This window comes from Pelodiscus sinensis, chromosome 3, assembly GCF_049634645.1.
Source record: "Pelodiscus sinensis isolate JC-2024 chromosome 3, ASM4963464v1, whole genome shotgun sequence".
NCBI classification, from domain to species: Eukaryota; Metazoa; Chordata; order Testudines; family Trionychidae; genus Pelodiscus; species Pelodiscus sinensis.
The window spans coordinates 67,813,145-67,885,233 of record NC_134713.1 but is presented as its reverse complement, the minus strand read 5'-3'; the positions used below and the strand labels follow the sequence as shown (position 1 = coordinate 67,885,233).

Sequence of the window (72,089 nt, the reverse complement as noted above, 5' to 3'; positions counted from 1 at the left end):
CCAATGGTATTTTGATCCATGAGAACTTCAGGAGGATTTGATTTTACATATTTTTGCATCTGCTAATCATAAATGTCCCATAAATATCATTTAAAGAATGACTCTCTCGGTCTTGCTTCAGCCCACCCTATAGTTGGTGGAGCTAGTACCATGAGTCATTTCTGTGGCCATAGAGGCCCCAGTGTTAATATATTGTTTAGCAATTAGAAAACCTGCCAAGGCAGGTCATTCACTCATTTTGAGCTCACTTAATCTGATAAGTAAGAGCCAAGCATACCATCAGTCCTAATTCCAGATAGAACTTTAAAACAGACCCTCTGTTAGCAAGTTGTTGCATGATCCCTTCCAAACAGTAAAAAAAGCAACTACTCCTGAACCCCTTCCCCTTGCACTCAGTTGAATGAAATTTGATCCCTGGGTTTTTTAAAACCAAAGCCACAAGGCATATGACCAACATATTGACTTGTGCCCTTTACAACCAGAGATTGCAATTAATTCCCATTTCACATAGCGCTCTTTGCTAATTCTCAGAGCCAAGTTGCCTTAGAAGCCACAGTCTGGTGACAATCAAATTAGGCTTGTAATAGAGAAGTTACCCATCTAAAAAGCTTTAATGGAGTAAAAAACTAAATCTTACAACTTTACTTGCTGTATTTTGAGCATTAAGTGTAGAACATAGTCATATTAATACAAGGTTAAAACTTAAATGTAACCCATGGTACACACTGAAGAGAAAGTTCAGTTGGCTTATATTTCCTCTACTTATTTTTCTCTCAGAAAAACCCATTTCATTCTATCAGTTGGTAATGAGATAAACAAAGTCCTAGCATTCTGCAAATCTCTCAGATGTGTTATGGCTAGCCCCCAAACAAGAACCTGTTAACTTAACTTTCTACTCCTAGTATCCAGAATTAGATGCACAGACTCATTCATCTTTCTTCAAGAGGTGGGCACAGATAAGCCAAATAAAGGAAGCTTGACACATTTTGTCAGGCTGCAATTTCCCCTTACTTCTAACAGTGAGCTCCGCAAGATATTGTGGAACTCATTTGTAAATCAATTTGCTAATTATGAATAAATGCTGAAGTAAATTCACATCCTATTTTCTTTGCCTGATACAGAAGGGAGGACGAGATGATGGAATCTATTACAAATTTAATCATTTCTGTCTTGTAAGAGATAATTGACTGCACATGTACCAGAGAATCCCTTTGATCTCATCAAAACAGCAGCTTAAGGAAAGTAAATAAGCATTCTATAGAATGTCTTCTGTGGAACCGCAGCACATTATGACTCCCAGATTTCCAGTCTCAATTAGGAGAGAGACTGGCTGGTCAGTTTTCACCATGAAAAGCTGCTACTTTGTATTTCTGTGGTAATCTTTGTATTTATTCATTAATGAGCAAGAAAAATGTTGTAGTAATTAATTACTTTTAAAAAATATTGTTTTGCCTCTTATGTGTCATGGATAAACTACAGAATAATTAATTATTCAGAGTGTATGTTTTCCACTTAGCTCTCTACAGCCAATTATAGCATTGACACATGCTGGCTATGTCTAGACACATGCTGGCTATGGCAAGTTTTTCTGCAAAATCATCTGCTTTTGCGGAAAAACTTGCCAGCTGTCTACACTGGCCACTTGAATTTCCGGAAAAGCACTGACGATCTCATGTAAGATCGTCAGTGCTTTTCCGGAAATACTGTGCTGCTCCCGTTCGGGCAAAAGTCTTTTTCGAAAGACTTTTGTGCAAAAGGGCCAGTGTAGCCAGCACAGTACTGTTTTCCGCAAAAAAGCCCCGATCGCAAAAATGGCGCAAAAAAGTGCTTTTGCGGAAAAGCATCCTGCCAATCTAGACGTGCGTTTCCGAAAATGCTTTTAACGGAAAACTTTTCCATTAAAAGCATTTTCGGAAAATCATGCCAGTGTAGATGTAGCCTCTATGTACTGTGCCATTTGACTTACCGGACTATTGAGGCATCTCCCCATCAGTTTTTCTAGAATACATATTTAGCCCAAGATCCAGTGTGTTTCAGCAGCAGCCCTGGGAACTACAAGTTGTGGACTACAAACTGCAGCATGTTGGAAGAACTTCCTGGTTCCTGCCAGCATGTGCCCTCTGCCCCTCTGCCCTCAGCAGGGTCTCAGCAGGGATTGTGCTAGAAGCAGCACACAGGCTGCATGCTGAGAGGAGGGGCTGCTGAACTGTGATCCTATTCTATATTTTTTACAGGTAGGACCAGAAAGGGCTATAGAGCATCCCGAGAGGAGTTGAAGTGACACAAAAGGAGAACCTGGACTTGGTTATTGTGGGGTTTAGTTACTGTGGGAGTTGGAACATGTTGTAAGGGGGCTGTGTTGTATGCTGTAACCTCTGCACCCAGCAGGGTCTCAGCAGGGACTGTGCTAGAAGCAACACACAGGCTGCATGCTGAGAGGAGGGACTGCCGAACTGTGATCCTGTGTTTTATGTTTTTTACAGAATAAAACTTGTTCCTGGTGGTTTGTCCGAGTGGGTCTGGTCTGAGGTGCACCCACTCCCACAATACACAACGCAGAGCACACCAAGCAGCCTCAGGCCTAGCCTCCCACAGTGGTGTAAGAAGTCACAAGGCTTCCCCTATGCTGAATAACCTCACACTGGGCTAGTGAACAGGAGGGGTTACACATATCTGAAAAAAGTGATTCAGCATTCATTTCAGTGTTTATGCCTCTTTGGGAGACCCATTGCATCTAGTCTGAGAGAGTCACTGTAGCAGCTGCAGCAGAGTTCGTATTTCTTCTGACCTCACCCAAACAGGACCTAATTTCATCTCATTTCTGAAATTGTTCCCCTTCTCAACACTGCCTTCTGAAATAACATAGTTCGGGTCTGCACAGCAAGCAGTTATTTCGATGTAATGTTGAAATAATGTCACGCTGGAGGACTTCTTACTCTGACTCCTGTAACCTTCATTTTACGAGGAGTAAGGGAAGTCAGAGGAAGAGTGCTGTACCTCAGACTTCCTGCTACGCAATTGACATAACTCAAGTTGCGTAGCTTATTTCAGCTTTAGTCCTGCTGTTTAGACATGGCTTCAGTTGCCTTGTGGACTGGAGGAATGAGGGTAGCTATGGGGCAGATTGGCTGGTTAGTATATTTATTTATTTATTTATATTTAACCCACCTGTCTATTTAAAATATTCAAGGCATCTTACAAAATTTGTAAAACACAATATATATTTATTGTGAAAAAATATACATCTTTGTCTCCTCTATGGCTAATCAAGGAAAATAATATTAGAGGGGGCCTTAAATTTGCACATGGATTAGACTCACAGTGTAGAAAAGAACTCCACCCGAAAAGGACACTGTGGTGCTATATGGGGATATTTGTGGGGATTGTTTTTTCCCTACACAGCAACTGAGAGGTGAGATTCACAGCTCAGGGACATGTGCCTTTAGTTTGGCTCTAGCTAGGGTCTAAAAATAGCCATATAACTGTGACAGCACAGACTAGCTAGTTATGGGCTGGGCAGACTCATATAGGTTGCACCTCTATAAACCGGAACTCTGGTCTGGCAATACCTGCAGTCCAGAAGGACCACGGATATTCCAGAATCAGAGAGTCCCAGCACACTGCAGAGGTTGAGGGGTGGGAGGGAGGAAGCAGTAGCCCGTTGCCATGTGGGGGGAGGGAGGATGACACACAGCTCAGCTGGGCTTCCAGTTTGGGAGGGCAGGAGTTGATTAACAGCTCTTCTGGGCTGCAAGGTGGGTGGCAGGAGCCAGTGTGCAGCTCAGCTAGGCTACAGTGAGGGGCAGCAGCTCAGCTGGGCTGGGGGGTGGAGGACAGAAGCCAGGAAGCCTGTGTGTGGGGAGGGGGGGGCAGAGTAGAGGGGAGCTGGCAGCAGGGAGACCAGAAATCACCTCCCCTGGGCTGGAAAAATCCCTCATCCGGGATGAGTCAGGTCCTAAGGGTGCCAGACCAGGGAGGTCCAATCTGAACTTTGTTAGCTAACCCAAGCCACTGCCTTTGTGATTAGATCTAGTGCAAAGACATCTATCTGAGCTGGGAATTACACCTCCCCACTGCTATATAGACTCACCCTCTGGATCCCCATTTGGGTTTTTCAGTGGGAAAGGATGATATGGGCGCTTACACTGGCTTTCTATATGTACCTCTTAAAGTACTTTGCAAACGGGGGGGTGGAGGGGGGGACAGAAGCCAGTATCTTTAGTCCTCTTATATAGATGAAAATACTAGGTCAAAGAAGTTAAGTGACTTGTCTAGAGTTACACTGCAAGACAATGTCAAAGGTGGCCTCGTGGTTCCCATATCCACAGTCTATCCTTCACAGGAAATGCTTCCACTGTAAAGCTTTGGAAAGCTAATCTGCCTGGAGTGTACACAGCCAAATGAGAGTGCAGCATGTTCAAGTACAACTATGAACAACAACAACAACAACAACAAAAGCATTTCAGTAGCAACATGGTTTACATGGCGCTGTCCCACTTTCAGCTAGAGCCAACTGGCTGAAAACATTTAAACTTGATTATAGACTCCAATAGCTCTGTTGCTGGCAGAATTGTCAGTTTCTACTGCATCAGGGAATCCCTTCAGGTGGAAACTGATTTATAAAATCTGGAGAGAGGAATGACTTGTTCAGCAATGTAATCCATTTCTCTGTCAGGGCAGGAATGTTCCCTATTTTATGTTTATGACTACTAGTTTTAATGTTATGAAAAAAGGAAGGATTGCAGCCAGACCATATTTACAATGCTAATGGAACTATTTCTGGATGCCATTGCCTGAGAAAACACTGACTTCACCTTCAGGAAACTGCCAGAGGCTCAATACGCTTGCATGTGATTATATAGTGAAGACTGGCATATATGCGAAGCTATGTTGTTTTAAGCACATCCATATGAATAACCTGCCTGTTTCATGAACAGCACAACCCAGAGCACTGATTATTTCTGCTATTCATTTTTTGGATAGTTTAAAGACAACAGACAAAACAACTGTGAGTTCATACAAATCACTTATTATTCCTAGTTGTGTTATTCTTTGGCTAAATAGGCAATCAGTTGAGGAGCACAATCTCTTCTTCATGCCAACACAACTGCAAAGGGTCAGCTAGTGTTCAAAAGATTGAGGCAATATTAAAATCAGGGCTCAGAAGCTCTTTTCCACAGCTGTGTTCAATAAATAAAATCAAAACAGTTCCTGAGAAGAAATTAATAATAAAGACATGAATTATAAATCTGACAACTGAAGATGTATTGCTCATTTTGGTAGAGGAAGGGTGAATACTCTGAGGGGAACAAAAACATGGAATCCCATGTGCCTTTCTTTATCTTGCTGTGGCTGGGAAGAGTTTAGGCACTGTCTCTGGTTCCTTGCCTTGGCATGTACTCCAGGTGCAGATCTTGCTTCTGTCTTTCCTCTCAGCAGTGGGGATCCCCCAATCTGATTGCCTAAACTCTGAAACTAGTGCAGTTTCCTCAAGCCTCTCTCAGCTCTAGTACATTCCCCAAAAATCCACCAAAGAGGTGAACCCTTCTGGTTCAGGCTGTCTTCAGGGACACGTCACAAAGAAAACAAATAGACACAGGCTTAGCAAAGCCCGTACGAAGCAACAGGGACACAGCCATGGCAGCAGCAGGTCCTTCACAGGCAAACCTGTTTGTGGCTTTGGTTCTTTCTGAATCTCGCTGTGTGATTGGGGTCTTTCTCCACTCACCGCCCTGCAGGAAGTCAGCTCTGGCTCCAATCTTGCGAGGGACTTGAGGTTGGATTGCCAGTGTGGGCTCCCCATTGCAGGGTGGGGAAGGAGACTGGGGTGGGGGTACTGAGCTTGAGCTGTGAGCCATATATGGCTCCTAAGTGAGCCATATATTGCTCATGAGCCATAGGTTGCCGACTCCTGCTCTGAAGAAACATAGAGAGAAGAACATAGTGACAATGGATTTCAGAAAGGCAGATTTTAGTAAACTCAGACGTGGTAGTTAAGGTTCCATGGGAAGCAAGACTCAGGGAAGAGGGAGAAACAATAACAGGAAATCTGGAAATGGCAGAGGTGCTTAATGACTTATTTTTGTTTCGGTTTTCACCAAGAAGTTTGATGATGCAGTTTGATGGTGATGGGATGCCTAAAATAGTGAATGCTCATGGAAATGGGGCAGGTTTACAAGTTAAAATAAAAAAAGAACAAGTTAAAATTTACTTAGGAAAGTTAGAAGTCTTCAAGTCAGCAGGGCTTGACGAAATGCATCCTAGAATACTCAAGGAGCAGATAGAGGAGGTAACTCAGCCTTTAGCTATCAACTTTGGAAAATCATGGAAACTGGGAGAAATTCCAGAAGACTGGAAAAGGGAAAATAGAGTGCTCATATATAAAAAGGGAAATAACCCATGAAACAGCAGGACAACTAGTTTAACTTCTGTACCAGGAAAAATAATGGAGCAAGTAATTAATGAATTCATATGCAAACATTTGAAAGATAAGGTGATAGGGAAAAGCCAGCATGGATTTGTAAAGAATATGTAATATTAAACCAATCTGAAAGCTTTCTTTGATAGGATATTAAGCTTCATGAATAAAGGAGAAATGGTGGACGTGGTATGCCTAGACTTTAGTAAAGTATTTGATAGTCTCACGTGACCTTCTTTATCAATAAACTATGGAAATACAGCCTAAATGGAGCTACTATAATGTGGGTGCATAACTGGCTGGATAACCATTCTCAGAATAGTTATTAATGGTTCCTTACATAGTCATATTGGAAAGGGCATAATCAGTGGGTTTACACAGGGGTCTGTTTTGGAACCTGTTCAATATCTTCATCAACGGCTTAGATATTGGCATAGAGAGTATGCTTATTAAGATTGCAGATGATAAAAACCTGGGAGAGGTTGCAAGTGCTTTGGTGGATAGGCTAATAATTCAAAATGATCTGGAGAAATGGTCTGAGTTAAATAGAACATAAGAATGGTCATACTGGGTCAGATCAAAGGTCCATCTATGCCAGTATCTTGTTTGCTGGCAGTGGCCAATACCAGATGCCTCAGAGGGAGTGAACACAACACAATGTGATCCCTCTCCTGTCATCCATTTCCAGCCAAACAGAGGCTAAGGACACCATTCCTACCCATCCTTGCTGATAGCCATTAATCGACCTAACTTCCATGAACGTATCTAGCTGTTTTTTAACCCTGTTAAAGTCCTACTCTTTACAATATCCTCTGGCAAGCAGTTCCACAGGTTGACTGTGTGCTGAGTGAAGAAAAACTTCCTTTTGTTTGTTTTAAAACATGATGAAGTTTAATAAGGACAAATGCAAAATAATCCACTTAGGAAAAAACAATCAGTTTCACAAATTTAGAATAGAAACGACTTTCTAGGAAGGAGTACTGCAGAAAAGGATCTAGGGTTCATAGTGGACAACAAGCTAAATGAGTCAACAGTATGACACTGTGGGGAAAAAAAAAGCAAACATGATTCTGGGATGCAAACACAGGAGTGTTGTGAGCAAGACATGAGAAGTCATTCTTCCACTCTACTCTGCACTGATTAGGCCTCCGTTGTAATATTGCGTCTAGTTCTGGTCACTGCATTTCAAGAAAGATGTGGAAAAATTGGAAAAGGTCCGGAGAAAAGCAACAAAAATGATTAAAGGTCTAGAAAACATGACCCATTAAGGAAGACTGAAGGAATTGGGCTTGTTTTCTTTAGAAAAGAGAAGACTGAGAGGGGATAAGATAGCTGTTTTCAAGTATCTAAAAGGATATTACAGAGAAGAGGGAATTGTTTTCCTTGGCCTCTGATGATAGGACAAGAAGCAATGGGCTTACATTGCAGCAAGGGAGATTTAGGCTGGACATTAGGAAGATCTTCCTAGCTGTCAGGGTGGTTAAACACTGAAATAAATTGCCTAGGGAGGTTGTGGAATCTTCATCTCTGGAGATATTTAAGAGCAGGTTGGATAGACGTCTATCAGGGATGATTTAGACGGTGCTTAGTCCTGCCATGAGGGTAGGGGATTGGATTTGATGACCTCTTGAGGTCTCTTCTAATTCTAATATTCTATGATTCTGTGCAATGATTCCAACATATTTAGTGCATGCCAAATGTTTGGGGACCCAGGTAACTCTGGCTAGCTTGGTACTGTGATTAAAGCAATTCTGAATGAAGACAGCAATGAAATGATACAAAGACTGTACTAAAGTATATCAGTAATTAGATTTTAAATAATAACATTTTATTTGATTGTATATAGAATCTGGTAAGTCCATGAATTGCACAAGGATATTTCTTGCACTTAAAAAAATCACACAAATGATGACTTTGAAAGTTTTGCAGCTCTCTAGATTTCATTATTCCCTAGACATCACATTGATTTTGGGTGTCTCTCTGAGCTCTTGTAAAACCAGAAGAAATAAACTGACATTGTGCCTTTCTGCCAGAGGGATCCTAATGCATTCTGTAAGCTGTAAAAAGCTTTACATATAAGGAGTCCACCCAAGTGAAGTTCAGTTACCTCTAGGAATAAAATATAATAGCAATTCTGTTACAGCAATACTATACTGTTATCTTCCCCTCAGAAGAGGAAGCAAAAAGTTATTTTATTTAGCAAGGAGAACTTGAGATAAGCAGATCTAATATTTGACGAGAGTGCATTAGTTAACAATCATACTTATACAAAAAGGTCACAAATATTAATGAACATGGGTAATCATAGAAGTCATTTCCTATTTCATCTGAAAGGCGGCATAGTGTCTCCTGATACCATTGATTTAGCAAAAAATGCAGAGACATACACAGCTGGTAAGGTACAAACACAAGGAGAGTTACTACTCTACTACCCACCCATCACTCTTTACTGAAGGGAAATTAGTAGTTGAGGTTCAAGAAGTCCATTGAAAGGTTTTTTGTCTCTCAAATTGAAAAGAATGGGGTTTAGTACATGAGTAGAAAAAGTGTAAGTAAATAGAAGTCTCTCAGCCAAATATTTATAAAACATAGCAGAGAAGCTATTTATAACACAAGGACCTAGAGCCTCTTAAATTCATAATTGTAATGCCTAACACTTAGGCAGCTGGCTGCTTCGTGGCATCTACAAATATTCATTAGAATAGGGACTTGAACTTTGTACTCTGAATCCCAGCTGAGTATCCTAACCACTAGGCTCTTAAGTCCTTCTTGTGCTTTTTCCACCTCACTAAATATTTATAAAAGCGAAACAACTTAATTCAGATGGATAGCACACCACCTCAAACTACCCCATGACCCAAAAAGTTAGGGTAGACCAGCTGGGAGAGCTGAGTTTGAATGTACAAACCATATCACTAAAATACAAATCTGAACCCAGATCTCTTGCATCCTGGACAAAGGTTGTAACCACTGACTTAAAAGGAACAGTACCTCCATTGCAACTGTAGTTTGCGTGAGGCCCAGTTTGTTAGGGATGCTCTGAATTTACTTACTGGGCTGGTCCCCAAAAGTGAGAAACAGGGCAAGAACCCATATAGTATAGACATGAGCTAGGCACATGGACATGAAAATCTAGGTAGCTTTGCACTTACCAGCAGCAGAGATTAAGGGGCCATTGAGACTTCAGTGGAAATCTAGGCACTTTGGGTATGTCTAGATTACATGCCTCTGCTGACAGAGGCATGTAAAATAGGCTACCCGACATAGTCAATGAAGTGGGGATTTAACTATCCCAGGCTTAATTAAAATAAATATGGCTGTTGCGCTGTGCCAGCTCAGCTGATCATTGGCACAGCACAGGAGTCAAGTCGCTGATCAGTCGACAAGGGAAACCTTTGTCGACCGCTCCTGTAAACCTCATTTCATGAGGTATAAGGGAGCAGTCGACAAAGGCTTCCTTTGTTGACTGATCCACGTATTGATTCGCGCACTGTATCGACGATAGGCTGAGCTGGCACAACGCGGTGGCCATTTTTATTTTAATGAAGCCAGGGATATTTAAATCCCCGCTTCATTGACTATGTCGGGTGCCTATTTTACATTTTGTTCCAATGGGTAGCAGTGTGAGTGTGTAACTTTAAAAACAATGAGTAGTCTTGTGGCACCTTAAAGACTAACTAACTAACTAACTAACTAACTATCTCTCTCTCTCTCTCTCTCTCTCTATATATATATAGTATCATGAGCTTTCGTGGGCTAAACCCGTTTCTTCAGATCAAGCTCATCTGAAGAATTGGGTTTTGTCCATGAAAGCTCATGATATATATATATTTGTTAGATTTTGAGGTGCCACTTGTTGTTTTCAAAATTCTGGGGAGCAATATTCTTCCCTAAAATAATCCACTGAAATGCAGGGGAAATAATTTTGCTTAATATGAACTAAATATACCTAATGTCTAGGTTTTCCAATAGAGTTAACTTTCTGAAAAGTTTGAAGGCTAATAAAAGGTGATTGCACTGGAAGGAGACAAAATAACTAGATAAATGTCAAGATTTCAAATCTGGATAAGACTGACCTTTAACTCAAAAAGCAGTCTGACAAATTTTAGTCCATTTTGTAGCACTTTTTTCTTTGCCTCTATTATACATCTGACAAGTTTAAATCCTGTCTGATATTCACAGCCCACATTTGAGTAGCACTGAGCAGAGCTTTACAGTGGAAGCTGGTTACAAACTTTGGCCCCAGTTCAGTTAAGAACTTACCACATGTTTAACTTCAAGCAAATCTGTCAGTACCACTGACTTCTATAATATTAAAATGCATGCATAATGTTAAGCATATACTTAAACACCCTTCTTGGATATTAATTGCTGGTGAATTGGGGCCCTTGAAAGGGCTGCTGCCTCTCCAACCTCTGGAATGAATACACAAAAGGGGAGAGACCTTTATTTCCATGGCATTGCATTATTGACTGATAGTAAATTTTGAAAGTTTATTGTTTGCTCGGTAAGTATGGTATAGAATTATTTAGTACTGTGATACAGGAGATAGTGAACTCAGCTCCCAAGGGAGACACCATCTTGTGGGCATTACACAGCTTATGAATACCCTGAAGAAGAAACAGCACATAGCTGGACCAACCCAGGAACAGACCACAGAATAAATTTTGACTAAAATTTGGTTTTTGTGGGAAGAGGAGGTAAGTACTTAGATTTCCAGAGGTACTTAGATTTCCAGAAAGTCTTTGACAAGGTCCCTCATCAAAGGCTCTTACGTAAATTTAGTTGTCATGGGATAAGAGGGAAGATCCTTTCATGGACTGAGAACTGGTTAAAATACAGGAAACAAAGGGTAGGAATAAATGGTAAATTTTCAGAATGGAGAGGGGTAACTAGTGGTATTCCACAAGGGTCAATCCTAGGACCAATCCTATTCAACTTATTCATAAATGATCTGGAGAAAGGGGTAAGCAGTAAGGTGGCAAAGTCTGCAGATTTCCTGCTCTGGGAGGGAGGAGAAGGACCAAGGACAGAGCATGAATCAGGCAATTCATGCACTCCAAAAGTGCTGTGAGGAAGGGATGGGAGTAGCAAGTGCAGGGCTGCAGTGCCCCCGTGTGCAAGAGGTGTGTGGGGGGATAGATGAGTTTTGCAGGCTGCAGGTTGCCATCACTTGTGTAATCTCTGCTGTTCCCTGTCAAGTTAGTTATAGTGTAAATATGACCAAACAGCGTGTGTGTGTGTGCGTGCAGGGTGTGTGTGTGGGGGGGGGGGGGGCAGCAGCTTTTATACCTCTGCTTAGCTAAGTGATGCCACTTTCTCACCCCTATTATATCACCCTTGGCTAAATAGTGTATCTGAAAAACTTCTGTTGAATTGCCACACCGATACAGTTGAACATGAACCCCTTGCTGTTTAGTAGCAGCTTATCTGAATTCTTCCAGCGGTGTCTGGTCTATGCAGGAGCTTGGGATAAATAGGACAGATAATGCTGTTCTATTTAATATTTTTTTAATGACAATGTTCTGTGTTAATGCTAAGATGTCACAGGGCTTCAGCGGAGTTACACCAGCAAAAAATTAATTCCTAGATGTCTCAAAGGCAGTTAAATAGTGTAGTACAATAAGGGCGTTTTAAAAATTTAAATTTAATTATATTACTTTAGGATAGCTGCCAGTCTTACACTCTTTCTCTTGTTCACAGAGAAATAAGGCCACCTAGAAAAACCTATGGCTGGATAGCAAGTCAGGCAGCTTTAATATTATTCCTTGTTTTGTTTTTCATGCTCCTTTACATTTTTGCTTTCCTACTGCGACTTAATACGCATCATTAAAAGATTTCTTTAATAAACCAGGGTACTTTGAAACAAGTATCTCTGAATGAAAGCAAAATTATCCCTTTTATGAGAACTACAAACCAGCTGTTCATAGTGCACCCTGGTAGAATGGTCATTCATAGGTGCAAACTCTTTCCTTTATATAACTATTAGATTTACCTGACATTGCTCGGGTCCTTAACTCAATTTTTGTTTTTTAAAAAGAAAACGAAAATGTACATGCTTCATTTAAATCATTGTTCTGGGGCGGGTAGAGGTTGAGAGGCTCAACCTGCAGGCTGCCCCGACGAGAGAGTACTACCCAAGCCCCCTCTCACCGCAGCAGCTTGAGGCCAAATGAGAAGCACCTCTCCATGGTCACTGCAGCTCCCATGGGCAAAGCTGAGGGAAGGGTGCCTGTCTCCCTGCTGGGGAAAACCCAGGTTTATCTGCCCTCTGCGTTTCCCAGCCAGAGTGAGGAATGCAGCATATGATGTACTTTCCTCTCACTCCCTGATTAAGAGGAACAGCCAGCAATGTTCCTACATTGCATCAGGGGGAGAGGGAAGTATCAACCTTCCCACCCTTCCAAAAGGGCACCTGGGGGAAGTGGAAGACTCAGGGTTGGGGCAGTTCTGGACAGGCTGAAGGGGTGCTTCCCCAGCCATCCCCTGGCACCCACCTGGTGACTGTCTCTTTTCTATATGGTTTTATGAGAAGCAATCCCATTCCAAGCACACCCCATTTTCCTGGCGCAACCAAACCCTATCTTACTTTTAGCTTTGTCTTATCATACCTTTATACCAAATTTGTTGGTCCTAGCTCTTACCATTTAGGAGGAGTTCTTGAACAAATGAATAGATGGACACTTGGACAGACAGATGCACAAATGCTCTAAAATATTTAGTAGATATGGTCTACACTCAAAACTTCAGAGGCTTTAAAAGCAATGCTATATACCTCTTCATCTTAATTTTCTTGCTGGATGTCAGTTTCCTTTCCCAGTTGGCTTTAAATCATTCACAATACTTTTATATGGTTTGAAATGGCCTAATATATTTCAAATCATGTAATTAACTAATGGTTGTTTAAATACATTCTTGGATTTCTTGTTTATAATCCCCAAATTAAATAGAGCTAATGACAAAATTCTATTGGTATTTTTTGTGCAACCAGCTTAAGAGTATCATGAATGCTTTAATTTAAAATAATGCTATAAGTAAACATAACATTCACATGTCATACAAACACTGTGTCTTGTTCATGTGAAATCCAAGAATGACTCATATAGTTTTGGGTTTCAAAGAGAAAAATAATTAAAACTACAATTATTTCCTTTAAAATGAACTGTCTTTGGCCCTGATGCTTCAAACGTTTATGCATGTGCCTTATGCTAAGCATGTGTATACGTGCATTGAAATCTAGTGGGAAGACCTGAACCTATGAACTTCATCTTTTTAACTTGCCATGTCAAAAGTACAAAAAAAGTTGACGCAGGAATATAAGGATGTTTCTAAATTGTAGTGTGTTTCCTAGGGTGTAGAACACACATATAGATGGTATGGATGTCCCTCAGGGAAAATATATACTTACATTGCAAATTAAATAGAAAAGCTAGTACTGTAGTAAAATATAACAAATGCTAAGGTCAGACACATTCATCATAGATTGCTCTAGTGATAGGGACTAACATATTAACCTAGTAATGTCATCATGTTGCCAGAAAAGAGAGCAGAGTTAAACCTTTTTGGACCTATGACATATCATCACCAACATCAGAGACAGTAATAAATTACTATTACAGTGAGGGCAAATATCTACATGCTCTAATTACTTAAAGTATTGATGCTTTTAACTCATAAGTAAATGTGTGCTGTGGTTTTGCACATGAACGGTGACCATGAAACTAAGAGTATGAGAAAGATGTTGCCCATGTAAATAGTCAAATAGTAGCGATCTAAACAAAGTATTATTAATTAAGAACCTGATTCTGCCATTCTTATTCACCTTACCCTACTAGAGACTGCAAGCACCCTGTTGAGCAAAGTACTCCATGGCCTAATGTGCAATTCAAGGTGGGTAAGTGTGGCAGAGCTAGGCTACAAAAGGACCGTGGAGCCAGATTTTCAGAAGATACCTCTAAGGCTATGTCTAGGCTGCAGGCTTCTTTCAGAAGAATCTTTTTTTGGAAGAGAACTTCCGAAAAATTTCTTCTGAAAGAGAGCGTCCGCACATAAAAGCACATTGAAAAAGCGATCTGCTTTTTCAAAAGATAGCTTCCACACTGAATGGATGCTATCTTGAATGTAAGCTGTGATTACTATAGACAGAGTGGCCACCAGGGTACCTGTGCTTTTTCCTCTTCTTTTGAAAGAACTCCCTCTTCCCCATACACATGCCCCTTTTTGTGAAAGAGCTCTTTCAGAAAAAGGCTTCTTCCTCATAGAAAGAGGATTACCAACTCCGGAAAAACCCCTTTGTTCTTTTGATTCACTTTGGGAAGAATTCGATTGCAGCTTGGACGTAACTCAGGTTTAGTTGGAAAAACGAATGTTTTTCTGACAAAACTCTGTAGTGTAGACAAACCCTAAGAATGGGAATTGTCCCCTTAAAAAGCAGTGGGGACAAGGGGTCAGTCAAGCCCTAACCCATGTCATGGCCCTTTAGGGTTCCTGGACTTCTGGAGTGGACAGAATCCTTAGGGAAGAGCAGAAGAAGGTTTTGAGAAAGAGGAATTGGTCCCCAAAATAATTCGTGTTAGGAAAAAAGTAGGATATGCCTCCTTAAGGTCCTAGAACCAGGAGCCTTGTAGACTAAGGAGAAACAAGGCTCTCATCTCTTCCAGGCAAACAGTATATGCTCCAGGGAAGAGGGCAGTTTATAGTCTGCCTCTCCCTGATAATAGGGGAGACACTTCATTACACATTACATTCATCATTACTGTATATTCTATATATATGTAAATATTCAAAGTAACAATTTCCAATGATATCATGCTGCATAATGTGACACATAACTCTAGAATACAGTGTATTCCCTAAACTAAACTAATCTAAAGCAGTGCATTTAGCAGTAGAATCACATTTCTGTTCTGTGCTCCCTGTGGTGATTTGTGCTGACATAGAACCACCAGCTGAAGCCAAAGGCAAGGTTTTCTGCAGACTCCTTGAAGCTGACTGCTTTTATGTTTTTTGAACCATCCACAGGCCTGACAGAGCTGTTCTCTGAATTTCTTGACGGCTCGGTCACTGCAGAGCAAGTGAGGCTGCTACATAATGTTCAATATAGAGCAGGCAGGGTTGATTCTTGTTATGCGGTAGGTAGACGAAGGGCTCATAGGAAATCAGTACCTGAAACATTAGGCTTGTGGCACTAAACACCTTGAAGCTCTGCTGAGAGCAGCCTCTGACTTGGAGCAAAGCAATGAGAATACTGATAACCCCCGCCATGAATCTAGTGTACCTGTAATATCAGATGATAACAAACAATCTTCCTTTCTGTCCCTTGGCAGATATGCTTTTAAAAAAACATCCATATTCGCCTTTTATTGCCTGAGTCTCTGACTAATGTGGTTCAAGGGGCACAAGCAATATCAGAAGCACATATTGCTATGAGATGAAAAGATGTGCACTATAGAAATATTAAAAGAAAACAAATGAGAGAGAGAAAGCTAGTCTTTCAGAGAAGAGACCTGGGTTATCTTTACATGCAGGTGATATAGGTGATTGTCTAGGGTACAGTATGTAAGAATAAACTGGAATAGTGCTTCAAATTGGAATGGCCATTCTTCCTACAGGCAAGCAAAAGCCAGCAGGTCAACAGAATGCAAATGGAATAAGAAAAAATTAGTCTTTTGGTTTTAAGGATATATCATGAGCTCAGAAAATGGAGCGTAAGCAGGATCTGAGGAAAGGAAGAGCAGAGAGGTTATTCTTGGCATATTAGAGGCATTTTTGGGAACCATAATGGAGTGGTGATGGTAAGAACCAAATCTTTTTTTCAGCTAGGATGGTAGTACAGCCAAGGTCAGCCCTGGTATTGTGTGCAAATGCAATACATTCCCTAAAATGCATTGATTGCAGATATGCAAAGAAAATGGAGGGGAGGGAAGTTGAAGAGCAGAACATTGTTAAATCACCCTAAATCCTTCAGAGGTTCAAAAGAGATGGAAAATGTACATTTATGCGACTGAATACTGGCTATTGCCAGCAGGCGTGACACTTGCATTTTTTGGTATGCAGCAATGAAGAAAACAGGAACTGAAAACACTATGTCTGTGCAAAATGACTGAGACTAATAAGAGGTGACATGTTACAGTACTATATAAAGAAGGTTATCTGAACACTTCCTTTTTCCCTTTCACAGAATATTGGGAAAAGGCTAATTCAATGACATTGACACAGGCAATGTATTCAAAACTGGTGAAAGGGGTTCTGTTACAATACTGCATAATTAACCTATGGAATTCACTGCTATAAAGTATTTTAGAGGTAGAGCATAGGATTCAAAACACTATCGCAGGAATAATAAAATAATTAATGAAGATATGAAGTCAGAGTAGATAGGACACAAAAACTATAAGGAATGTAACTGTACATTTCAGGATACATATCAGTCTCTGGGATCACACCTTTTTTTCCCCCCTGACTTTGCTCCAATCCCTCCCCATCTCCAACTCTCCCCCCACTTGCTTTGCCCCTGCCTTACCTCTTCCCCTAATTCCCTGCCTCGAGCGATGTGGCCCAGGGGACTAGAGGGACCTTGAGCGGTCAACTAGTCCAGTCCCCTGCACTCATGACAGGATTAAGCATTATCTAGACCATCCCTGACAGAAATTTGCAGGGGCAACATGGGGTGGGGGGGAGGGCATGAGGAGGCATATGTGCCCAATGCCCAGGGCGAAGGGCAAGGGGCCACGTAGAGGCCATGAAGCCAGAGCAGGGTGCCTGGTCCCTGCAATAGAGGGTCCACCGCCTAGCACTCACCAGCAGCAGCGGGAGAAGCAGAGCAATGTGCTATGTTGCTCCACTTCCCCCGCTACTGCCAGTGTGTGTGTGGGAGGATGGACCCTCGCTGCCAGTGGTGGACCTCCAGCCCTACTGTAGGTTGTACCTCCGTGGTCCAGCACTCTCGGGACCTGATTGGTCCCAAACCTGGGAATTTGCTGGATAAGGGGAGGTCAATGCAGTGGAAGGTCCACTTTCCCCCAATCCCTCAGGGGCTCTGCTTTTCCCCAGGCACCTCCACTACCACCCAGGGCTCTGCTTTCCCCACACAGCACCAGGGGAAGGCAGCTCTACTTTTCATGATGCCCTACACTGGCTTGGTCAGTCCTTCAAGATCAATCCTAGTGTAGGTAGGGTGACCATATTTCCCTGTACTGAATACAGGACACCTGATAAAATTGCTTGTATTCAAATGAGTTCAATAACAAACATAAACATTCAAATTAACATCAAGTTCACTGAGCCAAGAAATATGGTATAATTGGATTCTTTTAATCTTTTTATCTTTAAAGTTTTAGTTTTCACACAGTGAGGGGTGACACACACACACACACACATGCTCCTCAGAGACATGTGGGGAGAGGTCGACCACACTCACACATGTTTCCAAAGCAATGAAGTATTGCCTACTCTGGATTGTACCACAATTGAATGAAGTAAGCAGAACAAGAACAAAACAAAAAAGAAGAAGTTTTGAGATCAGAGGCTATTTGGTGTTGTAGCAAGGTATATACATGAAAACTAATGAGCCTGCACAGACATCAAAGAACTGGCCTCCTCCACCTGCAAGGAGTGACTTGCAGGATCAGATCCTGACAGGATATTCTTCAGAGATTACCTACGGGTTTGCAAATGTAAGGCTAATCCTGCTTACTTTGTTCCAATGAAAACATGGACAAAGCTAAGCAGGATTTGGACCACAGCTTGTTACTTACAATTTGTTTTATATTTGCTTGCTCAACTCTGATTCAGGTTCAGTATGTGGGAATTTTCATATGCCACATTCTAGTTTGCAGTAAAGTACAGTATACATTAATTAATTTGTACTTTGCTAATCCATCCATCAAACTTTTTCTCAAGATTTCCCAGCAATTCCTCTCCACGTCCTGGCAAAGATTCTACTGTAGAGTGCTGTCTGGAGTAAAGTCTTTCCTTACAATGTTGTCTTTACTTTTACAAAGTAGAACAGAACATTTACTAGTACAGCATGAAGTGTTATAAATAATATAGTGCAATGGCTTGAGGATATTCCCTATTTATTAGATAGTAATCCTATCCAGGATAATCTTTGAAGCCTAAGGCCAAGACTTTATTAGCCCAGGATATTGGTTATTATCGCTTAATTATCTGGAAGCAACCACAAGCTATCATTAAGGATGAAATTTTAATTAAACATTCCATTTTCAGTGACAGAAGGAGAAAGCTTACAATAAATGAGGTCTCAAGTAGGAGGGATAGCTAAATTGTTTTTTAAAATATAAAACTTTTGGTTCTTTCTGCTGCTATCTTTCCTTCACTTCTTTTTTTTTTTCTTTCTGTACCCTTTATTACCTCTGCATTTTATTTTCTGCCCCTTTATTCTCATTTCTCTTTCCTCAGGTCCATTCAAAGCCCTTCTCCTCAAAATAACTGCAGTGTGTTTGCTTACAGTGTTTCACAACTGAGCTGGGAAGGAAGAGCTGGAACTTTCCCAAGTGAAACAAACATTGAAAACAAAACAAATACTCCACTTTTGTATAGTGTACTTCATCTTGGATCTCACAGTGCTTCTCAGAGGTGAGTCAGTTTCATTATCTACATTTGATAGATGTGGAAACTGAGTCACATAGAGGTGAAATGATTTTCCCAAGCTCATGCAGTGTAGTTCAATTGCAAAGCTAGGACAAGAAACCATATCTATGAATTATAGAGCTAGCGCTTTATCCACTGAAATAAACAAGCATGACCTGTAAAAAAAAAAAAAAAAAAGCAACGGGTAAGATCAGATTTTTCATTTCTCAACCTTCTTTAAACTCTTTCAGTTTCAGTAGTTTGCCAGCACCATTGCATTTGATTTTGTTTCCCTTCTCCCCCTTTTTGTGCAAATGTTAGAATTTCAGTAAAGGAGGGAAGCTCAAGAGACCAGCAAATAAATGTCTTAAGATTCTGAGAGCAGGAGTTACAGTAGAACAATTAGTGTCCACAGCCTGGTTATAATTGTGAACTGATTATGCGAAACAGGCATCCATAATCAGACTGCAGGATAATTGCACAATAGGAGGGTGGGAAGGACTGTCTACATCTGTGTATTTGATTGGTCAAAACTATTCCATATTATTAAGTTAAATAGACAAAAATCTGAACAAAGTTTATTTTGTGACTTGCTTATTCACTATCTGAAAATTGTATTTATCTGCAATGATGGTTCTGCTACCTGGGTGCTTATTGTTATGGAGTTTGGTTCCGGAAGGAATAACTTTCAAGGATCTGTTAGATGGTTTGTTTGTAGCTATGAGTTATATTTCTTTTAAATGTGGGGGTTTCTTTATTGGGTGTTTTTTAATTTGTTTCAACTCTTATTTTGAGGGTGCCTCAGAAGACAATGGAAAGGTTAATGCTGATTCATGAATCTGCTGCTATACACTGAGGAGTGTTGCTTATGTTTTCACTGTGGTAGACTTCAGATTCTTGGATAAAGAAGGCAAAGGATGTTGGCCCATGGGATTATGGGATACTTTTGTCAGTCTCCCAGGGCTTAAATGTGTGCATGTATGGAAGGGAATGCAAAGCAATTGGGATTGAACCTTGGATCATAGCTTGATTCATGCTTAGCTCCTGAGCCCTGTAGGATGCTAGGCTCAAGACTGTGTGTGAAATATTTGTGTGTAGATGGAGGAGGGGATCTGGACTCAAACCTGAATCTGAGCCTGGGCTTACAGTGCAGTGCAGACATACCTTTTGTCTATATCTGTAATCTAGCACTCTTGCATTTGTCTCTGTTAGTTTTTCATTGGCCCCGTTTTCTCTCCATGACACAAATGATAGGAGAACCTAACTAAACCCTGCAATCCTGGCCATGTGCACGAAATGAATTACCCCATGATAATTGTTTCCATAACACAAATAGCACAGAGCTGAATTATCTGAGACTATTCCAAGAATTCTGAAATAGTATTTTAAAATAAATCCAGAGACTTTCTTCATTGAACTTCGGTGTAAGTTTTATATAATAATGATTTATTTATATGGGCTTTACGGGCTAATTATACCATTGCCATTTATACTGCTAAAATTAAAGTTAGCATTTCATTATAGCAGTCTATTTGGTAGGTTTTATAAACATGCAAAATATTTTCCAACATTACAACATTGTAAGACTACCAAGTTTTGCTAGGCATGTTCTTCATATTTTAAAAAATAACTGTGACCCTAGGATTTTGTATTGTGATACAGTTTTCCTACAGCTATGTAACTGAGAAAATCTGGCCTTGATAAGTATTGACTGAAAGCTGTTGCTACTTGACAGCTGTTGGGTGACTAATTTAAAAGGAAGCCATGATCTCTATCTACTCCTTTGTGAAAAGGTGCCCGTATGCATCATAAAGACACAATTTCCACTGCCAAAGTGATTGGAAGACTCATTGAAGGGACTGAGTCAGAAAACAGATAGACCTGCCTTTTCATTTCTAAGGTGTGTTTGTGGGGGTCCTTTACCTCAGGGATGAAGCACATTGGTGGGGCAGGGTGAGGACTGCCACTGATGGTCTTGCACCTGCTTTTGCAGACAAATAAAATAACTTCAGATTCCAGGGCAAATAAATCCAATGTTGTTCATGAACACTGAAGCAACCAGAACTATTGTGACTCGTGAGTTCAAATTTTGGAAAAAAACAGTCCTGTGTTACTCACATAAAAAGGCACTGGCATATCTGAATAAGTATGCCCCTTCAACATAGCGTTGTGCAGCTATGTGACAGAGTGAAATAAGTAGGAGAGTCTAAAAAATGGTCATCTACACAAGTTGTTATTGCAACGGAATTAGTTATCTGATTTCTGAATACACATCCAGATATAGGTCTCGACCCTGTAAACACACATGCATGTGGATAACTCTGCTTATATGAATTGTACCATTTAGGATAGGGACTGGAGATTAGTCTCTGCAACACAAACAATAAACAATATTTCTGGCTCATATCAATCAAGGCTCTTTTATTAACTACTGATTTTATTTTGGATAGCAAAGGCCACTTTTTTAAATGACAGGAAACAGCACTGATAGATACAGCTTATCTACGCAATAAATGCAAATCAAGATTATATACATACTTTTGAAGCTTTTTCTACTTGGGAAAGCATTTCACACACACAAACACTTTCACCACTTGTGAAGGTCCATCAGTGAACCTCTGAGGTCTTTTAACTATGAAAGAAATAATATTCTTTCCACTGAAGTTCTCCAATATTACTCCCTGAGTGGCCAAAGGATGCCTTCAGTCAGATCAGGCTATGTTCATGCCTCAAGGGGCTCAGGTGCTGAACTGAAGTAGTTCTTTTGGCTATAATAAGCAGTAGTGCTCACAGAAATGTTAAAGGTTTATGAAGTAATCTTGTATTTACCTATGTGCCCAACTGCACTTGTAAAAATCTCCTATACTACTTCCATTATTACTACAGTTTATATCTCCCTTAACTGGGACTCTGTGTTCTGGAAACCTCTGTGGTCTAGCATGGACCACAGATTTTCCAGGACCACAGAACTCAAGAACAGAGAGGTCTGGCGGTGGGGCAGGAGCAGCATGGGGGCACCAGCGACTCAACTGGGAGCCCAGTGTTGGGGTGTGTGTGTGTGCATGCATGTGTAGGAACAGGCAGCACATTGGGGAGTTCTGGCCCCAGCAAAGCTCCCTGACCCCAGAAGTCAGGGAGCTGCATCCCGGCAGTAGCCCTGGAGCTCTGGGCACGGCCAGGGAGCTATGACCCCAATGGCAGTCAGGGAGCTCTGGCCCCAGCCTTAGCCGCGGAGCTCCTACCCTAGTCCCATTCTGGCTCCAGTGGACCGGGAGCCCCAGCCCCAGCAGCAGCTAAGAAGCTCTATTCCCAGCCGTGGAGCTAGGTAGCTGCAAAGTTCTGCCCCCACTGCGGAGCTCCAGCCATGGTGCTTCAGCCCTGGCAGCAGTGGTGCCAGTGGCATGTAGAAAGCTGGGCAGCAGTGGAGGCAGGCTGGTGCCCTAGCCTGGTGGCAGCACAGGCTATGAGGGTGGGACCTTCCCTGGTCCAGCAAATCCCCTCGTTTGGGACCAGTCAGATCCTGAGGGTGCCGGACCAGAGAGGTCCAACCTGTATTTATGTCATGTACCAGTTTGAGAGCTCAACCAAGATCAGGACTCCTTTGTATTAACTGCTGCACAGAAATGTAATGAGAGACAATCCCTAAATGAGAATTTACAATCTCAGAAGGGGGAAAAGAGACAGAGCAGGAGAAACCTATTACTGTTGCTTCCATCTATAATAGGTTCTCAGGTACAAAGAGATTAGGGGTGAGATCCATAAGGAACCTGCAATACTAAGCATCATAACATATGATTTTTAAGTACCTAGAGAGTCACAGGAACAGCACTGCCTTCCCCAAAGGAGAGAGTTAGGCACCTATGTTCCCTATACAGTACATGGGGAAAGACAGGAGACTGAGAATAGGGTTCACAAAAGCCAGCACTCAGGGAGGAGTAGGAGGTGCCTAGACTAGTCAACGGGAGAGGTCTGCACTAAGCTCCGCCCCCTCTTGGAGCTAGGCATCTAAGTCCAAGTTGTAAGTAGGTGCCTAGGTCCACTAGCAATGCACAAACAGAAACCTGGCACCTGTACGCAGGTGACTTAGATGCCTATAGCATTTCTTGAGGAAATTAGTTAGATGCCAGTTTTACTCCATGCAAAATCATCAGAGGAAAAGAAGGTGCTAATCTTGTAATTTTAAAGTCCAGTGGTTAGAGCAACATTCTGAGATGCTGGAGATTTCACTTCAGTTCCCCACAGTCTGAAGGATTTTGTGGAAACCATTTCATATTTAGCTAGAAGCCATTCTGTATAACAAAAGCCATTTCAGTTTCTTGTGTCTGCACGTATACTAGAGGGAGTGAACTGCCTTCACCGCGGTGGGGAGAGGATAGAAGGATGCACTGTTGGAATGTGTTAATGACCTATTTTAAGCTGAAGCCCTTACTCCCTAAAATCCTGTTTCTTTCTTTGCTGATAATTCCTCTGTGAAATTCACTTTCATTTCTTGTCCTGACGTCAGATTTGTTTGGTTAAGGGTATAAAATACTAGGATTGATTATATTAGCCAGCCTTACTGGGCCCGGCTCTGCTAGGGTCACGTTTGGCTCACTTTGTCTTATTGATCAATAAAACTGTTTATTAGCCGCCAAACCAGAGAGAAGTTTTTGCTTCAACAGTTTGAAGTCTGCCACTTCTCATGACCACTGGGACTTGAGATCTTCTGAGGTAGAAGAGTTCCCTCATTCTCTCATGTTGGCGCTGTTCCACTATGGATAAATAATGAAAGAGTGGTCAGAGTACAGTCTGGATCCTGGGGTCTCCCACATCCCAGGTGGGTGCCTTAGTCACTGGAGGATAGAGCCATTCTTATGCTTGTTCTTTCACTTCCTTTCTCTGGCCCCATGATTTTGGGCTATGTCTACACTGCAAGCTTCTTGCGCAAAAACTGTTTTTGCGCAAGAGTTCTTGCACAACAGGTCTTGCAGAAGAGCGCATTCACCCTGACATGTGCAAGAGATGTGCTTTTGCGCAAGAGCATCCATGGCAGCGTGGATGTTCTCTTGCGCAAGAAAGCTCTGATGGCCATTTTGCCATAGGGGTTTCTTATGCAAGAAACCCCTGTTGCCCGTCCACACTGCCTTCTTGCACAAGAGCTCTTGCACAAGAGGGCTTATTCCTTGTGGGGAGAGGAATAACTCTTGCACAAGAAGTCCTCTCTTCTGATGCTTTACTGTAAATTTACTTGTGCAAGAACACACGTACAGTGTAGACGCTCCACAAGTTTTTGGGCAAGAACAGCCATTCTTATGCAAAAAGCCTGCAGTGTAGATGTAGCCTTTAAGTTTTTTCCATAGTGGGATAGTGAAATGGGTCCTAAACTCAAGGTTTATGCACTAATGTACCCATATGGATCCCACCTTGGATGACTTGCCCAAGGCCATATAGGAAGTCTGTAGCAGAAGTGGGAAATGAATCCAGTTTGCTTTCCTTTACCATAAGGCTAATCTTCATCCTTTTCAGCTTTGCTTATGGTATCACAAGTACTATTGAAGCTATTATCATAGATGAACTTGTACAGGCATTTACTCGCATTCCCAAAAATTTAGCCCTCACACAAAGGTTTTACCCAGAAGCAAGGCTGATGCACTGAAAAGTGAGAGATGTAAAAGCTGCTGTACCTACTCTCAACAAAAAGTAAATTGCATGCTTCCTGTTATAAAAATGGTCATTTTTTATTAATATATAGACAAATTGCTTTCTGGGAATTCTAGAAAGCCAATAGGCTATGTGGGTTATTTTCCCTCTCTGTCTCTGAATATTCATTGATATCACACAGAAATTTATAATTAATAGCAGAGATTGTGCAAACACGAGTTATTTACCTTGTTGAAATGTAATTTAAATGCACAGATTCATACTCCTCAATGTTTAAACTGGGCTTCTGATGTCAGTGGATGAAGAATCTCACCCCTCTTTCTCTAGGTCCTTATAACAGAACCTTTCACTTGAAAGTCTTTCAGGAGACTTTCTTACTCAATAGCCAAGAACATTGCAATAGACCAGCAATCTAATTTTCCTCTTTATTTTCCCTGCAGCAATTGTAGTTCTGTTTGTTTATTTTCTGAATCATCACGCTGTAGTTTGAGAAACCATGCTGTGTTTCCATAGAAACAACATGAAATTATAAGAACAATTATGAGTGTCCTATTCTTGGATGTACAATGCATATTTCTATGTAGTTAAGGACCCTGTTATTGTCTTAGTTATGTGCAAGGTCAGTAGTAACAGACCTCTCAGAATATACAATTTGTGCTCTAAATAGCAGAGATTAAAATCTGATTTAAAACACTTTTCAAAAGTGCTAAAATCAGCTTTAAATATAGTTGCAAAAATAGAAAGGCATAAATTAAAAGTAAATTTACCTTTAAATTATATTTTTCTAATATTGAAATTAGGATTGATTACCTAAATATAGGCTTTGTTGTTACTAACTACTACTGTTAAGTGATATTTTGACATTATAGTGAGTACTATATATACATTTCCTGACACATTTAACAATTTAATCAATTGTAAATACTTTTTCTGTTAACTGACTCTACTTACTACTGTTGTATCCAAGTGTCAAACACAATGATTAAACTATATGGCTATGTATATGCTGTGCCCATTTTGCACAAGAAATATGCAAATGAGGCAAAGCATGGACTATCGCCACACTTCATTTGCATAATTAATGAAGCTCCGTTTTTGTGCAAGAGGCTTTTGCACAAGAGCTGTTCTTCCTGAAAAAAATGCAGAAGAATGGCTCTTGCGCAAGAGGAGGTTTTTGCGCAAAAGGCTCTTGTGCAAAAATGTAGCCTCATTAATTATGAAAATGAGGCATGGCAATATTCCACGCTTCACCTCATTTGCATATTTTTTGCACAAAATCAGGGCAATGTAGACATAGCATATGAGTTTCCACAATTAGTGATATATGCATTAAGAGCGACAGAGTTTATACTGCTGTACCTTGACAAACGGAGTGGAGATATTTTCAATAGAGGCAGAAGGCAGCTTCTCGCTAGCTTCTCTTTACTTACACCTATTAACACTGTACTTTTTTTGGAGGAGTGCAGGGGGTAGATAAAGCAGCTCTAACAATGTCTCTCTAGTCACTTCCCAGTGCATCAGCCTTGCTTCTGGGTAAAACTCTAGTGCAGCAGACAGGGATCTACCGGTAGATCTTGGAGCCTCTGACAGATGATCCTGACTGGTTTGGCCAAGAGGCTATGAAGTGAAGTACTTCAGCTGCCTCTTCCCCACACTGCTGCTGATCTCCTGCCCTTTGCCTTGGAGCTGCACCTTGGAGCCTCCTGCTTTCCGTGCAAGGCAGAAAAGGGAAAGGAGGGTGCTGATGTCAAGGTGCCCCCTCTCCCATCCTGTATCCTTTCTCCGCAGAGCAGAGAGGGGGCACAACAGGACTTGGGATGGCGTTTGCTGGCTGCTTTACAGAGTGGTTCAGGGTCAGGGAAGGGATGAGCCTGCCTTAGCTCCATTGCACTGCCAACTAGGAACCACCAGCAGAGCCCAGCGGAAGCCCACATCCCAAACTTCTACCCTGGTCATGAACCCCATCCTACACTCTAAGTCCCTGCCCCAGCATACAAACGCCATCCCAGAGCCTGCACCTAGAACCCCCTCCTACATCCCAACTGCCTGTCCCAAGAGCAGCTGAGAGCCCCTCACACTCCAGATCCATTAATCCAAGACCAGAGCCTGCAACCCAACCTTCTGCCCCAGCCTGATGAAAGTGAGGGAGGATGGAGTAAACAGGGGTGGGGCCTCAGAGAAGGGGTGGGAAGGAAGTGGGGCACGGGTATTTATATTTGAGGTAGATCTTGGATTGCACTTAAATTCTAAAAGTGATCTTGTGCTTAAAAAGGTTGGAGACCCCTGCCCTAGTATGAGGGCTACATTTTTGAGAATGTGTTTAAGTGCATGCTAATGTACCAGTTCAGATATGGTAATAGCTTCAATAGCACTTATGATTCTGTAACTATCTGAGGTGTACATTGTATACATCACCGAAACCCGGAGGACTGCTGGCAGAGAAAAATCCAACCCTTTAATGCAAAAATAAGGTTAATATTTAATGAGAAGTTCACTACACCTTGATATTGGTTCAGAAACAGGTCACTATTGATATTTTATTCTGGAATCTATTTTTTTAATTCATAGATTTTTAAGCCAGAAGGAATCATTGTGATAATTGAGTCTGGCCTCCTACATGGCCACCTCCTAAAGGTGATTAAGAAAAAGCAGAAAGCATATAAGGAGTGGAAAATGGGAGGGATCAGTAAAGAAAGCTACCTTATTGAGGTTAGAGCATGTAGGGATAAAGTGAGAAAGGCTAAAAGTCAGGTAGAGTTGGACCTTGCAAAGGGAATTAAAACCAATAGTAAAAGGTTTTATAACCATATAAATAGGAAAAAAAAACAAAAAAAGAAGAAGTAGGACCACTAATTACTAAGGATGGAGTGGAGGTTAAGGATAATCTAGGAATGGCCCAATATTTGAACAAATACTTTGCTTCAGTCTTTAATGAGGCTAATGAAGATCTTAGGGATAATGGTAAGTTAACAAATGGGACTGAGGATAAGGAGGTAGATATTACCATATCCGAGGTGAAAGCCAAACTTGAACAGCTTAATGGGAGTAAATCGGGGGGCCTAGATGGTCTTCATCCAAGAATATTAAAGGAACTGGCACATGAACTTGCAAGCCCATTAGCAAAATTTTTTAATAAATCTCTAAACTCAGGGGTTGTACCATTTGACTGGAGAATTGCTAATATAGTTCCGATTTTTAAGAAACGGAAAAAAAGCGACCCAGGTAGCTATAGGCCCGTTAGTTTGACATCTGTAGTATGTAAGATCCTGGAAAAAATTTTGAAGGAGAAAGTAGTTAGAGACATTGAGGCTAATGGCAATTGGGACAAATTACAACATGGTTTTACAAAAGGTAGATTGTGCCAAACCAACCTGATCTCCTTTTTTGAGAAAGTAACAGATTTTTTAGATAAAGGAAATGCAGTGGATCTAATCTACCTCGGCTTTAGTAAGGCATTTGATACAGTACCACATGGGGAATTATTGGTTAAATTGGAAAAGATAGGGATTAATATGAAAGTTGAGAGGTGGATAAGCAACTGGTTAAAGGGGAGACTACAGCGGGTCATACTGAAAGGTGAACTGTCAGGTTGGAGGAAGGTTACTAGCGGAGTTCCTCAGGGATCAGTTTTGGGGCCAATTTTATTTAATCTTTTTATTGCTGATCTTGGCACCAAAAGTGGAAGTGTCCTAATAAAATCTGCGGATGACACAAAGTTGGGAGCTATTGCCAATTCAGAAAAGGATCGGGATATCCTACAGGAAGATCTGGATGATCTTGTAAATTGGAGTGATAGCAATAGGATGAAATTTAATAGTGAGACGTGTAAGGTTATGCATTTAGGGATTAATAACAAGAATTTTAGTTATAAGCTGGGGACACATCAGTTGGAAGTAACGGAGGAGGAGAAGGACCTCGGAGTCCTGGTTGATTATAGAATGACTATGAGCTGCCATTGTGACATGGCCATGAAAAAGGCTAATACGCTCTTGGGATGTATAGGCGAGGTATTTCCAGTAGGGATAAGGAGGTGTGAGTGCCATTATACAAGGCATTGGTGAGACCCCATTTGGAATACTGTGTGCAGTTCTGGTCTCCCATGTTTAAGAAGGATGAATTCAAACTGGAACAGGTACAAAGAAGGGCCACTAGGATGATCTGAGGAATGGAAAACCTGTCTTATGAAAGGAGACTCAAGGAGCTTGGCTTGTTTACTTTAACCAAAAGAAGGCTGAGGGGGGACATATATTAGAGGGATAAATACCAGGGAGGGAGAGGAATTATTTAAGTTTAATACCAATGTGGACACAAGAACAAATGGATATAAGCTGGCTAGTAGGAAGTTTAGACTTGAGATTAGACGAAGGTTTCTAACCATTAGAGGAGTGAAGTTCTGGAACGGCCTTCCAAGGGAAGTAGTGGAGGCAAAAGATCTATCTGGTTTCAAGATTAAACTAGATGGGTTTATGAAGGTGATGGTTTGATGAGATAACATGATCTTGGTAACGAATAGACCATTCATTATCAGTGGGAAATAGGTCAATGGAGGGATGATAGGAGTTACTATAGAGAACTTTCTGGGTGTCTGGCTGATGAGTCTTGCCCACATGCTCAGGGTTTAGCTGATCGCCATATTTGGGGTCGGGAAGGAATTTTTCTCCAGGGTAGATTGGCAGAGGCCCTGGAGGTTTTTCGCCTTCCTCTGTAGCATGGGGTACAGATCACAGCTAGAGGATTCTCTGCATCTTGGGGTCTTCAAAGTATTTGAAGGCTTCAATATCTGAGATATAGGTGAGAGGATTATTCTAGGAGGGGTGGGTGAGATTTTGTGGCCTGCACTGTGCAGGGGGTCAGACTAGATGATCATAATGGTCCCTTCTGACCTTAAAGTCTATGAGTCTATAACATAGGCCAAAGTATTTTTACATCAAGTCCATAACCTGTCTGAGCTTTAGCACACCTTTTAGAAAGATAGTGCTTTGACGTAAACATTTGAACATGTTATTCCATTCTTGTAGTCTAATTACCCTCACTGCTAAAAACTTGCTCTTTATATCTAGTTTGAATTTGTGCAGCTTCAGTCTCCAACCTTGGATCTGATAAGGCTCTTTTTTTGTTTTGTTTTTTGTATTACACAAAAGAGCGGCTGTTATTTGAAATCTTCCCCATGTAGGTAGTTGTAGACTATGATTAAGTCATCACTTAATCTTTTCTTCAAGCAAATTTCCTTTTCATGAAGTGCAATCATGGTTGACTGAGCAAGAGATATTGAGAAAAACAGTAGGAAAAGACAAATCTTTTTTATTTGCACAAGAGTAATTCAAATGAACTCAGAGGATTGTTCTATTACCATTTCGGGTAGATTACTAATTAATGAGTGAATGTATCTTGGAAACATTTTAAATCCCCCATAATTTTTATTTTTAAAATCAGACAACATTTCTTGTTTTATATATTTTAGTGAAATTGTCTTTAAATAGAAAAACAGCTCAAAAGATTTAAACTTATTGCTATCTATTGCCATATCACTGTCTTTGACATGCTGCCTTTGAACACGTACTAGCATTTTGCCCAATTCAGTTTTAAAAGTTTGAGGAAATGAAGCTGGAGAGATTATTTTGCACAATTCACTTCACCAGCAAGAAATTTGTTCTGATATTCAGTTCAAATTTCCCTTTTTATTTTTATATATTTCACTCAGTTATACTCAGTTTCTTCTATTAAACAATTTATTTCCCTTGTCATACATATTTCAGATGTGTAGATTTACATTTCTTTTACATCATTACTATGCCAATTTATACATATTTTAAATCAGTCTTCCTTGATTAATCAGGTGCACCAGCTAATGGATGTATTGGTCTTTTCTGACCTCCTTCTGATTTCTGACCATATTTCTGCTAATGAGATGCCCATAAGCAAACACTATCCTAGCTGTAGTCACATTAGAACTATATAAACCAGGACTTGCAATTTCTAATCCAAGAGCAAGAGTCCCATTGATTTCAATGGACCAGGATTTCACAAAGAACATGAAGAATTTGAGAGAGGTTACTCACTTTGTGTAGTAGGTGAGGATCTTCAAGATGTGTTCCCCCTGTGGGTGCTCCACTTAAGGTGTCCATGTGTCCCAGCATTGCTAATTTGAGGTTTATGGTAGAGATGTTGCCATTTACAGTAGAGGTGTTGCCAGGCACAGTAGGCACCTTGAGTTACCTTTAGTGCTAAGTCTAGTGCATGTAAGAACTTAGGCTGCTAGTTCCTTCTTTACCTCAGAGTCCTAACTGTAAACTCTTATGTAGAGGGGAGGAAGGACAGTAGTGGAGCACACATAGGAGACCTATTTCAAAGAACCTCAGTTACTGTTGAAAGTGAGTAACCTTCTCTTCTTCTTTTTCTTTGAGGGCTATCTTTGTGGGTGCTCCACTTCATGTAACTGTAGTGCATTGCATTTCAGAAGGCAGGAGAGATTTAGCTTCATTTGAATCAGAGATAAGTATGGTTAGGCCAAATATGGTGTAAGCATGGGAGTCTTGAATGACTGCATTATTCAATGAATGTATCGACAGAGGCCCACCTGACCACCCTACAAATCTCTATCAGAATAGTTTTTAGGAATGCTATCGAGATTGAAACTGATCATGTGATATTCACTCTGATATTTGAAGGTGGGTCTCTGTTCTAAATATGATAGCACTGTTGAATGTATGTTGAGATGCAATTATAGAGCCCTGTGCGAATACGACGTTTGTATCCGCATCTGTACACACAAAAATGAGTCACATAATATCCGCAGATATAAAGTGAATATCTGTAAATTTGCAGGGTTATAGATAAAAAATGCCTGCAACTATAAAGCAGATATCTACGGATTTTCAGGTTTGTATGCATTTAGGCAAATCTTTGAGTTGATATTGTGCAGTCCTTTGAATACTCAGTAATAAAAATGAAGTCTAGGAAATATTCAGAAAGGTTTGGTCCTTTCCAGGTAAAATACTGATTAATGTCCAATGTATAGAAGATGGTCTCTGTTGGAGTCCCATGAGGCTTGGGATAGAATGTGGGAAGATGGATTGGTTGTTTCTTATGAAAGGATGATGTTAAGTTAACTGATGAGCTAACTGGTCCAATGGTGATCTGGTGAGGTATTTTAATGCCAAATTGAGGTCCCAGGCTGGTGTCAGATGAAGAATCTCTGGGTAAATGTTCTGGAGTAAGGATGTTAAGAGGTGGGTAATCATGTAGTTAATACAAATTGTATCAACTACATGATTAGTTGATAAGGAAAGGTGCCCAGAAGGAGCTACCCACGCTGTGGCTCTGCAGTTTAAATGTAGTAAGAGTTAGGCGCATAGGCAGCCTGACTAACTATATTTAAACTGCAGAGCTGCAGCGGAGGTAGCTCCTGGACATGGCACGAGCCAGCACTGAACCAGTCTTGCTCAATTCCGGCTCATGCCGGGTCTAGTGGTCCCTGTCCACGGGAGGTCCCAGTGGGAAGCTGGAACATCTTGGGGACAGGGGCTGTTGCGGAGCAGTAGGTATATATGCCAACCATGTGGCCTGAAAGTCCTTTATATGTTTTTGAGGAAAACAGTTTATTTCGGTCAAAGGAGAGATGATTATAATGGTCCCTTCTGACCTAGAAGTCTATGAGACTATGAGTCTATGAGAGGTTCTTAAAAATTCTGAAAGAGCTTCAAATTCGGGACACTTGTATCCAGGAGAGCCTGCACATCACTATTGCCATTGCAGTGGCTGGTGCAGCTGGTTCTATGACATCTAGAGTAGACTGAAATGTTATTCACACTATTACATATTCCTCTGGTATCATGGTCTTTAGAAGGGGATGTTTCTGCTCTAGGAGGTCATCCATGAACTCTTCAAGTTTGGTATAATTTGTTTAGTCATAGTTTGCTAGCAAAGCTGAGTAATTGGCTAGTCAAAGCTGTAAGGTTGAAGGATTAATATAGTTTGTGGCTGAATACTGTGACGTAGTGGGGGTACTTGCTGGGCTGTGGTGACCCCTGCTGTCTGGAGCAAGACCCAGCAGGGAAAACCTCACTATGCAAAGGTAGTGCCAAACTTGTTGAACCAGTGGCCAGACACCCCCCATGGAGAGGAACAAAGGAAGGTGGAATGCTGCCCTGACTGGGGGGCAGGGCTGGAAGGGAATTGAGTTAGTTCGGTCGGGGAGCATGAAGGAGAGCCTAGGGGAAGGGGCTGGAGTTTAGGGGCCCAGTCTCCCCCATCTCAAGGGGGCCTGAGGCATCCTAGCCCAGCTCTGTGACCAGATTCCATCTGTGCTGTGCTGTATCCTGGAGAGGCAATAAACTTCCTCTATTCCACCGGCTGGTGCAGTCTGTTTGTGCCATTTCGGGGTGCAGGAGACGGGGGACCCCCAACGCGCCGTCACAAATACATCTAGCCTTTTATGATCTTTTTCGTGTGGGGTTGCTCGGAATTGTGACTGCTTGTTGCAGTAATTCATGGTGTTTACGACTAGGCAATTAGGCTGTGGATGAGAAAATAGAAAGTCCCCATGTCTTTTTCTGGCATGAAATATTTCCTGTCAGGCCTCTTGTCAGTAGGTGGCACGGAACGTAGGATTTGCCATATGTTGCTGGCAGGTTCCATAATAGCTTCCTTTATAGGAATCACAATCTTGGCCACTACCGCTGGTTGTAGTATCTGAAGGAGTTTGTGTTACTTCTCTTGAAACAGCGGGAGTGGTATTTCCTCATTTGCAGCTACCTTTTAAAGAGTTCCTGGAACTGTTTAAGTCATTGGTAGGTTAGGGTGCTGTTGGTATGACTGCCTCATCTGGGGATGAGGAGTTGTGTGGAGGAGAAGCTTCTCCAGTTTGGATGTCAGAAGTCTCATATTGGTTTTGGGTGCCCTCTTCATGTGTTTGAGGGTGGGATGCTTGGTTTTGATGGGGGTGAGTGACCATCTTGCTGGAGTAGAAGGACAGAATATTGGCTCCTATTATTGGCCCATGGATCCCATGGGGCTCATTGTATGTGGTAAGGCTGGGGTGGGTAGAGCCACCGTTGTCTGTACCATAGTTGCAACATGAAACATGAGAGGCTTCACTTGATGTGCATGCCAGTGCCAGGATGGTCTCCAGTGCATTGTGGAGAAGTATAAGGACAAGGATCTTCTCTTGCGGTAGTCTGTGTCTCCATCACCATGGATGGAGGATGGAGCAGGTGATAGTGGAGGGCAGTCTAAAGCTTGACTGTAACTAGTCAATGCCAAGGAATGGGGACTGCAGCACCTAGACCGCTTTATCTCTCTGTGTGGAGGAATTGAGATGGTGCCAGCATGTTTGATGTCATAGTTGTACCACATTCCACTGTGGTTGACATGGTTGGCAATGTGCTGGGTCTGGTTACCAGTGTCGAGTGGTGTGTCAGTGCTGGTGGCAGCAGCATCAGATGGTGCTTATTGATGATGCTGAGCTCTGTGCCAGAGTCGTCAGTGCCATGGAAGAGACTGAGTGTTCCAACTCCAACTTGGTGCCAGAAGAAGCCCATGCTAGGGCAGTGCTGGAAGTATCCCCTTTGTTCCATCTAGCTGAGATCGGCACCACTGGTAGAGTATCCCCAGGAAAATCTTTTTGATACTCCCAAGCTGAAGTCATGCTAGCCGTCCTATCAACTTTGGAAGTCGAGGCTTTAGCATTAGATGGAGTCTTATGCATATCTTCCTAAGGTGTCTACCTAGGTGGCTGAAGGGACTTCTTCATCAGGATCATTTTTAGGCAAAGTTCCTTGTTACACCTGGCTCTCACCTTAAGATTGCTGGAATGTGTGCTTCCCCTGGGCAGTGGACACAAGATGAATGGCCTTCAGAGATCAGTTCATGACAAGTGTCATTTCTTGAATCCTGGAGATCCCGGTATTGTTTTGGAATTGTTTTTGATAACCCTCCAAACTAGGGGGTAAACTATTTTCTACTTATCTATTGGGTATGAGTGAAAATCTTGTTTTTTTTTTTTTTTTTTTTTGCAGAAAGGGAGAAAAACGAGGTTTGTGTTGAGTTATCTAAGATGTTTTCAACAACTAATTTAACCAATAACTCTAACTCTTTAGAGACATGAGGAGAAACATCAGTGTGGAGCTCTATCTGCACTAAGAGTGATAGAGAAGGAACTGAGGAGGGTTGGGCTATGAGCATATGTTGAGTGTGAATGCCACAGAACAGCTAGGACACATGGGGTCCAACTGACCACTGCTGTAAAAATCTCTGATCTTTAGCACCAGGACACACCAACACTTACAGAAGAGCACCCACAGGCACTACTCAAAGGAGTGCATGTAAGACCGATGTGGACACTGCTAGGGTAAGTCTCTGAATGACGGCACTGGGACATACCAACACCTGAAATGAAGCATCCACAGGGACAACACAAAGCACCAGAAATATTTTTGCTTAGGAAGCTCAACTCAATGCCCACTGAGGTTAACAGAAAGAGTGCTACTGACTTCAAAGGGCATTAGAGCACATTTATGAGCAGCAACTGGAATGTGCAATATAGGTCAATCATAAACAGACAATCAAGTGACTAATCAAGGTCAAATAGTGATTAATCATTTTTTAAACTATTTTTTCTAACCAGAGTTGGAGTAGCGTTTCATGAAAAAAATTGTATGTTCACATCCTACAATCAGCACAAGCAACCACATTTCTAATTGGTGATGTTTGAAATGTTTTGATATAATTCTATATTGCCTCAGGTCCTGACCTCTTCAGAAACAATATTGCACAAAGACAGAGACAATTGTGACCTGTACCGCTTTAAATGAAAGTGTGACCATGGCAGAGCTCTTATGAAACGGGCCTTCAATTCTGAAAGGCACTTACTCTGGGATCTGAAAACCATCTCTGATAGCTTTCAGGAGATAGTTACTTCATAACCTACTTTCCCAGTGGAGGTGGTCTGAATAGGGTGATTATTTAGACTGGAAGGACAAGGTCCACAGCGCGAGAGAGAGAGGGGCACCTGCCTACCACCTTAGATACCTAAATACAAATCCTAAAAAAAAACCAAACCAAAAAAACCCTCTGCTGGACCCTGTAGGTATCAGAATATGACATCCACTTCTGAGTTTCAGATTCAAATCATTGCTCCATAACAAGCAGAATGGAAACTTGAATCCTTTCTACCAGATCCCAGTGAGCGTTCTCACCAGTGGTGTTAAAGTTATGGGAAGAATTTTTCTTTTGTTTTTTTGTGAGCGAGGGCTTTAGCATCTATATCTAGGAGAATCCCAAATGGAAACCAAAGTCCCATTGAGGAGCAGAGCTAAAGACCCATCTCTCCCTTCAGCATGGCTCATTGGATAGCCTAGGCAGCTCGCTACTGAGCTAGCTGGCTCTTGTAGATCCCATTCTTCAGTGCCTAACTCTTCCCATGCATTAGATAGGGATCCTGGGTGCCCACCTACAGGCTGTACATTCCCCTATGTGGCAGAGTACCTAAAAGTTATGCACTTCAGCACTGAATCCAAGTCCCCTTTATGCATTTAGTCCTGAGCTATTTGGGGCAGGAACTAGGCCTTCCAATGCATCTATCATATTGGAGCTTTTATTCTTAATTTCATACTACTGTATGAAAAAAGGCAATGTCAGGAACAATTTATTCAAATCTTCACTGAGTCTCTTTTGTATGTCTTTGACTTAAGTTTCTGGGATATATTTTTAATTTTCACAAGCACTTTTATAAACTGAGAATAAATAAAGCACTAAAATAAAATATTGAACATTTGGTTAATACATGTGATTGTTCTGGTTGTACTTATATCTGTTTCTTACAAAGCTGCTGGCTTTTTTCTTTCATATCCTGATAAAAAAAAAAAGCATGTTACATCATAGCTGTCTGTTTTTCACAGTAGAAAATATTGAATATGCATTCCTCGCTCAGTATAAGAGGTAGATACAAAATTTAAACAATTAAAATTTCATTCCATTTTCTCATCAGTTCTTAGTACCATATTTTCTGTAAATGAACAAAACGCTGTAATAGAAATTTTATTTACCAAAATATCCAGAAATCATTTACAGTCTCCTCTTAGAATGACAATTACATAACAAGGTACTTAATATAGTTTTACAATTTCAAGCATATTTTGTGTTTGATTAAATTTTGAATTTCCTGAGACATGCATAGCATTTCTTTAGGCTATAGTAAATTAAATACTGTGCATAGCAAAACATTCCACATTAACAACAGTGATAAGTGTCAGAAATTGTAGTGGTCATCAAACTGAAGTGCAACAAAAATTAAACTATTCTATGCTTCAAAGTACCTTAGAGCATATGTAGAAACATATAGTAATGAATGAATATATTTCTAACTCAGTAGTTTCTTAGTATAATAAATCTAATTTACTACAGTGAATAGCAAAATGTACTACAAATATCTTAAAACGGTGTTTTCCAACAATTGATTATTTACAGGTAAGTTTCCTCAATAACTTATACAAGTGGAGCATTTATATTTTGGTTGCTTTTTAACTAGATTAGGACAATGCATCTTGAGTCTCTGATATCCAGATTTTGGATCTTGATCCATTTTTCCCACAGGCAAAACAGGAATAAACTCTTCTGCCTTAAGATTGGGCGATTATTGCCATTATGCTTTTCTCTAGAATATATATGTACTGAGTCTTCTCCTTTCACCACTTGAAAATGCAAACCTAAATCCTACATTTTTCATCTCTGGGTTAAACATGGCAGGCCTTTTCAAAGGCCTCTGGGTATTTTTGAGAGTTGTGCCCTGTAGAGAAAGCCTTTTACTGTCAAATGTAATTTCAGTAGAAGTTTTGCCTATTTAAAAACATAAGAATCAGACCAAATATTTTTCATGGATTTGTACCATTAGTGGTTCTGCATCATTATTCTCTTCTGTCTTTCATTGAATATGCAGTCTCACATGATAGAAACTGACTGGCAGGTGGCAGATGAATACCGTATATTCCGGCGTACAAGACGACTTTATGTTAAAAAACATCCCCCAAAAATCGGGGGTCGTCTTGTACGCCGGGTATACATCCCAGGCGCACCTGGGCTGCCCCGCCGCTGGCTTCCCCTGAGGCTTTGCAAAGCTGCTGCGGCTTTGCTCCCGGTGCCTCTGGTCAGCTGGGGACCGTCTCCAGCAGACCAGGGACACCGGGAGCAAAGGAGGCGGAGGGGCGCTGGGGTATAAGTGAAACCCTATCTTTTAATTAAAAAATTAGGGGGTCGTCTTATACGCCCAGTCGCCCTATACGCCGGAAAAATACGGTAAGTAAATTTTGGAGACCCAATCTCCTTTTATATACCAATTAGAGCAGCAGACAGTTCACAGAAAGAATCAATATGCCATGTTAGATATTGCATTGTCTCATGTAAAATACAATCTTAGAATTGAGGTATTTGATAGACAATGCACTTTCTACATTGTTACTAGTCTATTGGAAGAATCATGGCATTTTTGGCACACAGTTACTGTTCATAAACATTTAAGCATCTAGTTTTTTTTGTAAACATGATTATAAATGAACACTATGTACTAAAATGATTTGCTATGAGCTAGATTATGAGACAAATCTCACACACTGAATAGTACCTGGAAAAAGGGTGACAGAATCAGGCCACATTAGTAAACACACTTCTACAGCCAGATAGGAAAACAAAAGCACCTCATGTGTAACTGATTTAAGCGCTGTCCTTTACACACACACACCAAAATATTAACATCACAACAAAATCATAACACATTTTGTAAAATTCATGAGACATATCATGCTTTTTTATAAAAAACATATCAAAACCAAGATACTGTAACGTTGATTATATTGGAACTATACAGGATTTCTTAGAAATAAAGTTACTTTAAAAACAGATTTAAATCTGGACTAATGTAACAGATTGACAATATTTTGAGGTTCACAAAAAGTAATGATACTGAATTGTTTAACATGGATTACTGTAGAACGTTAGAACTTCTTTGCAAGTAAAAGAACCTGAACTAATGCTTCTAGATATTATAATAGTTTGCCAGAGATTTTTACCATGTGTTAAGTAGCATATACATAGGATTTTTTAGAAACAAAGTATGTCTGTTATTAAGTTAATACATATGTTTTGCATAAACCTAAAACACCAAACTATTTTAATTTGGTCCAATTGCTAAAAATGTATTAAATTTGTCTCTATTTCCAACCACTAGCAAGAAAAACTATGTGCAATATATTTTTTCCGTAATACGTTATAAAGGGCACCTGAAAAACCCACGCAAAAGACTATCAAAAGGTATATATATAACATCAAAGTATACATTAGGTACACAGTGTATACAGAATTTCATGGTGAAAGTCAGTAAAGACTCCTGTAAAAAAAACTGGTCTAGTCTGTGACAGAATATTTGCACCACAAGACAAAAAAGAACTCTCCAAATAAAACCGATTGATCCAAGATTTAAGCTGTGAATTCAAAAGATGACGACAGCCATAAAGGGTTAACAGTATGTGAAAAATAGATACATGTGCTCTCTTGCCTAGAAAAAAAGGCCAGACTTTTTCAAATCTGTGCAATATACAGTAGACAAAGGTTCTGAAAACACAGAGGATGGATTGTGCTTCAGTTTAGGTATAGCTTACAAAAATAGATAAGTATATCAAAAAATTACTTGGGCCTGTCAGAATCTGAAGATTACAACTAAATTAACAGGGCCTTCACAGCAGGGGTGTTTAAGTGTATTATCTGGATTAAGAGACATTAATACCTAGCCTTAGAGAGCATTACCTGTATATTGTCATTATTGCTTTCCTCAACCATGATTGTTTAGTAGTATGTCACCAGTGATTCTAAGCATTTTTATGGAGCACAAAGATAATAGCAAATGACTGCAATTAATAATCATTTAAAGCTTTATTTTTGTCTAAATATCATTAGTGCAGTGTTATCTATACTGAATACTAATGGCAAACAATTGCTACATCTCACTGTAAAGATTTTAATGGCAATCATTGCAATGTGTTTTGAAATAGACTTGGGGAAAGGTGGAGGATACTACCAAAGTCCAGAGTGTAGGCTCATAAATAGATTGAGAAAGAATATCAAGATACTTACTAGGATCACACTGTTCAGCTATACTGACTTCTAGCTGAACATACTGCAAGGGCAGTTGTTCCTAAAAACTTGAAAAATAAAATTCTAATCTCTTTTCAAGGTGTTTGACTCTTTGGGGTTCATTGCTTACAAACTGTGAAGAAAGGAGATTCACTGTGTTTGCAGAAGTCTTCACTCCTCAACCTAATCTGATGAAAATGGTCTTTACTCTAAGCTATGCCTACGACTCCACCTACTAGAAAGTAAGACAGCTCAGCCACCCTCAAAAGACATAGCCTCTCTCCCACCCCCTCCGACACACACCCTATTTGCTTTTTCCAAGAACAGCAGGGAGTGTTTCAAGACTATTGGGAAGTCTCAAATTAATTCCAAACTTTGATATTTTCTACCCAGACAGTACATTAAATCCAAATCATAAAAAGGTTGTGGGATTTTGATTACAGTGGGAATCCTAGCCAATCTATGTGGTTTTGAAATTCCTAGCCAGGTACTTATTTGCATCTTTAAATATTTTAAAATTGGTTAAAATCCGCCATCCAGCGCTGATGTGTGATCCTTCGAGAACAATGTGGTTTGGTTAAGTTTTTTTTTTTTAAACTAGAGAAAGGTATCTTCAGTTTTATTCTGAGGTTACAATAAGTTCAAAGGTTTCCATAAACTGCATAAACTAGAGGGACCATACCAGTCAAATTTGAAGAGGAAATACTGTGGGGAAAATAGGCAATCAAAAGTTGATTGCAAACGGTCTAAAAAGTGCTAGTAAACAAGAGCTAAAAAGGACCTAAAGCTGAGAAAACTTGAATAAAACAGGTAAAGACTTCCTCTCTTCTAAACTTTTTCAGAATTCTCTGACTCCAGCCAATGGCAGTAGAGAAGGACATGGGAGCAGGATTGAGTACATAACTTCAGTAAACCACCTGAGGCAATGAGACAGAGTTTGCGCATGTGCAGTCCAACTAGGCATGGATACCTTAAATCTCTGGCTACAAGTGAAGGGGTGAATCAACTCCTAAAGCAGACCTCAAACTGGGACAGCACTTGAAGATGATCTAATGGTTTGAGCCTTTCCCTAGTTCATGTAGGAGGAATCATAAGCATCTCTTAAGTTGCTGAGACACAAAGCCAGAAATGAGAAAATTAATGAAAGGACTGTGCACTCTTACATTTGCACATTATATATATGTTATGATTTAGTATAATTTTACACTTACTCTGCCCTGGTATAAGTGACTATACAAGATGCAGGACAATGCTCTATTCTTTCTTTTCCAACTCTATTTTTATTTACATACATGCATTTCATCTGATACAGTGGGCACAACTTTCACATACATTAGGACAAATCTGCACTACACTAATGTCACTTAAAGCATCCAGTCCTAACCATTGTGAATGAGGCATAGAGATATGTCTAAACCATCTTCTTTTCACGCTCCTTGCACAGGGAGCTTATTCATGTAAAATGGTTTTTAGTCTGTGCCTTGCAACCCCTAATTTATGGAAACACTCTGACGGTCAGTGTAGTTTAGAATATCTTGAAGCTGCTCCTAACTACACTAGGACAAAAGCAGGACTGATCCCATCACTGGGAACCACAACTGGCTTCTCTGATGCCTCTTTTGTAAGCTATCCTCCATGTTCCTTGGCTGTAGCTGAGAATATGGTCCTGAATATTCAACTTAGTACAGTGGACCTATGATAGTTACAAGTAAGTTGAAATTTCCATGCCTACGATGCTTGGAGCTTACTAACAGAATCAAGTAATAATCTGACATGAAATCTTATGTACAATCCTGGAAGTATAGAAGAATTAAAGAATTTCAGACAGTTTCCCTGTATGATAAGTTTGGTAAAAGTTGTCTTTATGCTATGGTGATACATTTCAGATCAACTCTTCCTTCTTTTACATTAGGAAGTCACTAACAAATCAACAATAACATGTCAATAGATTACATTTCAACATGTTTCAGAAAAATATTTTCACTTTTTCAATCCTGCATTGAGACTGCTTGGGCAGATTACTGGGCTTGCATCAGTTTACACAATGAATCACAATGTTGGATCAGGGCTTAAAGTAAATAATAATAAATAAAAAGCAATTATACTATGCTACAGATTAAGTACTTGCAAAAATACTCTCAAATTCACCACAACTGTAAAACCAAATAGCAAAGCCCGCATGGGTTCAAGATTGGGGATTTGCTCTATTTAGTATAGGATAAGTGCCAAAAATGCATTGCTAGGCAGACAATTTTTGAATGGTGTCTCAGAAACAATCACTGCTATAAATGAATGATTTATAGCATTTGAAACCTGAGAATCTCAGCTTTCAAAAAGGATTAAGCATTCATTTCTAGCCATGCCACATTATTAAATGTAATAACACTATTATCTTGCTTTATTTTCTCCTCATCTGAATTCTGACATGATTTTGATAGGTGATACCTTGAGTACTACAGGAAATCAATGAACTGTCTGAAAACTTGAAATCTCAGATTTCAAAGGGAAAGAGACACATTCATTCTAGCGGCTGAAGGCTATGTGCTGCTAAAATCATGTAATAAAGGCTGCTCTAGAAAACGAATCAACTGTAGGACTAGTAAATATTTGTGATTTAATCCTTTCAACTTTTCCAAACACTGAATCTAGGTCTGCAATAAATAATAAAAAAGAGCTTATCCCTTGTAAACATTAAAGAAAATCTTATTTAAGAAACAGACTTTTCTTATGTTGAGTAATTTCACCAGAAATTCCCCTCTCGTTATAGGTACTATTATTTCTTCTTTGGTTTAAATTTAGTTATAAGAGCTCAGTGCATTTTGATAACACTCCATAGTTAACACAATGCAAAATCCAAATACAAGACTAATTTGGAATTAAACAAGCTGTCATCAATTTTTTAAACCAAAAGTTTTAAAAGCTGTACATTTTAGAACAATTTCACACCATTCTTGGTGGATTTACCATAGATAAGTAAACTGTTAAAGTAATCTCTTTGCTTGCTACAAGATGTACAAATGGTGTAACAATTTGATATGTTATTTCATGTACACAAAGAATTTATCCTTTGAGGAATTATCAAGACACAACTAATTACACTTGTATTCAAATCTGAAACATACATACACACACACACACACACACACACACACACACACACACACACACACACACACATATATATCTAAAAATAATAAATGTAACTATGCTAATTTCTGTCTAACTCTACTTGAGTCACCTTTGCATTATTCCAGGTAGAGTTTCTCTTAGCTTTACATACAAATTATGAATAAGTATTTAGCATTTCACAAAATATCCACCAAATACAACATCCAATAACCTAGAGATACCACTATTGGCTCACTATTATTTTAGCTTCTAAAAGGAGTCAAAGTTAATTTTAACTCAGGTACAGCAATAGGACCTACCACATTCAAATATTTTTTTAAAGTATAGTCATGATAAAAGACATCTTCATTGGCTGAATTAGAATCTCCAGTGTAACTTTCACCTTTCATATGGACAATTTATTTACAAACAAGGGTAGTGGCATCTCAAATAAGCCACTGTTCTTTTTCCTTACTATATTTCTCTGACCACTTGTGAGTGAGCTCCAGATACATAGTCGGTTTATGAGGCTTGTAATCCAGGTAAGTTACCTGTCCAGTTCTCTTAGGAACAGCTTTTTCAATCTGAGTCCCTTCATGCCATTCATTGAAAGAGGTGATGGAAATAATTTCTGGTCGCACCAAAAGTGCAGCACTGAAGGAAGTCTCATAATACTTCCCATTAACACGGTTGCGGGTGTTGTGGTTATTCCAGGGCCGAATGCTGGTGTCAGTGTACCCTGGCCCCACACTTGGAATGAACATTAAGTTGTTGCTGTCACAAAAGGCTTTTAGAGTTGGCCAATTGTGATGAGATGAGCCATAAGAAAAACCATTGGTGGCAAAGTACGTATAAATTCCATCAAAACCACTTCTGTGGATATCATGTTTATGTTTTTCTTCCACTAGAAGTGCAATGAATAATCCATCATATTGTGTATTGCGAATGCTCTGGGATCCGGAAACAGTTAATAGATTTGCCCATATTTCAGGGATTGTTACATAAGAATCATAAACATAAAACATGGGCAAGTTTCTTCCTGTGCTGGTCTTATGCCAGTAAAAGGCTGGATGGCCTCCATATCTATAAGGCAAACAAAAAATATGGTAAATATTAATAAATAACATGCCAGTTGGAAATAAGTCATTCAAATACTGAATGGAGTACTGATTAATTGTAAAATTATATTTTTCAAGATTAATTTAATTGTTATGTTATCATACAAATATATTTTTATTCACATGCTGGAAACTTAGGGTGTGTCTAGACTACAGAGTTTTGTCGACAAAAGTGGACTTTTGTCGACAAAACTATACCTGCGTCTACACTACCGCTGAGTTCTGTCGACATAACGTCGACAGAACTCAGCAGTTTTGTCGACGCTGGTAAACCTAATTTTACGAGGCATAACGTCTTGTAGACAGAGTTCTGTTGACAGAAGGTGTTATTGCATGTAGGGTTGTGTCTAGACTACAGGGTTTTGTCGACAAAGCAGCTTGCTTTGTCGACAGAACTGAATGTAGTCTAGATGCTCTTTGTTGACAGAAGCTTTGTCGACAGTATCTGTCGACAAAACTTCTGTCGACAAATCCCTGTAGTCTAGACGTACCCTTACATTGCAGCAAGGAAACAACAATCTACAGCATACCTTAATTATTAGCATCAAGTCCTAGAAGTAGCTATATCTCTTTCCTCTCAAAGGCAAAATACCAATTTGTTGAATCAATATGAAATATACTCTTACGTGACAGCAATAAAACAAAACCAAAAATGAGTAGCTGCCCATATATTCTGACTCTCAGGCTGGACTGAATTTAAAGATATTTTGGGTTAGCCCATTAGAAGTTTAGCTGGCAACCTGTGTGCCTAGAACATTTTTTGTTAAATAAAATACAATCATCTAATGAGCTTAAATAAATGTAGTTACAGATGTCAGCCTGAGATATCATGAAGTGTGAGATCCAAAATGGCTAGTAATCTGGTTCCATAACTGTTGGCCTTTGAAATGTGTTGCACATATCCATTCCATTGTTAGTATTGGGTGTACCCAGTGCACAGCCATCAGAAACTTTTTCCCTCGGTGGCTCTTACTGGATTGCTCAAGCTTCCCCTGCTGCTGCTGCACATCAAAGCATGCAAGTATCAAGAGTAGTCTCACCTCTAGTCCCCCTCAGTTCTTCTTGCCACAACTCTGAAGTGGTGTAGAAGGGCAGGTCATGGAATGGAAATATGCAACATCTCACAAAATGAGTTATGGGACGGGTTAGTAATAAGTTTTCTTGGAGTGACTGCACACGTGCATTGTGCTCTTATCCTGCCTCCCGTCTTCCAGTTTGAGTTAGGAATCTATTTCAGTAAAGACTGGAGAGCAACTCATCCCATTCCAGCATCATTCCCAAAGTACTGAGCTACAGTACAATGGGAGGCAAACAGGCGGACTGAAGATCAGGCTGACACTTTTATAAATGTTTGTAAATGAAACTTGTGCCAGAAAGGCTGCCGAGGATGACACTGGCCTCATCAAATGAGTAGCAATTCTGTCAGATGGAGCAATATTAGCCAAGTCCTAGTACATGCATAGCCTGGAAGACATTCTCTGGATCGAGACTGAATGACCTCTAACTCTGTCTGCCACTGCTACAAACAGCTAGGAGGATCTATGAAAGTGACTTATTCTGTCATCCAAGTTAAACACTCTTCTTCCTCCTTGGTTGTGTTTTTGGTAGAACACAGGCAAATAAATTAACTGATTGACATGGAAAGGGGAAATCACCTTTAGGATGAACTTTGGATGAAGATGCAGGTAAAACTTTTCCTTTAAAAACAAAAACTGTATATGCAGATCTTTATATCAAGGTCTGCAGCTCCCCTACCTTTCCAGCCAAAATCACCACCACCAAAGATGTCACCTTTATTGACAGATGCAGCAGTGGCTCAGATGTGGGGAGAGGCATACGTTTAAAATCTCTGGGGAAACAGGGTCTTGAACTTGAAGATGTAATTTGTCTAAATCCATTAAAAACTTATCACAGGAGAAAACACAGAAACGATCCACTTTAGGGTGGAACAGTGAAGTAACAGCCAGATGTAGTTTGAGGGAACAAACCACCAAATCTTAGTGTTTCAAATAGAAGTAGCCCAAAATACGTTGAACTGAAGGTGGCCGGTGATACCACACTCTGGTAAAAGATAGACACATCCCTGAATTTAACAAGGTAAAAAGCCCTTTCAGAAGGTTTTCAACTATTCAGCAGGACCACATGAACATCTTTCAAGCAAGCTTGCTCTCTAGTGTTCGAGCCCAGCCCACCCAGGAGCATCACCATCAGCTGACCCACTGAAGGTAGGGAGGTGGGGTGGGCTCTGGAGTAGAGCAGGGGATAGGGCATTCGCCTGGGGAGCACAGGTTGGTGGGATCAAGCCCTGCCCACCCTAGGAGCAGCCAGACAGCCAACACAGACACCCCAGGGATGGAGCTGACTCACATTAGGAAGGCAGGACAAGGGATCTACTGAACATAGGGATCAAGCTTGCTCACTAGTGTCTACTTTATGGAAAATCCATGTAATTAAGTGAATGGACGGTAGGCTCAGGTAAAGGAGATGTCCATGATCCTGAGAGAAAAGGTCCCAGATTAGCGAAGTGAACCTAGAGGTTTCACTGACAGTGCCAGGACAGTGGAGAACCAGTGCTGGGGCTGTGAGTATGACTCTGGCTTGGTCCTGTCTTATCTTGCGCAATATCCTGTGAATGAGTGGGACTGGTGAGAAAGCACAAAGTAGCCTACCTGCTCATGTCAGTAAAAGGGCATCTGTTATGAAATATGGGCTGACACACAATAGAGAGCAAAACTGCTGACACTTTCTGCTGGAGTTTATCAGAAATTGGGTCATATGGGGAAACTCCTACTGCTGGAAGATACATCTGACCAAATGTGGGCAAAAAGACCACTTGCAGTGATTCAAACTATCTGCTCAGATGATCTGCTAAGTTGTTCCGTATGCCCTGCAGGTATGATGCTTCTAGGCCAACTGAGTTGGCAATACAGACAGATACCAATAGCACCGTCAATCCTTGACAGACTCGAGGAAAACGGGCTGTCCTCTGCTTTAGAAGGTAAATGATTGTCATTGGGTTGTTTGTGAGGACTAACAGGCTGCTTCACCAAACTGCATTGAAAATACCTGGCACACACCCCATTTTGAGAGCTTCAGTTCTCTGACAATGATGTATAAAGCTAAGCACTCTGTGATTCTCAGACTCTGCATTTGACAATTCAGTTAGGGTGGACGTGGCTTATGACTGAATTGACTGTGTTAGCATTGGTCCTCCACATAGTAAATGTATCACACTCATCTTTGCTTGTTTATATATACACACACACCTGCCCACCCAGAGTTTCCACTTCCTGAACCTGACAAAGTGGGTTCCCACTCACGAAAGCTTACGCCCAAATAAATGTGTTAGTTCTAGTCAGTTAGTTATGAGCAAAACAGTCCTTTTAATTTCTCTCAAGCTCAGGTCATACCATATGAAGTTTAAGAGTTCATACAACAATTGAGAAATACTTACGAGGACGTGTGATAAAACCAAAAACAAATTTTAGAAAGCACTTACTTGTCTACTATGTACTTCACATTGCTGTACATACTGCGATCATCTCGATCTTTGTATGGCTCAATATGAAAAGTGACCTGTAAAGTGAAAAAGCAATAAATGCAATACAAATTATTCACTGAGGAATGTAAAAGTCATTAGGTGCTATTTCTCTAAGACCTATAAGGCACACCAAGAGAGCTCTAGAGAGGGACTCAAACAGCTCCACAATGCTATGTGTAATTATTTCAAGACCATTATTCCTGAATACTGATGCAAGACTCACTATTTTTAGACTGCCAATATTCAACAGATTTAGTTAAAAAAAGAAAAACTGTACAACTACTCTCTTGTGGTCCTGTTCATTGTGGATCATAAGCTAAATATGAGTCAACAGTCTGCGAACAGGTGATGGCAAACAGAGAGTTTAGAGAGGGAGTTCTCCAGGTAAGGAAGAAGTAACTACAGGACTCTTGAGGGAAGTGGCTGTGTGTAGTGTGTAAACCCTTTTTTAGGACAGCAGATATGGATGGTGATAGTTTTGCTGTTACCTTGTCCTCCTCCCAGAAGAAAGAAGGGATCTGCACTAAGTGCAAGCTGGTCGCCATTTTGGAAGAAAAAATTAGAGGAGTGGAGGCCCAAGTGTTGACCCAATGCTTGATCCGAGAGGATGAAGACTTCCTCGATAGAAGGCAGCGTTTAATCCTGCAAGCAAGGCAGGCAGAAGAGCCAGAGAGGGCAGTACAGGACGAGGAAGAGAACTGGCAGCATGTAACTTCTAGAAAGAAAAAAAGTCAGCACGGGAATCCCTCATTCCTACAGAGGCAGGAAATTGCTTTCAAGCTCTCTCCACAGGCTCTGCGATGGAGAATGCTTTGGAAGGGACCTCACAAGGAACAAATCGGAAGGGAACCACTTCAACTGGAATGCATGGGATGCATAGTCCTAGAGATGGGGGTTCCATGACAACTACCCCCAAAAGAAGAAGGCGGGTGGTGGTGGTCGAGGACTCCCTCCTAAGAGGGACTGAGCCATCCATCTGCCGTCCGGACCTGGCATCTTAAGAAGTGTGCTGCTTACCAGGAGCTCGAATTCAGGATGTGCCTGAGAGGCTTACAAAACTTATCAAACCTTTGGATCGCTACCCCTTCCTGCTTCTCCATGTGGGAACCAACGATACAGCCAAGAATGACCTTGAGCGGGTTACTTCAGAATACGTAGAGTTGGGAAAAAGAATCAAAGAATTCGGAGTGTAAGTGGTGTTCTCATCCATCCTCCCTGTTGAAGGGAAAGGAGTGGGTAGGGATCGTCAAATTGAGGAAGTAAATGCGTGGTTGCACAGGTGATGTCGCAGAGAGGGCTTTGGTTTCTTTAACCATGGGACTCTGTTCCGGGCACAAGGATTCTTAGGTAGAGATGGGATCCACCTAACAGAGAGGAAGGAGCATCTTCGTGGGCAGGCTTGCAAACATAGTGAGGAGGTCTTTAAACTAGGTTTGTTGGGAGACGGTGACCAAAACCCAAAGAGGAGTGGGGAAGTTGGATACCAGGAAGAAATGCAAAGAGGAACGAGCAACAAAGGAGGACCCCTGATTCGAATGCAGAGGGTAGGGTGATCAACTGGTTATCTAACATGTTTGTACACCAATGTGAGAAGCCTGGGTAACAAAGAGGAAGAATTGAAGGCCCTGGCCCAGTCCAAGAACTACAATTTGATTGGGATAACAGAGACTTGGTGGGATGACTTGCATGACTGGAGCACTGTCATGGAAGGGTATAAACTATTCAGGAAGAACAGGCAGGGGAGAAAAGGAGGAGTTGCACTGTATGTAAGAGAGCACTATGATTGCTCAGAACTCCAGTATATAGAGGGAGAAAAGCCTATTGAGTCTGTGGATCAAGTTTAGAGGTGTAAGCAACAGCAGTGATGTTGTGGTTGGCGTCTGCTACAGGCCGCTGAATCAGGTGGATGAGGCTTTCTTTGGACAACTGAGAGAAGTTTCCAGATCACAGGCCTTGGTTCTCATGGGCGACTTTAATCACCCTGACATCTGTTGGCAGACCAATACGGCAGTACACAGACAATCCAGGAAGTTTTTGGAGAATGTTGGGGATAGCTTCTTGGTACAAGTGCTACAAGATCCGACCAGAGGCTGTGTGCAGCTTGTCCTGCTGCTCACAAACAAGGAGGAGATAATAGGGGAAGTAGGTGACAATCTGGGAAGCAGTGATCATGAGATGGCAGATTTCAGGATCCTGACCAAAGGAAGAAAAGAATAGTAAAATACACACCTTGGACTTCAGAAACGCAGACTTTGAAGTAACTGGCTCTAAAGATATGGGAAAGTCAGTGGATGTGATATACCTTGACTTTAGTAAAGCTTTTGATATGGTCTCCCACAATGTTCTTGCCAGCAAGTTAAGGGAATATGGATTGGATAAATGGACTGTAAAATGGATAGAAAACTAGCTAGACTGTCAGGCCCCAAGAGTTGTGATCAAAGGCTCTGTCAGGTTGGCGGTTGTTTTCTAGAGGAGTGCCCCAAGGATCTGTTCTTGGACCGTTTTTGTTCAACATCTTTATTAATGACCTGGATGAGGGGATGGATTGCACCCTCAGCAAGTTTGCAGATGACACTAAACTACGGGGAGAGCTAGATACGCCGGAGGGCAGGGATAGGGTCCAGAATGACCTGGACAGATTAGGATTGAGCCAAAAGAAATCTGAGGTTCAACAAGGAGAAGTGTAGAGTCCTGCCCTTAGGACGGAAGACTCCCAAGCATTATTACAGGCTGGGGACCGAATGGCTAAGTAGCAGTTCAGCAGAAAAGGACCCGGGGATGACAGTGGATGAGAAGCTGGATATATGAGTCAACAGTGTGCCCTTGTAGCAAAGAAGGCTAATGGCATATTGGAGTGCAATAGGAGGAGCACTGCCAGCAGATCCAGATAAGTGATTATTCCCCTTTATTCAGCTCTGGTGAAGCCACATCTAGAATAGTGTACACAGCTCTGGGCCCCCCACTGTAGAAAGGATGTGGATGCATTGGAGAGGGTCCAGCTGAGGGTGACCAAAATGATTAGGGGGCTGAAGCACATGACCTATGAGGAGAGAGTGAGGGATTTGGGTTTGTTTAGTCTGCAGAAGAGAAGAGTGGGGGGGGGGGGGGGTTAGATAGCATCCTTCAACTTTCTGATGGGAGGTTCCAAAGAGGATGGAAAGAGGCTGTTCACAGTAGTGACAGATGCCAGAACAAGGAACATTGGTCTCAAGTTACAGTGGGAGAGGTCTAGGTTGGATATTAGGAAAAACTATTTTACTAGGAGGGTGGTAAAGCACTGGAATGGGTTACCTAGTGAGGTGGTGGAATCTCCATCCCTAGAGGTTTTTAAGTTTTGGCTTGACAAAGCCCTGTCTGGGTTGATTTAGTTGGGATTGGTCCTGCCTGGGCCAGGGGGCTAGATTTGATGACTTCCTGAGGTTTCTTTCAGCTCTATGATTCTACAACTTGATGACCTCTTGAGGTGCCTTCCAGTTCAAGTATTTTATGATTGTATGATTACTTGTTTTATATAAAAGATTACTTACCTAGAAAAGGAATAAGCATGTCAGAACTACTAAAATACATAGATAGCTATATAGTGTAAATTTGGTTAACCAAACCATTATCTATTTGCATGTCAAAACTGATTACAACTATTCAAAGGTTTTTATGCTCTACTTCTAAACAATATATTCTTTTTGTTACAGATAATAATTCTGCAAGAGAAGCTTTCAGTGAGAAATTAGATTTTAAAATGTAGGTTGTGAAAACTTTACTTTTAATTTAGAGTTTTATAGATTTATCAACAGCAATAAACATTGAGGTACTAAATTTAATATAGTTCCATTGCAACTTCTGAATTTCAGGCTTGGGGCTTATGAAATTATTTATGTTATTCACTTCAGCTCATTTTAAACTCAACTCCATTGTTTCAACTACTCAATTAAAAAGAAGAATGTTTTACATCAATGTGAGTAGTTTTTTCAGAAGCAATTTTTAAGCTAGAATGCATTTAACGCATTTAATGAAACCAATATTCAGCTAGTCTCACATGAATTTGATATTATTACAAAGATTTTTTTTGTCAGTCACCAACTAAAGTGAATGATTAGGATTGTTAAGTTTTCCCTCAACTATCCCATTATTTCTTTTTCTTTTTTTACTTCAAGTCCAATAAAGAAACAAATCGAACTTGACAAGGGTACCGTTAAACACTATGAGTTTGTTTTTCCTCTCTTTAGACGGAAAATATTTTCTTTTGTATGATGATTATAAGTTTAACAACTAGTCTGTCACCTTTTACTCTAATAAATTTTGCATTCAAAGTCTAAAGATGGTTACAAAATACTAAAAATTATGTTCTCTGCACTATTTTAATAGTTTAATTACTTTCATAGCGTACACTACATTTAGGCCTTAACAGGAAAAATTTGACATTATGGCAACCTCTAAAAAGTTTATGTGCAGGTTCACAGTCACTATGTATGACTGCAACCCCAGGATTTGATCCAGTCTTTACAGCAGTGGAGCTGCAAAGTTATCTGCTCCATAGTTGTGATTCAAGATATAATTTACCTTTGTCATGATTCACTACTTAATTTTATAATGAATCTATGTAAATTCTCATTCCACTTCCTAAATCTCAATAAAAATCTAAAAATTCAAATTAATCTGACATTCTCTCACTTTTGTACACTATATACAGACTTTAATGCTATAGCACAAAGGCAAAAATGAATTATTTTAAATGTACTAGTTCAGGTAGCTATTACAATTGAGTTGATAAATAAAAGTTCATCAAAAATAAAAACTTAGGGGCACAAGCAATGAAGAAAGAGGGAAAAGCTCAAAAGACAATAGAGCTATTCACAGTGGAAAGTTGTTTTATGTGGTCTTTGTAAGAAACGTAGTGAGCAATAACATGGAAATGGAAAACAAGGGGAAGCTGAAGCCAAAAATAGGATGAAAGAGAACATTTTCTATTGATTTAAAATTCTGATGTAATGTTTAGCTTCATTGATTCTAAGTGCTAACATAACAGCTAGAGTATTATACGTTTTTACAGAGTGCGAGTGATTTAATATAAAATTTAAATAAGAAAATTTAAGATGTGAAATTAGAAACAAAGTACATAATTATTGTTATTAATACTTGTTGTATATACACACACACACACACACACCCTGCCATCTGAGTGCAGGTCTGGCTGAACATGTAACTAGATGTAAGTAGGACCTTTATTATCAGTCAGTATGATTGGGAAGATGGATGCAAATTTAAGTTGTATGTAGGGACTTAGCAAGCAGTATGCTGGAGTCAAGATCAGCAGGAACATCCTGATATTGGGGACAATGAGCAAGATAAACGTGGAATTTAGAGGTCAGGTTGGGGTAGGCAACAAGCGGCCCACAGGCCGGTCGTGGTTCACCAGGGTTTGCCATTGGCGGGCCACCACATTGTTTACCTGAAGCATTCACAGGTATGGCTGCTCACAGCTCCCAGTGGCCACAGTTTGCCATTCATGGCCAATAGGAGATGCGGGAAGCTCCCATTTCAGTCATTTCAAGCTACCAATTAACTGAATATTGATACTGAACCCAAAGGCCTTTTTTGTTTTTGATGAATAAGTCAGAAAAAATTAAGGCACATAGTTAACAGAAGAGAATTAAAATCAGTTTATTGAAGTGTAGCTCCTAAGAATTGTTTTTAATTTCACAAGGCATCTGAAGAGGTGTCCATTTTCCTACTGTGAACTTGCTTTAAAGTGGCTTATACCCTGCTTTTCTCAGTATTTTTCAGAGGGTCTCAGAGTATGTTTTCAACATCTCTGAAATTTAGGTATTTTACCCTTCTATCCATTTTATAGAAAGACCCAAGAAGAGAAAGGCAATCAGAGTTGAACAAAATACTATATGAAGTCAGCCAGACCCAGTAATTGAACCCAGGAGTCCCCTGGCTCCATGTCCCCATTAACCACTGAACACCACTAACTTAAAAAATTGATGAACATTTAATGTGAACTGATATTAAGTAAAATATTTAAAAAGGGCTCTAGAGGCGACCCTAGCAATTACAGACCAGTAAGTCTAACAACAGTACCGGGCAAATTAGTTGAAACAATAGTAAAGAATAAAATTGTCAGACATGTAGAAGAACATAATTTGTTCGGCAAAAGTCAACGTGGTTTCTATAAAGGGAAATCATGCCTTACTAATCTGTTAGAGTTCTTTGAAGGGGTTAACAAATATGTGGACAAAGGGGATCCAGTAGATATAGTAGTAGTATATAGTATACTTAGATTTCCAGAAAGCCTTTGACAAAGTCCTTAACCAAAGTCTCTTGTGTAAATTACATTGTCATGGGATAAGAGGGAAGACCCTTTCATGGACTGAGAACTGGTTAAAAGACAGGAAACAGAGTAGGAATAAATGGTAAATTTTCAAAATGGAGAGGGGTAACTAGAGGAGAACAATTTAGCTTTCCTTAAATCAGACAAGAAAAGTTTGTGCTCTATGTCTATCAGTTTCAATGAGCTATTATTCTGGCTTTATCATACATTTGGAGCTGATAAAATGCACATAACTTGACTCTCCCTGGAAATAACCATACAGGTAATAGGACATGCTGATTTTCTCTTTCAAAACCAGAATTGTTTTTTGTTCCTTTTTGCATAGAATTTAAAAGATAGCTATGTAACCAGGACTTGGGAAAAGAAATGGAAAAGTTAATATTTTAACTTTATCATCCTATTTTTCCCTTGATCTGGACTCCTCTCTGCTTAAAGAAATTCAGGTATTACTTAAAAAGTAAATTTCTGCTTTACTCATACATGAAATGAAAAGTGGTGAGGTTTGAGGAGATTTTTGTTTTTGTGCCTTAACAAGTAACCTTTCTTCTTTTCTTTAGGTGTTGACAAATAAACCAATACAAACCATGGTATTTTCCCTGCCCACACTGAGTCTCTTCTACAATCTAGGATGACATGTCCTTAGTCTTTTTCTCTAGGATACATGCTGTGATGGGAAGCATCACAGGGATTTCCTTGATACTGTCAACCAGCATGCTGGTCATGCCACTGAGCCCACCATTCTGTCCTACTGGACTAGAAGGACTGGTCTCCTCCAGCCAAGGCACAGAGTTAAGTAACAGCCCCCCAGCACAGCAACACATACAAGCTGTGTCTAGACTGGCAAGTTTTTCCGCAAAAATCAAATGATTTTGCGGAAAAACTTGCCAGCTGTCTACACTGGCCGCTTGAATTTCCACAAAAGCACTGATGATATCATGTAAGATCATCAGTGCTTTTCCGGAAATACTATGCTGCTCCGTTCGGGCAAAAGTCTTTTTCTGAAAGACTTTTGCGCAAAAGGGCCAGTGTAGACAGCACAGTAGTGTTTTCTGCAAAGAAGCCCTGATCGCGAAAATGGCGATCGGGGCTTTTTTGCAGAAAACCGTGTCTAGATTGGCCACGGACGCTTTTCCTCAAAAAGTGCTTTTGCGGAAAAGCATCCTGCCAATCTAGACATGCTTTTCCAAAAATGCTTTTAACGGAAAACTTTTCCGTTAAAACCATTTTCGGAAAATCATGCCAGTATAGACGTAGCCACACTGTACTAGCTGGGAGCTCTGGGAGGGCTCAGCTATAAGGCCATTGCCATCTCCCAGGAGCACTGCCCCCTAAAGAGGGCTTTGTTTCATGAAAGCCAAACAATTAAGAATCCACACATACCACACCCCATGAAAAATAAAGCTTTTAGTCTGTTTATAGCCAATATATATACACAACAGTTAAAAGTGTACAAATTACTGAGACCATGAGCAAAAATATATCTGTACATTTGATTTAGAGATTTACTGAACATGAATACTTTAAAAATACTATACCTTTAGATTGTATTTATGTGCATTATCCAAAATAACAGGCACCAAATCTTCAGCAGGTTCCCCATTTTCATCAGCCATACCAGGTGGGTACCACGAAAGTGCTATGACACCTAAGATACAAAACATGAGTTATACCACCAAAAATAAACTATGCCTACTAAAATTTTAAAGAAACAGAAGTACATGAAAAGTATAAATATTCACATTAATGTGCAACATAGTTTATACAGTCAGCCCTGGACTTCACCCCCTCCCAGGCATCCTTTAGGGAGGAAGGGCAGATTCCCCCCCACCCCCGAGTCACATGGGAACATTGTCAGGGAGTGAAAGGAAACTTCACAGCTTGCTGCATTCCTCAATCTAGCTGGGGCAAACAGAGAACAGATGAATCTGGATCTGCCCCAGAAGGGAACATGCACCCCTCCCCTGGCTATGCATCCTGAAGCTGCAATGGCCACGGAGTGGTGTGTCTCACCTGGTTATAAGCTGCGGTGATGAGACAGGGCTAGGGTAGTCCTCTCTTCCCAGGGCATCATGTATTCTGAGCCTCTCATTCTCACCCCAACCCTCAGCAATGATTTAAAGAAAGCATGTAAATTTTCATTTTATTGTCCCAAAAACAAACATTAATTAAGGACCCGAGCAATGTTGGATAACTATTCTAGTACAAAATATATGTACATAATTCTTATGGGAATAATATGGAAGTATGGTTTGACATTTTTTTATGATGGAAAAAGGGAAAGACTTTAATATAACTTCAATGTATGTAGCTGCATACTTAATTTGACCCTGCAATTAGTGCAGATGAGCAGACAAATGGCCTGATAAAATTCTATCATTGCTATTTCTGTACTTTGCTTAAGTGTCATATACAATTCCTCCCTCCTATATACTGTCTAATCTTTTCCATCCATGTGTGGAATGAACCTTTTATGTGCACCAAGGCACCACCCATAGAAACAAAAAGCCTAGTTGTGGATTCTCTGCTAATCAGAAGGGTAAGATTTGAATTTCTCAAGTGGTCACAAACCATCCAACTTACAGGGGACCCTGTTCATCAGCCCACTGAATAATGTAAAATGCAACAATACCTATACTAAAGTCTTAGTTACTACATAAAAATCATAATATCCACCATCTTTGTACAATATTCTTATTGTTTGGAGGTCATGGGTTGCCTTTAGATTAGAAAAAAAAGGATGGTTGACACATTTTAACGGCAGACACATCCAGTGGACAAGTCATATGGTCTGAAATGCAATGGAACAATTGTTGGGGTTTAGAGTCAGGTAATAAAGTCATTATATATGAATGACATTAGTTCACAAAAGTGAGAGAGTAGGCACTATATGAGAAGGTTGCTCACCTTGTGCAGTAACTAAGGTTATTCGAGATGACTGTTCCACTTTAGGTGTCTTGCCACACTGCACTTTTAGTCACAGATTTGTAGTGATAGTGCCCCAGTTGGCCTTGCATGTGCAATAGTAATCTCGCACCACTTCAAGAGGTTACCTTACATGCACTGCCATCCATCCTTCTCTACCCCAGAGAGTAAGAGTGAAACTCTGAAGCAGAGAGAGAGTGTGTGTGTAGTGGAGCACCCAAAGAGATAACCACTTTGAAGATCCTCTGTTACTGCACAGGATGAGTAACTGCACAGGATGAGTAATCTCTTTTTTGAAGTATTCCCCTGTAGGTGACTATGAAGCAGTATCCCTCGAGGATCTAGATGAGAGTAGAAAGAGTCCAAACTGTGTGTCTGCAGAGGAATGTTGTTGGAAGGAACAGTGGTTGGTAAACATGTGGGCCAAAGCCCAGGTAACAAAGTCTAGTGACGTGGACAATGCTCTGGTGGAGTGTGCACAAATCACAGTTGAAGCCAGGACATTGTTCTGGTGATAGCATAAGCAGATCTAGTCCACCATATACTTAGATAATCTTTGTTTGGAGATGGCCTCATCCTTGGATCACTCTGTAACCAATAAGAGGTAGGAGGATTTTCTAAATCTTTTTGTTCTTTCTAGGTAGAACTGGAGGGCCCTATAGACATTGAGAGAGTGGAGAGATGTGTCCTGATGTCAGTGTAATGTTTCAGAAAGAACACCATTAAATAGATTGGTCGGTTTAAATGAAATAAGGATACCACCTTTGGGAGAAATTTAGAACGAAGTCTTAAGATGACTTTGTCTATTTGAAATATATAGCAAGTGTGCCAATCTGGGATCTTAACCTTGTTATACACACTCATGGGGAAACCCTTTGAAACCTTGCTATCTGTTCATCATTTCATCTTTCCTTGCTGTGGTCACCTCCACAAGAAGAGAAGGTGAAATAGGGTGGGATATTTTAGAAGAGGTTAAATGACCCAAATCAGTGGGGGATCTACAAACAGGGAGGCAGCAGGATTTCCCCAGGGTCTGGGATAGAAATGTCAATGTGTAGTTGACTACCCAATTAACTGATAAGCCTAGGTCATCAGTTAATGTTGTCGACTACATGTACCACCCCTTGCTGCCCCCCTCAGCTCCAGGTATCAGAGGCAGTGGAGGGGGTGGGGGGGGGGAACTGGTGCCCATGAAGAGCTGGCTTTAAGCGGCTCCCCACAGCCTCAGATTGCCTGCCCCCGGACCTCTGCACTGCTGCCTCTGATAGAGAGGCAGCAGCGCGGAGGGTGAAGGGGAATGCTGGAGCTGACAGGCGTGGGGAGTCAGCTTTTACGAAGACTCCCTAGGTGTGCCAGCTCCATCGACCTGCCTGTTCCCCCACACCTTGCTGCCTCCTACAGAGGCACAGAGGGGAGGGAGGCAGGAGCCAGTGCTGAGGGGAGCCGCCTTAAAAGCCAATTCCGCCTTAAAAGCCACCACTGGCTCCACTGTGCAGTCCCCCCAGCCATGCAATAAACTTTGGGGGATACAAGGAGAAGGCAAAAAGACAAATTTATCTTGCACCTAAAAAGTTAACAGGCAATACTTTAGATGTGATAAACCTATTTTAGACTGCAGATTAATATGTTAAATATAGACACTAGAAAGTGGGTTATAATCATTTTATATGTCACCATATGTTTCTATATCCTTACTCATTATCTCTTAAAAATTTGATAATAAACTTATGGTTGTTTTCAGTATAAATGCATCTAACGCTGTAGTATTATTGATCCTAAGTAGAATCATACAAACTGGTGTGCACACGATCCCCCTGAAGGCAGCATACCTAGGATTTCTGAGAGTGTTCAATGGATAAGGGGTTGCATACTACAGGGATTGCTTCAAAAGAGGTGAACTAGGGTGTACCTATTGTTAAGATAGCTACCCAAACAGTCTCCTCTGGACTTTGCCTAATAGGCTGGAGGTGTGAGGGAGCTAACACCCAAGCAAGTCTTCCTCTTGATGGAGGTGGGGAAGGTGACATTTGGTTCTGAATTGCCTGAGAACCATTACAGAAATATATAGGGTGAGTCTAGACTATATTCCTCTTTCGAAAGAAGAATGTAAGTGAAGGAAATTGAAAATGCAAATGAAGCACGGATTTACAAATCTCACACTTCATTTGCATAATCACGTCCGATTGCTTTTTAAAAAAAATCTTTTTCAAAAAAAGCAGTCTAGACGTGGTTCTTTTGAAAAAAAACCAACCTTTTTTTAAAGAACACTTATTCCTGAAAAAATGAGTTTTACAGGGTTCTTTTGAAAAAGGGTTTTCTTTCCCTTTCTTCCCTGCTTTTTTTTATTTTCTGGAAAAAACTTTCAAAAAAAGTGATCGGATGTGATTATGCAAATGAAGCACGAGATTTGTAAGTCTGCACTTCATTTGCATTTTCAATTTCCTTCATTTACATTCCTCTTTCGAAAGAGGAATGTAGTCTAGATGCACCCAAAAGGCAGATCTCTATTTGAAAGACATATCCACTACAAAAATTCCTACATGTGTAATGTTTACACTACAGAAATACTGTTTAACAGGTAAACAAATATTAAAATTCCTTCATCTAAATAACTGGTGGGCAACCTCTGGCCTGAAGATCATATTTGGCCAAAAGGGTTCTTTGTGTGGTCTGCGAGAAATATGGTTTATAGAGACAGTCACCAAACCTACATCTGCTCTATACAGGTCTATCAATATGAAGCAGCTTGAAAGAAGAGACACTAAATTATGGACTGAACCCGAAGCACAAAGTCATTTGTTAGAAACAGAAGTTCCATGAATCAATCATTGACAAATTTCTCATGTACACAAAGAAAATACCAAAGGTTCCTTAAATTCCAATAAATAGAAAAAACAAAGGAAGTGAACAATTCTGTTTACTCAAATATCTGAGGTCAAACAAATGAAAAAAATGTAAAAATAAACAAATATTTATTACCAACAGAGGCTGATCGCATTTGTTGCATGTGGGCTTCTATGACAGCAGGGTCTTTAGAACTGTAAGTTCCAAGTTCAGGGTAAAAACTGGATGCAATATCATCTGGAGGATTGTGTCTTCCTTTTGGATAATTGTTTGCAATTTTGGAATCCCAATGTGGTACCAGTGGATGGTTCCAGTGAATATATTTACCATCAAATTGTGGATTCCCAAACCAGCTGTAGTAGAACACATGGAAGTTATAATTAGGTAAAGGCAGTTCCTCTTCCAACTTCCTTATAGGGGCCATAGATGTTTTCATGCTGTTAACTGCAATACTGTGCGTATTGGTGTTTGCTACCCTATCCTCCTTGGCAGCATTTAGGGAACTATGTTTATTTTCTAAAAATGTTCGTTGTTGAAGTTCCGGTAAGAGACCAAGTCCAAATGGATCCCCAAAACCAGCTCTGTCAGGTCTCAGAGTCTTCAAAGCCATCATCATGGAGCAAATGAATAAAATAAAAAGCAACAAAATAATGCAAGTTCTTCTGTGAAATCTTGCCATATTGTCATAGTTTAAGAGTCTAAACCACAATATTCCAGCTACAAGAGGTGAAGAAAAAGATATTTTAATAAGATCTGAACTTATCAATTAAGCAATATTAGATACTTCATAACATTTCTAAATAGGATTTAGGAATAAATGTAACTTCTAACAATGCACTATGTTTGCATCCTCCCGTAGATATCTCCATTGCTGGAAATAAAAAATAAACAACACATACAGTCTCAAAGATTATGCATACATCTTTTCATGAAATATGAGACAAGACTTTACAGCAGGGCTACTCAACATGGAGCCCTATTTAGTGAGATTTAGTTTTACATGGGGCTCAACATGTGGCCCGTGGGTGGAAACCAAAACAAAAAAGTAGTCAATATAACAGTATTCTGTTGATATGCGTTTTAGTAGTTAAATTCCTGGGCTCATTAAAGTGCTGTCATATGGATAGAAATCGGGTAAACATTGCATTTTATTAATATCAGCAGAACAGACTTAAATGGGGCCTGTGTGTTGTGTAGTCTTGCCTTAATCTTTGTACTCATGCCCATCAGTGTGCAAAAGGCTATCTGCATATATATTTGCATGTATATGCAACTACACTTAAGCTGTGGCCCTCAGCATGTGCTGCGAGTATCACTGTGGCCCTGGGGCTTCCAAAGTTGAATAGCCTGCTTTACAGCATCAGTGGATTACACATTTTATCTAACATTTTACGTCTCAACTGTATTTCTGCTACTAAACACTATGAAGTGGGAATTTGGATTACACTATTTCCAAGTGATAGAAATGTAGCTGTGTTAGTCTTTAAAGTGCTACATGGTCCTGTATTTTCTTTCAGCTACACCAGACTAACAAGAAGGTTTATTAGATGATGCACTTTCGTGGGCCAGACCAAGTGACTGCTTTAGATTTACCCAATGTCACTGCTAGCCCAGTTTCCAGAGCCCCCTGTACCCAACCCTCCCCCCAGAGCCAGCCCTGCCACCAAAGACCCGCCCCCCCCCCCCAAGAGCTCATCCTCCAGAACCCCCAGCACTAGCGCTGCCCCTGGAGCCCTCAGTTGCTGCCCTGCCCCACCCCCTCAACTAGCCTTGCGCTGCTATCTGCATCACAGCAGCTCTGCAGGCCAGGACTGGAGTACACCACTCAGCAATGCACTTCCCATCCAACCACAGCTGTTGGGAGAGATGTGTCCTGCCCCGCCTTTCAGCCAATCAGCACTGGGCAGGGGCAGGGTCCCCTCGTGTTGCAGAAGAGAGTTTCCCTGTGTGGCAGGAGGGTCGCACTGAGCAGCTCCATACAGCCCTCCTGCCATACAGGGAAGCATTCTTCCAAAGCTTCCCAGGCTTATTGGTTAATCTTGTTATCTACACGCATTCTCCCCTCCCCCCACTTGCTGCCTCTGAATCAGAGGTGGGGGAGGAGGGGCCGAGCGGAGCAGAAGCCAATGCCTATCAGGAGCTACTTTAAAAGCCAGCTCACCATCAGCACCAGATCTGCCTTTCCCTCTGACACCCCCAAGCTGTTGCCTCTGACAGAGAGGCAGGAGAGCGGAGACTGTGTGTTGGGGGGCAGGCTGGAGCCAATAAGCACAGGGAGCCTGGGTCTGCTGCAGACAGAGGCTGTTCCACAGAAGCAGCCCCTATCTACGAGGAGCTCAGACTCCCCCAAGGACAGGGGCTTCTCCCACCCCATGCTTCTGCCTCTATCAGAGGCAGCGGTACGGCAGGCAGCCGGTCTGCACAGGGAGCTGTTTTTTAAATTGGGTCCTCTTGTGGACCGACTCCCCCTGCCACAGAAGCAGCAGCATGGGGTGATTGTGGGCTCTCTGGGAGTGGAGCTGGGAGCACACTGGCTGCGAGCCCCACCCCTAGGAACTACTGAATAATAACCACTAAAATTTCATGTGGTCACATGATTATTCAATTACGCAATAGCTAACATAAGTGGGCTCTGCCCAGGAAAGCTCATATCATGTACATGTTTTGTTAGCCTTTAAAGTGCTACCAGACTAGTTGTTGTTTTTTTTAAATTATCCCTAATAGACAAAGACACAAACATCTTTCAGTCCATAAGGACTCAGCAAAAGCTAACATTTTCCCATGTGTGTGCTCGTAGTGAAATATGGATTACAGTCTTCCCTCTATCTCCAAAATGCTTACATACTTGCTTTATTCACAGCTTTTATACTCCTATATTCAAAAAAGTTACTTTTTTAAAAACAGTGATAGAGATGTAGCCGTGTTAGTCTGGGGTAGCTGAAGCAAAATGCAGGACTATGTAGCACTTTAAAGACTAACAAGATGGTTTATTAGATGATGAGCTTTCGTGGGCCAGACCCACTTCCTCAGATCAAATAGTGGAAGAAAATTGTCACAACCATATATGGTTTTTAAAAACCAAATCCTTAGCCCCGTGTAATGGTAAAATGGCATTTTTGCATCCCTATTCAAAACGGCTACAAATAAAGGGGTTTAAAGAGAGAAATAACGGGCGGGCTCTGCTAGGGACATTTGGAGCGCTAGTTTCAGAGACATTGACTATTTCCTCTGTCTAGTCCGCTAGTCTCCCCTTGGATGTGCGCGATTTTTGTGCACCCACGTGAGTGACACAAACACTTACATACAAAACCCCACAACCCACACCAGCCCCGTGGGGTTGGACTCGCAGCAGGGAGCGTCAGGCAGACTGCGGGCACCTGACGCTTCCTCAGGGGCTGAGCGCCTGTGGGCCTCAGGCCGACACGCAGACAGGAGGGGAGCGCTCGCCCCCCAGCCCCGGGCAGCCAGCACAGGCCCGGCCCCGCTCGGCCCGCGGCCCAACGGCGGCGATGGCCGGGGAGGAGCGTGGGCGTTTCTCCCCCGCGCAGCGCTCCAGCCGGCCACGGCCCGCAGAGGAGCGCGCAGGGTCCGGGTGGGAGACGCCAGCCCCGGCACCATCCCGCTCCCCGCCAGCGTCACTGCTGCCTGCGCCCCTGTCGCCGGGCAGAGCAGGGGCCCCGGGTGGGAAGGGGGGGAGGCACTTTGGGGCTCCCCGTTACTCACGCGGCAGAGCTTGCGGAAGGGGCAAGCAGCAGCTGCGCCTAACGGCTACTCCCGCTCGCGGCCGTTGAGCGCCTATGTGGGACAGTTACCTTATCATGGGCTTTGCAATTCCGTTTGGGTTTGGCTCCCTGACTGTGACTGAGCATGCGCCGACTTGCGAGCATGCGCAGTAACTCTTGGCGAAGCCTCTGCCCGGCGAGCATGCGCAGTAACTCTTGGCGAAGCCTCTGCCCGGCGAGCATGCGCAGTAATGCATGCTTAGTCCGCTGCCCTCCTCCGCCCGTACTTGGGAATCCGAAGGGTCTCCCTGCCGCGAAGGGCTGCGGCCCGGGACTGCCTAGTTTGTGCGGTGCCAGCGTACAGCGCCCGCCGCTCCCGCACGTGCGGCCGGGAAGAGGGACAAACCCAAGGACAGAGATGGAGCCTGGGTGAACGGCGGGCTAGAGAGGCGCTGCCGGGCTGGAGCAGAGGGGAGCACAGTTGCCCCAAAGAGGGTTGAGCCAGCTGTCGTATTTGCAGGAATAGGGTGTGGGTAGTAGAGGGTAGGATTGATCCGATGGAGCAGGGGCTTCTCAGGCCTGAGGTTGGAAAGTGCACCAAATAGCCCAATGCTTACACAAGGCAGATCTGCAGGCCTGCCAACGGGGCAGAAGGGAGAGGGGAGCAAAGGGAACAGTTGCTCCAGGGTCTGGCGATTCCAAGGTGGCAGGATCCCAGAACACTTTGAGTCACCGCCAGAGTGCCAAGCTATGCGCTCCAGGCAGTGCTAAGGGCTACTTGGACACTAGCAAGGTGCGCTCCGGGTGGTGCTTGTCTCCGCCCCTGCCACCAGATGTCCCTCTCCTTCCAGGAGAATAGTGATAGAAATGTAGCCGTAGCAAAATGCAGGACAATGTAGCACTTTAAAGACTAACAAGATGGTTTATTAGATGATGAGCTTTCGTGGGCCAGACCCACTTCCTCAGATCAAATAGTGGAAGAAAATAGTCACAACCATATATACCAAAGGATACAATTAAAAAAATTGAACACATATGAAAAGGACAAATCACATTTCAGAACAGGAGGGGGATGGGGGGGGGGAAGGAAGGAAGGTAAGTGTCTGTGAATTGATGATACTAGAGGTGGGGAGAGTGGGATGTCTGTGAGTTAATGGTATTAGAGGTGATAATTGGGGAAGCTATCTTGGTAATGGGTAAGATAGTTGGAGTGTTTGTTCATTCCTTTTTGGAGAGTGTTGAATTTTAACATGAATGACAGTTCAGAGGATTCCCTTTCAAGTGCAGATGTAAAAGTTCTTTGTAGCAGAATGCAGGTGGTTAAGTCATTGAGAGAGTGTCCTTTCTGGTTAAAATGGCAAGAAACTGTTTTTTCTTTGTGGTCTTGTCTGATACCTGTTTTGTGGGCATTTTCCAGGAGCGAAGAGCTGGGCTTTCCCCATGCACCTTGCTCAGAGGCCCGAAGAGACTGTCCTTCCCCTGCAGATCTGAAATTAATTTTTAAAATAAGGAGACTTGATTCATGAACTTTTACACACACTTAACAATCCTAAAAAAACCACTTTTTAAAGATTTGCTGTTTAAAATAATGCCTTATATTTTTATAAAATTGGACGTAATTTTAAAAAATACGGTGTAGGAATTATTTTGAGGAGGTTCTACACAGGAGGCCAGACTAGATGATTACAGTGATCCCTTTTCGTCTGCATAAAGCCTCATAGCAGTTCACAAAATTGTCTTACTCACTGTTCTGACTGATTGAATTAGGCTCCCTATCTTGTAATTCACTGTAAATAGAGTTCCACTCCTTTCAGTTATTTCCTTTTTAAAATGTAATTTTCATTACTTTTTCTTACTATGTTGTCATTTAACCTTACTAATGCCGTACAAATGGATGACATTCTGCTATTTATATTTTTAATAGTAAATAATTGAAAATATCAATAGGCGCTAGTGACTTAAGCTATCAGATCTTATGCTGTTTCTAGTAGCATATGTCCTATATTTTAAGGCAATTTAGTAATTTACAGTTTTAAACCCTGTATTTATTTATTTCCATACTAGAAGATTTACCTGGCGTTGCTTGGGTCCTTTACTCAGTTTTTGTTGTTTGGAAAATAAAATGAAAATGTGCATGCTTCATTTAAATCATTGCTCTGGGGTGGGGTTGAGGATGATGGGTTCAGTATGCAGGCTGCCCCCAGGAAAGAGGACTACCTCAGCCCTCTCTCACTGCAGCAACTTGGAGCCAGCTGAGAAGCACTTTTCCATGGTCACTGCAGCTCCAGCGGACACAGCCAGGGAGGGTCCACATTAATCTGCCCTCCTGCACTCCCCAGCCAGACTGAAGAATGCAGCAAACTGCAAGTTTCCCTTGCTCCGTGATGAAGGGGAATAGCCAGCAATATTCCTGTACAAATCGGGATGGGGAGAGTTTCAGCTCCCCACCCCACCCCTGCCCTACCTAAAGGCACCTGGGAGGTGGGAGGCTTGGGGTTGGGGCATTCCCAGAGGGAGAGAGGATGTGCCTGCAACCATCCCCTTTCACTTACCTGGTGATTCTATATGGTTTTATGAGAAGCAATCCCATTTTAGGTACATCCCATTTTCCTGTCACAACCAAATCCTTACCTTGTTTTAAGTCACGATTAAAGGAAGCTGAATACTAAATTTGGTAGTCCTAGCTCTTACCTTTTAGGAGGAGTTCTTGAACAAGCAGGGAAAGACACAAAGAAACAGACAAACTTTCTCAAATATATAGTAGATAGTGCAACTTTGGGATCATATGACTTCAAGGTTGACACATTTCCTGGACTGCCATCAAAACTTTCAATTTCCTTTGATCTGCCAATGTGGACTTCCCATATCAATTGTTATTTTGTGTCTCTATCCAACACCGTAGTTAGTGTCTTTTTTCCCCATGTCACCACTTACACATAGAACTTGGTTCATAAACATTATTAACACACTGTACTACCTCATGAAATCCCTCAAACACAAATTTCTACAATTATACAATTTAATTTTGACATGAGAATTAAAAGCTCTTGTAAAAGTTAAGAAATGTTTTAATTAATGAATTAATTAACTGAATGAATGTTGGGTTCTTTTTAGTTGCCTTTAGTTTTAGTCTTTTGGATGCATTGGCTTCATACTTTTGCTGTTACCTTTCTCAATGACAACATATATCTAACATGATTATCCATTTCTATAATTGCCCGTTAGCCTTTTAGGTATTAGAATGGCTCCCAATATGCCAACCTCCTTATTGGCCACCTCAAGTCAGAATTTCTGGACAAGTGAACCATAAAACCAACTATATAATAGAAGTACTGATGATATTTTCATCCTTTGGACACAACCTAAATTAAATTAATGGAGATTGCTTATCTCCTAGAGCTGGAAGGGACCTTGAAAGGTCATTGAGTCCAATCCACTGCCTTCACAGCAGGACCAAGTACCATCCCTGACAAATATTTGCCCCAAGGATTGAGTTCTCAACCCTGGGTTTAGCAGACCAATGCTCAAACCACTGAGCTATCCCTCCCCACAACCTAAACTACATCTGATTTCTACCACAACTTTAACAAACATCATTCATCCATCCAAGCTCTCTAGAGTACTCAACCATTAACATCAATATCCTGGACCCCTGAATCCCTTCTTCTTGTCTTCAAACAACCCTGCAACCTTGTTAAGCTCACCCTCAGAAAAACTCTTCACAGACCAGGGCGCACCCACTCAAAGTGGCATCAGACCCATCAGAACAATGCAGATATCTCTCCAATATTATGATTTTCAGTATAACCCACAACACATCTTTGAAGATCCAAGAGTCCTACCCATGCCTATCTCAACATATGGTGCACCACATCCAGTGCACCAAATGCCCCAACAACAATTATATTGGTGAAACCAATCATTATGCTTTCAAATGAACTCACATAGAAAAATGATAAGACAAAACAATGTATCACCCCCCATGGGAAAACACTTTTCACAAAGCAATAACTCAATATCTGACCTAGTGTTCCCTCTAATTGTGATCCATGTGCAGAATGAATTTTGTTATGTGCACTAATAATACACAATAAATAATAACATTGATTCTGCACATGGATTATATGTGTTGGGGATGGGGCCAAGGAGTTCAGAGTGTGTGAGGGGGCTCAGGGTTAGGGAGGATGAGGGCTCTGACTGGGGGGAAGGGGAGCTAAAGATGAGGGATTTGGGAGGGGAGCTCAGGGCTGGGCAGAGAGGTGAGGTGAAGGGGTGAAGGGGTGGCTGAAGATTCCAGATCTGGTTTGGCTTGTCAGCAGAGAGGGCTTCCTGCACCCTCCCTTTCCCTGTCCTCTCTCACTGCAGCAGCTCTGGACAGATGAGAAATGTCTGTTGGCCATAGCAGCTACAGTGAGGCTGGGCTGGGCTGGGACAGGGGCATCTCTCTTCCAGCTATGGCAAATCCATACTACAAAACAATCTGTCCCAATTTGTATCTAACTCATACCCTCTGGTTACCTTCCCCATCTCTGAAGAAGAGCTCTGTGGTGCTCAAAAGCTTGTCCCTTCCATCAACAGAAGTTGGTCTTATAAAAAAAACTACCCCTTTTTAACCCTTTAAAGATCTTGATTGAAAGATTGAAAAAGAAAAATCTTTGGGGAGTGATAATATAACTACAGACTTGCTGCAGGTAGCAGAAAAAAACACAGCAAAGGTGATACACAAGCTATTCAAAAAGGTTTACAAACAAGAGGAAGTGATAAATGAAGAGGGAAAAGTCAAATAGCATTGTACTATAAATAAGGCACCTCTCTATGGATCATTACCTTGTAGTGGTAGAAAGGCTTGTATGTTCTAATGACCTCCAGGAGTGATGTGGCCTGGAGTCATGTACTCCCTTAGGAACATCCATGGCAGAACAGTCAAGGGCGAGGGTCCAGACACAGTGTGATTCAAGAAGTCCTCAGTGGCAGAGCAGGTAAAGGATAACTGCACAATGAAGGTGAAGGCAGATGAAGGCTGCAGCAGACAGAGGATCTCCAATCATCATGGTGTCCATGCCATTGGTTTCAAGCCTTTTGTCTATGTGGTGGACAGTGTGGTGACTGTTGTGCACTAGTCTCCCCACTTCAAAAGAAGTCCTGCACAGTCATCTTCCAGTTTTGGGGAAAACAACATCTGCACAAGTTAAAATTGTGGTGATGATTGGCGAGTGGTGACAGCAACGGGACAGTGAGATCTGGAAGTTCCTAGTCATAGACCAACACACAGGCAGTGTGTGTGTGATTCAGTCATCTTGCTTGAGGATTGAGGCAGGTTGAGCAGCTCAGCAGCTGCACCCATGACTGAGCAAGCCATCATTTCCCCAACACTGTTATATGGGCCTGAAACCTGCAGAACCTACAGACATCACTTGAAAGTCCTTGAGAGGTATCATCAATGCTGCCTCCACAAGATCTTGAAGATCAAATGGGAAGACAGGCACACTATCATCAGTGTTTTGGAAGAGGCAAAGACCCCCCAATATTGAGACAGTGACCATCCGTCAGCAACTTTGTTGGACTAGTCACATTGTTTGGATACCAGACCATCGCCTCCCAAAACAGGTCCTGTTTTTTCAGCTGAAAGAAAGGTACCATAGTGTGCGAGGACAATGGAAGTGTTATAAGGACTTGCTAAAGGATAACTTAAAGAATTGCAATATTGATATTGACACTTGGGAGACACTTGCCCAGGATCACTCAAAATGGAGAGAAGTCCTACGCAATGGCTTCCTGCATGTTCTGTTTGCCTACTGACAAGCTATGAAGGAGAAGCAGCACAGGAGGAAGGGGCAACTGGCTTCTAGTCATGGTCATCAGCCTCCTGCTGTACCTGGAAACATCTGTCCTCACTGTAACAGAACTTGTGGTTCAAGGATCAGCCTTATCAGCCTCCTGAGGGTCCACAACTCCCATGGAAGATGATCATACCTGGCAACAAGTGATCACCCATCATAAATAAGGATATGAGAATGAATGCAAAGAATCTGTTTATTAATCATGCTTATACCATTCACCAAGACATTGCAAATGACACTTAAGAGGTGTGTGGAATCAGTGCTTGCTAAGGAATCTACTCTGTATTTGAGAAAGTTTGTGTGTCTGTCTGTCTATGAGTCTCTGTTTGTTCAAGAACTCCTAAATGGTAAGAGCTAGAACCACCAAATTTGGTATGTAGTTTCCTCTTATTAAAACTTAAAGCCAGGTAAGGATGAGGACAATGGGATATGTCCAGAATGTGATTGTTTCTTATAAAACAGAAAGGGCAGGGTCTGCTAACAGGGAGTGTTTTACTGCATAATGACCACAGGGATGCAGCAAGGGGCCAGAGATGGTGACTGGGACAGCTATAATCTCAATAGGGCAGGGATGGAGAAAGGGACAGCTATCTATTATATATTTAAGAAAGTCTGTTTATATATGTCTGTCTGTTTGTCCTGACACCGGGGGACATGTGCCCCTCCCCAAGCCGTGCCCATTTCAGCTGAAGCAGCCATGGACAGGAGTTTCTTACCTGGCCCCAAGCTGATGTGGTGACAGAGGACTGTGCTTGCTCTCTTTCCTCAGGGCAGCCTGCATACAAACCCCTCATCCCAAATCCCTCTTCAGTGCAATGATTTAAATGAAGAAAAACAAAAATTATTTCAGTTAAGGACCCAAGCAATGCTGGGCAAATCCTCTAGTTGGCTATATTTAGGCTGGATGAGGTACAACAGATCAACTATTTGTGATAAGACAGATATTGAACTCAATCCAATCTGTCATAAAAAATAAAAATCTGCATACATGAGAGAAATGTCATGCTGATGTTGCTGTACAGGTCAGAATGCTGGGGTATGAGGAAAACCAATGAATAAAAGATTGACTGCAGAAATGAACTGGCTGAGGGGAATATTGAGGAATACTGAGAGAGTCAAGACTGCAAGACATAAAAAAATAAACAAACAAACAATGAAGTGATAAGAAAACAGATAGGTCAAGAAATTATGCTGTTGCAGAAGGCCCAAGAAAGGACACCATGCATGGTGATACAGACCAGCGTATAAAGAACTAGACATAGAGGAATACCAAAGATGAATAGGATAGACATGGTGAAGAATGACATAAACCATAAAGCTTTAAAGATGAATGAAGCCATGAAACTGGTACAAGACAGAAAATGGTGCTAAGATTTCATTTGGCCACATTGTCACTACTGAGCTTATGAATGTGAAAAAAAAAATAGAATAGAATAGAAATTGTGACAATACATAAAAAGAAGAAGGAAACTGCTAATGGATTCAAAAAAACTCTGTGAGGCCTGGAAAACTAAAAAAGAAGATGCTGAGACAATCATGTTTGAAGGAGGAAAATGTTAAAAATATATCTTATTTAAATAGCCCTGTGATATCAATGACTGATCAACGCCAGAATAGGACTTGTCTGCTGTGAGGACTGGGGTTACTTACTGGCACCACTGAGAAGTGTTTTGAAAATAAGAATAGTGCTGAGAATTTTAGCAAGATTTGAAGAAGACAGGTGATGTATACTGCATGTTATTGCTACATTATAGGCTTTTTTCCTCATAGTAAAACAAAGGTTTGTTTGTTTGTTTTTCCACCTCAGGGTAATTAAAGTGTATTAGCTAATCTGAGGTAAGAACACAGTGAGGATAATGTATTTTCATTTTTGAAGTGGTAAAGTCTCATTAATGGTCCTCATTCGCAGGGCTTGACAATCTATGTAATCTACTCGCCCGTGGCGAGTAGATTACATCCCGGAAGAGCCGGGCTTGGGCAATCTGCGCATGCACAGAACGATCTGCACATGCGCAGAACACTGAACAGCGTGGCTGGCGAGTGGGGCTTGCCGTGGCTCAGTGAGCCCTGCTCATTAGCACACTAGGGGTACATCTACACAGCAACATTATTTCGAAATAACTAGTGTCATTTTGAAATAACTTACTCCATGTTTACACAGCAGGTACTTATTTTGAAATAATGTCAAAATACTGTCAAGCTGGAGGACTTCTTACTCTGACTCCTGTAACCCTCATTGTACGAAGAATAAGGGAAGTCAAAGAAAGAGTGCTCTATTTGGAAATAAGTTCTGTGTAGACTCTCCCAGTTTCGAATAAGCTATTTCACAATAAGCTATGCAATTGACGTAGCTCAATTTGCATAGTTTATTTTGGGTTAAGCCCTGCTGTGTAGATGCACCTTTAGAATTAAAAACAGATCCACACGTCATACTCCTAAATTCACATAAAGAATTATATATGCACAAAAATAGGACATACAGATTCAGCAGATTGTAACTCTAAAAATGGTATGTTACATGACCTGTTTTGCATAAGGCATCTTTGAGTTATGCATATTCATAAGCCAATTTTCATAAAGCATGGGGGGCATGACAGTAGCTAATCCTGGGATTTATTGAGTGAATCACTAAATAGATATATTTGTTTTGGATTTATTGCCATGTAACTAGTGTACATATATACAAAGGGATAGTAAAATTAGTATGAAACTGACTGATCTACATTGTGGACTTACAAAATCTTTCAGTATATCTCTATACAGTGCCAGATATTAGATCTGAACCAAAGTCCAGGATGTGGCGGTAATGATTTTCTTCGAAAATAATGCCTTTTATGTCTTGCCTATTGCCTGGCGAAAGCCACAGAAAGAACATAGTCTAATAAAAGTGGATG

The 72,089-nt window shown here is 41.2% G+C and overlaps 1 protein-coding gene across 2 annotated transcripts; it reads right to left on the bottom strand.

Moving 5' to 3' along the window:
• Positions 1-36,672: 36,672 nt before the first annotated feature.
• MANEA (mannosidase endo-alpha) lies at positions 36,673-63,580 on the bottom strand. Of its 2 annotated transcripts, none has more exons than XM_006118415.4 (5): positions 63,446-63,580; positions 59,769-60,350; positions 55,403-55,512; positions 47,495-47,571; positions 36,673-43,960 (listed from the first exon to the last, which is right to left on the bottom strand). In XM_006118415.4, the coding sequence occupies exons 2-5, from the start codon at positions 60,310-60,312 to the stop codon at positions 43,324-43,326; spliced, it is 1,368 nt and encodes a 455-aa protein (XP_006118477.2). In that variant the 5' UTR covers positions 60,313-60,350; positions 63,446-63,580; the 3' UTR covers positions 36,673-43,323. The 2 variants fall into 2 exon arrangements, with proteins under 2 accessions (XP_006118477.2, XP_006118478.2); XM_006118416.4 differs by having other exon boundaries at positions 63,357-63,462.
• Positions 63,581-72,089: the final 8,509 nt, after the last annotated feature.

What these genes read in the sequence shown, in the direction of transcription:
- MANEA (XM_006118415.4), bottom strand. Translation starts at nt 60,312, where the DNA reads ATGGCAAGATTTCACAGAAGAACTTGCATTATTTTGTTGCTTTTTATT. An exon ending in AATGCGATCAGCCTCTGTTG is followed by an intron (nt 55,513 to 59,768) that starts GTAATAAATATT and finishes TTTGTATCTTAG; the next exon opens with GTGTCATAGCACTTTCGTGG. An exon ending in GTGAAGTACATAGTAGACAA is followed by an intron (nt 43,961 to 47,494) that starts GTAAGTGCTTTC and finishes TTTGCCTTATAG; the next exon opens with ATATGGAGGCCATCCAGCCT.